Genomic DNA, 57,445 nt, shown 5'->3' with positions numbered 1-57,445 from the left:
CTAATCAGAACACCTGATTTAAGCAAAGTTATTATCACAAATCGTCAACCACCAAAAATTATCACGGGAGACAATCACACCTCGGTTTACACATTGGCCGACCTTCGTATACCGCTTTTCGTCCAGCCGACGAACGCGACGATGGTCACAGTTAGTTCGACAGACATCGGAACAATTCAATTAAACACGTCACTTCAAGGGCTTCCTCAGTCGGGAAAGCGAGTTTTCCTGGCAAGTAACTCCGGGGCCACATTTTCAGTTGCGGTTGTCTCGTGGAACGGTCCGGTTGCAGTAAATTAAGTTAAGTAGCAGTGAAACAAAGAAAAGTGAATGTTAAAAGCCCAAATTGGCACTTTTAGTGAATTTTTTTCGAAGAAATGTATACTTTGAATGATTGAAATTGTTGGAAAACATTCTCATGTACCCTAGTAAACTGTTATACGAATGGTTGCCTAGCGCGAAGAAAAGCAATGTTAATAACATAAACTTCTAAAAACTTTTCATATAATTTAATTAATGTGTGCTAAATCTACCAAAAACTAGTGATATCTGAATTTTCTTCAAGGAGAAACCCATTTCCTTATAAAACGCGAAGAAATATTTTAAAATTTACTCCGTCGGAAAACTCGTCAAGCGCTACATCGGACAAGCAAAAATCAATAACATTAATAGGATTTACACCTGTGCAGTCATTGAAATCCAATCAAATGCGATCGATAAATAGTGGTTTCACGAACGTTGTAATCTTGTCTAGTAGTCTGAACGGACCAGGAAGTGTATGCATGTATGCGGGAGACGCCGCACGTTCCGAAGTCCATATATGAGGAAAGCACAATAAGTGGGTCGGCTGACCTATGTTGTAACAATAGTGAATGTTCGTAATGCGCGTTACACGTCACCGTGGTAGTGCTCCTGTGGATTACAGTTGTTAGGATAACATCTGATTGGAACTTGAATGCAGATTTCGAGAAAATAGAAATAAGCAAAGGTTAGTTTGAAAATGGCATTGTTCTGTAGAAATACTTTTGTGTTACTTTAAGGTAAATTGCTGAAAAAGTGCAAATCTTGAGCGTTTTTTCAAAACGTCGTATCTGCAATGAGTTACTCTCTTTGTTTACTTTCTCTTCTGTTAATAATTCGGTCACTTTAACATTTATCCCTCAACTCTTTGCATAATATGCTAGTTAAAACCACCGTCTTTCGATCTGTACTGTAAAATAAGTGAAAAGTGTTATAGTGACGCCGTAAAAATCGAAAGAGAAAGTAAACAAAGAGAGTAACTCATTGCAGATATGACGTTTTGAAAAAACGCTCAAGAAATGTTCGAGATCATCGGTATATTTTCCTATTAATGCTATGGAAATAGGAAATGCTTCGGAGAATTTTAGATCACAGAACAAAAATATTATGATAGGTGACACAATGTGCGCGAAGCCATTTGAAATGCTTAGTTAAATTATATGTTTAATCGTAATAACAGTCCTACCAAAGGGCTAGTAGCTAACAAACAGGGCCGGCGGATAGCGTGGGTAGTATGGGTGTAAATGTTGCCTTTCATTTGAGACTTGGTTTAAGAACATCACCGAAGAACCGATGTGACTTAAATTGTGGAATATGCCCGGAATCAGGGACGTCCGAAATCGTCGATAGTGGCCAATATATCCAAAGAATGTTTGATTGGCAATCAGTGATCTAGACGTGCAAATCGAAGTAATTTGGTGACCATTTGAATAGTTTTTAGCCTCTGCGGTATTACGTTCGTACCGATTTATATGTGATTTATTCCAGTGTAACCTTACTAACCAACCTGTAACGCTGGAACCAAAAGTCAGAACTGAATGAAAGCAGCAGCAGCAGCAGTCAATGGCATTACTGTATATTTTATTTGAAATTAAGGTTGTAAAAATCGGTAGAGAATTCGCTGGGAAATAGGCTTGATATTAGCTTAGGAACTTGGAGAGCTCCACGGAGGCATCATGAACCGTCATAGGTGGCCAATGTGGTCAAAGCTGCTTTGATTGATCATTAGTGATGCAGACCCACAAACTAGAGTAATGTTGAACCCATTTTAATGTTTTACGTCATTTGGACATAACGGTTGAATCAGTTTATATGGGCAATTTGCTGTGTGATAGCACTCTTCAACCCGTAACTCCGGAACCGGAAGTCGAATCAATTAAAAATTCAGTAGCAGCTTATGGAAGCGTTAAACCTTTCATTTGAAACTAAGTTTGTGTAAATCGGTTCAGCCATCTCTGAGAAAATTGTGTGAGTTTAAATGACACACACATACACACGCACGCACATACAGACATTTTCCGATCTTGACGAACTGAGTCGAATGGTATATGACACTCAGCCCTCCGGGCCTCAGTTAAAATGTCGATTTTTAGAGTGATTGCATAGCCTTTCTTTATATGAGAAATGCAAAAACTGACGGTGGGGTAAAAGTGCGCATAGCATATCCGCCCAAAAAACGCGAATGAAGCTTTGTATATAAAAATTCAACTAATTCTTCCATGATTACAAGAAGGGACCAGCATCTTCAATAACTGCGAGCACCGGTCAAATTACGACTGATATGAGAGGTTTAGGAACAAAGCATCAGCATAATTGGTTCCAAGGGAAAATATAGAGTGCCGAAAACTCAGAGTAATTAAAAAAGAAACAAAAAACTATGAATATGTAAATAAAGATGTATTTTCAATTTAAATAGCATATTCGCAAGAATTCTTGTAGTCATCCACCCAACTATGACAAATAATGATGTTACGAGAGGTGACAGTTTGATCATGAACGACATTGTCAAAAAGATGAAACATCCAAGTTTTTTCAACATAATGGAAATCTGAACAACATCAACCGAGGCAGAGGGAAGAGTACTTTTTAGTTATGAAGAAACAGTAAGAGGGGATGGATGTCCTAAAATTGATTAGTTTAATTTATGGGCGGTAATAAATCGGCTATTTAATCAGTACGCACTTTTGCCCCGTGCTATGTGCACTCTTGCCCCGACCATAGGGCAAAAGTGCGCATTTGAGTATTCATAAGAAAATAATTATTTCTCGGATTACAAGCAAAACCAAGAGATATCTAGTATTACTGTTAGGTGCGCACTTTTGCCCCACCTTACTCTAGCCTTTGGAGTCGGGGCGGGCTCGGGTTTTGTTATCACTGGGTATGGGTCGGGTCGGATACATTAAAAAAATATTTATTCCTGTTCGAGTCGGATCGGGGTTTTTTCGAAACACCTACACCAAACATAAAAAATTGTAGATTTTTATGGCATTATTGACAAAAATGTTTGGCGTTGCTACAAAGTTTTTTTGGTAAGTTTAATTAAAGAGAAATGTTTGTATGTATACAGGTACACGAGACTAGGCCAATTACTCAAAAATATGCACCTTTTTCAATGGAAAGATAACTTAATAAATTACAAAATAATCATGACGGACAAAAGTTGATCGTGTTTCGAATAAAATTAATGTTTGTTTGGATGATTTTTGAAAGAATTAATCTTATCGAAAATTTACTTAAAGAAGTCTTCTATATGCTCAAATATACCCTCATTTTACGGTAAAATAGTTTCGAAAAAAATGTTCTCGCATCACACTAACTACATCGTGATTAGTGGCATTGTCCATGTCAGGTGTTGTTTCCGAGAGGAATCTGGGACTGAGGTAATTCTGGTTTCGTTCACATGCAAAGATTTGTTACTATGTTTTAATTCCCGGAAGGTTCTACTGTATCGATTTTGTTGGCTATTTTCGGCAAATTTAATTCTAAGAGAAACGAAAGCAATTAAATTGAAAGACGGATAGGTATTTTAGAGTGAATCAGTTATAAACTTAGAACAGAAAACTAGGACTAGGCATGCTTTTATGGACATGATCGAAAGGAAATGTGAAGAATCCTTTGCCTTCTGCTAAGTAGCGTTGCACCCAAGTCTACCGCATGGTGATTGATAGCACATAACTCATCATCATGTGAAATTGTTCAAGGAGTCTAGAAAAATATAAGTTTTTAGCGGCAGTGCTGCCAACTATGCTGTTTTTAGGTAAAAATAAAAATTTCATTTTTCGTTTTTTAAAAAGATTTTAAGAAAGTAAGCGCATTAAGGCTTGCATCAGACCACGTATATGGCACCCCTATCCCATTTGTATTGAACTGTCATAAGTCAACATCTCAGCGGGCACACAAATTATGGGCCCCACTGACAGTTCAAATTGTTCTGCTTGTTTTGCTCGAAGCTCGATTTTCACTAGTCAGATACCGTACGACGTGACTCAATTTTTAGAAATTTGTTAAAAAGCGAAAATGTTGGATAGCTAATTAAAGAAATGTGTTGTTTTGGACTTGTCGGTGAATAACAAAAACTTTACACCATGGTGCACCAACAAATTAAACGAACTAGACTATCACGAAATTGTGTCGAATGAAATTGATTCTGTTTATTGTGCATCACCCTAACGCGACGTTTTAGATGTTGGCATAGAAATCATGGCGGCGTAGCAGATACCTGCATCAGACATTGATGAACGCTTTGTATTGCAAAAAATTGAGGTGTCAGAAACCACCTGTTCACTGTCGCTAGATGTTGGTTTCATAGATGCGTTGTCATCAAGCAGTTTTGTAAGGTTATCGGTCAGCTTACCAGTAAACTCGTAGCAGGTTATTTGTTTTTGAATAATTTTGCTACGATCGATGAACTCGTTTGGGAAGGATGTTGGTACCAAATGCTCCTTGATTGCACATTTAACTCTTCTTAAAGGGAAAGTTTCTTTTATTAAGAGTCCTCGCGTTACTTTTGTCAGCTGCATCACTCTGCTCTGTGCACATGGTCTTAATAGCTCAGATTCATCCTTTACAAATCGCATCACCTGCGCTCGTGACTAAAGTGGCATTTCATTTGCTGGTCCCATTTGCTTATTTTTCAGAAATATTAGCAATGACACTAGTTCCTTATTTTGTCGATCACTAATTCTGGTATATATAGCATCGTTGAGCTCATCGGCGATTAAGCTGTTTTGATGCGTGAGTTTAGACAATAAAAAATTCAAACTATCTTCAGCTGTAATCAAGGTATCATCTCATCGTCCCATTGATTCCGAGACCAACCTTATCGGTTGCAAAGCGTCGAAAAGCGATTGAAGAATTTGTACATCGTTCTTAGTCATTGGTTCCGGCATCCCCAGTTGCAGCATAGATTCCTTAATGCAGTTATATACCAAAAAAATCGCTCAATCATTCTTTCTGTGTTGTTCCACCTGGTTTTAACATTGATGAGGAAATAAAGATATTTTTGGAGCGCAGCGAAAATTTAAACCTGCAGTATCCCATTTTTAACAGGCGACTTTCGAAATATTGTCACGATTTTTCGGACCGCTTTTAAAAATTCACTAAAACGTGTAAAGTATGAAACCGTAAAACGGATTGTTATATTATAGCAAATCGTAACAAATAAATTAAATCTTACTTAAAACTGTATCGTGTCCCTCGTTAGAATAACAACCGTTATCAGACTCAATCTCATCATCCGATTCATCTTCATCTTTGTTTTCGGACGCTACTAACGACCTATCCTTTAAGAAAACATCCATAACTGCAAAGTGAAGACCATGATTATAACAAAGTTGATGAAAAAATCGACTTCTTTCCAAATTTGATCATTACAGAAGTTCCATCTGTCGTCGCAGCAAAAATATGGTTACCTTGTAAACCAAAATCCGTTGTCACAGTGCTCACGATATCACGAATTTTTTTCTGCCGGAAGCGATCGAGCAGCTCGGACCAACCCAAAGTTGTACATCGTTCCACTCGTATAAGGTAATGCTCATGCACTGACCAACCAAAATTCGTTTTTTAACATCAATTTTAGTTAATTCTTTGACCTTATTGTAGTAAAAATGCACAATTTTAATAACCCTATTTGATTTTGGAAGTTATAAACCACGGGCGCTGAAAGATTGGCGAATTAAATCACTTTTAATGATTGCGAGGACTGAGAAACCGAAGCTAGACGCCACAATCTCATCTTAAGTTTGGCGTTCTGGAAACTTTATTGACGATGAAGCTGCTCGTTGCTCATCAATAATATATCTTTTCAGAGTAATGTTGTGTTCGAACTGTAAGTGCCGCAACAGTCCACTAGTGGAAGAACCTTTACATGAAACAATTTTTGGACAGTTCTTACATTGAGCTTTACCTCCATCCGAAGAAAGTTTACTGTAATATTTCCAAATTGTTTTAATTGAATCCAGAATTACAATAAAAGTTTACCTTGTCGTTGTCAACCGCTTTTCCCTTTGCCAACAAAAATTGAAAAACAGGGTATCGATTCTAATCAAAAAGTGTTCCAAGAATAAATGTGTCGTTTATGTTTTTGTGTGCATTTTATGACCGAGATGACTTAAGCATAAGCGTTTCTATTCCCTTTTAAAATGAAATAGTGGTGAATTATTTCGTGAGGAAAACAAAACATTTTGCACTGCAAAAATCGGTTGAGGTTAAGTAATTCGATGAAAACAAATAAAACTCATTTGGCTTGACTCTGCATCTGTAGATGTAAATGAGCTGTCAGAAATCCTAATTAATATGTTCCTGAAATCACTTATACCATTTATGTTCGATTCATTTCACGGATACTAAGGTACCATAATTACCAACACCACAGCGCATGAGGCGATTTAGATTTTATCACTGAGAACTGACATAGGGTGGTTGTACCAATAGTCGCATACTTAAGGAAAACTTTTGATAAAAAATCGATGAATAGACCTATGGCATATGGAATAGGCAATGTTAATACATTAAACGAAAGCTTTCAGTCCCTACTTCATAGGAAAAATATAAAGATGGTTTAATAACCAATTTATGTATTCAAAACCGCTTGTACCACTATAGGAACAACTGTACCAATAGTGGTGCAATCGCTAATCTCGGTTCCTATTGTTGCAAATCCCATTGCTTTCTTATGGGACTTGCAACTATAGGTACACTATATCAACTATAGGTGCAAGGGAGCTCAAAATTCTAAGAAAATCATTTTTTCAATAGTTATTTAAGCAAATTTCAAGGATAACAGTTTTATTGTCGCATAATTTTCGTGCGATGAATCGATAAAAAAATAGTTGTCAATGGTTGGTACCTTAGTTAGGCGAATAACCCACTACTGCAACTATTGGTACACTTCAACTATAGGAGCACCCACCCTACAAGTCAAATTTTCAATGTGTGTAAGAATTAAAACTGTCGTTTTACAATATCACTATCAATTAGCAACTTGCCACAAGCCGGCGCTACGATCGGTAAGCAAATGCTATACGAGCGTTGCGTTAAATCATGGATACAAAGGAGATTCGTGCATGCAAACCTGTATGCGATGGTGATTTTCAACGTATTTTCATTTAAATGCTTACACAGGTTTTTCAGGAAAGTTTGGTCTAGCTTATAAGTCTGTTCTCTGTGATTTTATTTAGAAGAATATGGAATATACTGTTGCTAATATATATGAAAACATGAAAATATATATCAATGGTTATACGAAAAAAATGAAATTTTGCTCCGAGCAATTTTTTGGGTCCTAGAATAACAATGCAAATTCTAAGCTTAATCGGTGAAACTATATTTTTGCGCCGACGGCTTAAAGTTAACATGGGATTTTTACAAAATAATTCATCCAAGAGTCGCCCAGTTGCTCCTAAAAATAAATCGATGTGCAATTTTTATAGGGAATTTATCAAGGAAACAGTGTCTCGAAGACCGCAAAACGATTTGAAAATTGTGGAAAAAGTTATTAAGTAAAAATCGAGTGATACTCTGAAGATTGATGGAAATTTCAATTTTCATAGTACCATTGACTGCTCTTTTATGGAATTTTGACTAGCGTCAAAAGAAATATTTGTCAGGAAACCAATTTTGGGGTTTCGTGATGTTTTCAAAAGCACGATTAATATTTCAACTATCTGTTCTGTACAAAATGTGTACAATCCATCGTAGATAATAGTCTATTGCTTAAATTTTCATTTTTTTTGCGAAAAGCTTGTAAATTTTAACCAACGTCACTATTGCAAAAAACAGCGATTTTATTTCACTGTTTTTATGAAATTATGGCGTACGCATACAAACCAATAGTGCCAAGTAAAGCGTGTCGTATATTTTCAACCGTTTCAACTAAATTACCTGCAAATTATAAATGATCATGAATTCATTCAGGTTTCCTAGGCTGTATGTGGTGGTTTGGCCAGGTGATTGGTTTTGGATTTTAGTTTAGCTGCAAGTCTGATATTATTATAAAATGTATTGAATATACAATCGTACGGTTGAACACTATGAATTCATTTTGGTATGATGTAGGCCTTTTCAGGCAACGTGGAAGCGGTTCTGAATTGGAGGATACAGTGGATACGAAATGTGCTACCCATGTCTGTGAAACATTTATATTTGAAGATGCATGCCATGAGTACTTTGACGATGACCTATGCTGCCGTTATAAGCATATTTGTCCTATATTTTATGGGTTTCCCTATACACATGGGACAATTATGCATAGAACGGCAGTATGCACAATATAAACATGTAATATTCCTAAAGACACACGGGAAAACTTTACGACCCATTCCGATGATTCTGGATTGCTTTTTATCGGACGAAGTTTTAAGTAAATATTCCTGTCACGCGGCATATCAAAGTACACCAACTCGATTTTATACGAACAATACTATCACAATACATAGTCATCCGGGCACACAGGAACACTTTATAATCAATTCCGGTTATTCCGAAATCTGGATTTTCGGATGAAACATTTTTGTTACACATTTCTGTCATACGGCATATCAACCCTATTAATTATGGAAAATATAAATTCAAAGTTAAATAAGGACACTTTATTAACCCTCAAAAAGGCACGCAGGTCTTCCAGGCCCGGCGGCTATCGATTTCTTAGTTACAAAGCGTTATGCATGCAGTAAGAGCTTGAGTATGGAAATTCCATTAACTGACGCTAAAATTCATTGAAAAAGTAAGATATTACGGAAGTATCTCATATAGTGTCCTTCATAGATTCCTATAAAGTTTTTACATGCACAAAAACGCAAGGGGGCCTAGCAAGCCCGCTAGGTATTCCGACATGAACTTACATACTGGTAATACAAATAATATTCCTGGCATGTATGTTTGCACCCAAAAATCAATTTTTGATGAATTCATTTCCATTTTACAAATATTTCCCAAGCTTTGACGAACTTATTTTCGATTAAGTTAAAACATATTTACCATTTATTTGTGTCATGTAGCTTTCCTCACGTAAACGCTTTCCAATGCACCCAGAACTGTGCACGCATACTATACCAGCAACTTTTTTGAACTTTTTTCGGAACACTGCTAAATCAAGTGTTAATAAGCTCTATAAATCATATGCCACTTGTGAGCTTTTTCCTATAGCTCTAGATCACTCAAGAGTTTTGAAGTTTCTATGTTGAAATATATGGAAAATCGGGAACAAGAAATCAAAATTCAATAAAAATTCCCAGAGTTACTCTGCATACCTCAAAACTTCAGGTGATGTAGATTTCTTAATAATAAACAACTTTGTTGAAAGTTGCACAATGATTGGAGATTACATGACAAAGTTATTTAACTTCGAGGGTTAAAAGAATTTTTGAAAATGGCCTGTTCTATTCATGTGCGAGAAAGAGAGGCAGCATGTAGCAATATATTACAATATCTTTTTACCGCAAAGTCGGATCAATTTGCAGTCTTCTGCAACGTTAATCCTTTCATCTTCAGCTATACATCTGAGGATTTGAGACTGCATAAGATTATACTGACATTTTTAACTGAAAAAGTAATTTTTTGTGTCGGTTTAACGCATACTCATGAAGTTAGATCACTGGAACAAATGTTTTTTCTTCAAACAGAACCTTACAATTTTCCTTCACTGAAATATGCATCTGAAGAATTTTTTTGTGAAAAATCTCATTCAAGAGCAGAGATGCCATTTTTTGGTCAGTATGGCAGAATAACAGTTTCTGTCATACCGTTTTATTACAAAGCGTTGAAGCAAGCTGTGGATTCTTTTGAGTTTGAGTAAAATAATGGCAATATACTAGCACACGAAGTTGTCATCTAAGAGTATTCAGATTTGACGAAGTTACACTGTCTATGATCGCAAATCAGTCCCATAGAGATAGGAAATCTTATAGAAAACGGCACAAATAAACGATCATGGACAGTACAGAAGTTTGAGACATGCGTTTTGATGCGCAAAATTTTGCTCGATAATTCTTTTGCTCCTGAGCGAAAACTGTCAAAATTGGAAATAGAAATAATATTGAATTTTTTTTTGCCAGAAAATGGAGTGAACAAACGTTTTCCAAGGACAAAGTTCTCCATTTTTAGCCTGCGGTAAAAAAGATACTGCTCGACAGATTCAAAAAGTGGTAATTATTTATTTACATATTTTAGCTTTTGGCTTTACCCAATGCTTACTCTAGCTAATCCCAAGGGTGAGTATTCATCGAGGATTCGTATTTTTATGATAATTTGACTTTATAAGTATATAGTATAGCAAGTAACTACAAGCGTGAGCTTTAATTTTGAACCGTTTAAAATATTCTGAAACAATCTGATAGTTCTTCATTTTCCGCTTATATGTGGTTTTTTTACAGTCTATTCTACATTCTCCAATAAATTCGAGTAGAGAAATTATTCAAGCTCTCGAAAAGTTTGTATTTCTGAATAAATTTGAATAATATGCTTTGGATTTTTCATGCTTTTACTGTAAGAGGGTATAAAATTTTACCGGGCCTTGGAGGCCCGCTTGCCTTTTAATGTTAGGATTTTAGCTTGCTTTCGCAAGGGTTAAAGATTCCAGCATACGGAAGTTCAGACCAAACAATTCTAGTAATTATGTCTGTCATGCGGCACACCAAATTCTGTGATCTGTGAAGAATGCAATCATATCTGAAGACATTTGTATACAGTGTCCCACCTAACGACCGGTCCCGGTAATTCCGGATTCCGCTTCTTTGGGGAATTTTTAGTGAATATTCCTGTTACACGGCATATCAAAATTCATCATGTCGGTTGTCTATAAGCTATTCAAGCACATTTGAAGTCCTCCGAGCATACCAATGCCAGAATAGCATTGGTAGTAATCTGCCCCGTGTCATCTGATGACTTTACATCTGATTGCATTGTTAGTAGATCAAGTGTGTTGAATAACATGTGTACAAACGTTTCACAGGTATGGGTTACCCCTATGTCTCTTAGATGGTGTCAAAATTAATTTAAATCTTTACATATACAACTAATACATGTTCCTGTATTATTATCAGTCTTCAAGCTACACATTGAAAAATCAATGAAACAGACGTAGATTTGCCTCGGAAAGGCCCCATAAAATTTTCGTATAAATTCGGAGCCGGATATTTGAACAGTTGAACTGTTTATGAAACTTGAAATGAATTCCGGATCATTAAGAGGTTTGGTTGGAATTGGTGTAGAAATGTGATAATTGGATCCAATTATGCACCTAAATAATGAGAAATAATACAACAACAGTCAACGTTTTGAACAAAAGTTTCCACCAAGATATGTTCGTACATTATTGTGGTATCAAAAAGCCATGTTGAAAAAGGTTAAGCTCGCTGCTTTACAGAAACGTTCTAACTTGCACAGGAGATTTCTTTATAAAATATAAATGGTTGAAAAATAAGTTTCTATCGATACTTTGCTGGAATTTGATCGCACTAAAAAGCTAATTTGAATACCATCCCAGGCCTCATTGTAACACCACCCTAGCCAATTACATAACATAATGGTGCTTATCTAGCTCCACAACATTACTTATGATAAAACAGCTTAAGAATAACCTGTTTTGCTTTGTTCAACACGCGTTCCGTATTATATTGCACCGGTACGTCACTGTGGTAAAAAAATGGCGCTTACGTCACTTTGTTTTTCGCGTTTTAAAAGATCATTTTGCATAATTTTTGAAAGACAAGCACACTGAAAGACGTAGATTTTTGTAGAGAGCTCAGAAATATGAAAAAATGAAATTTGACCAAACGACGTGACGCTAACGTCACTGTTGCATATAAGGGCAGGCTGCTGACGGTCGAACTATATACAGTATTTTTAACTTTCTTAAAACTTAAAGAAGCCTCTATTTATCCCTCAAAACCGTTGTGAAGTGACCAAACAGTTCAGATCATTGATTTAGACACAATAAGAGAAGGTCAAAACAAAATTTCGTATAATCGGACAGCCAAATGCAGTGGTGCTAGGAAAAATTAATATTTTATCAATCGTCAGAGTATCAATCGAGTTCTGCTTCATAACTTCTTCCACAAGTACCAGATCGTTTCGTTCCTTTCAAGACTTTGTTTCTTTTTTAAATTTCCCTTAAAAACCAAATAAAGATTTATTTTTCGGATGACATTAGCGACTAATGGTGAATCTATTTTATGAGAGTCACTTTTCCCATGTGAAATCCCATATAAACATTGAACAGTCGGCCCAAAAATATAGTTTCACAGATCGAGCTAAGAATTTACACAGTTGTTCTAGAATCCAAATAGTTGTTCGGAGCAGAAATCAAATTTTTGTCCCGCCCTAACTTATAAGCAGCACGGGATTAAGGATAATTTAAAAAAAACGCTTAAAATTATTATGAAAAAATAAAATGCCGGGAAGCACGGGATCCCGGGATCAAATTTTTTCCCCGGAATTCGTGAATCCAGGGAAACAAAAAATTCCCGGGAAGCCCGGGATTTTGTTTCCCGGGATGGAAGCTCAACTCGCAACGCTCCGATCAGAATGGGCGTTAATGTATGTAAATGTATCGGTATTTTTTGTTTTTGCAATCTATCACAACTCTGGGTCCGAATGTATATCATAACTTTCGGTGGATGATGGATAAAAGCCTAGATCGATGTGAAGCTGGCGGTAATCAATGCGCGTGGGCTATCCCCAATCAAATAGTCACGACCTTTTCCACTACTATTGAAGCGAAAAATATCTTATCTACACAATCACTCCATGGTGAAGCGATTAATTCAATCGATTCACCGGAAGCTGCTACACTGTGTGTTCGATTAAACTTTTCTCTCGCTCTGTTTTTTTTTCTTTCACCAGCTACCTACACTGCACTTAACTCGTCAAGCTTGGCCAATTATTTGCTGCATGGAGCAACTCTCTTGGTGCGACAGCTCTGCCAATTAAGATGCCCCACTTGAAAATTGACACTCTTCCCGATCCGGGAAATCGGTACCGGATCGGTGAAGTTATTGGGAGTGGAGTTTGCGGAAAGGTGTACAAGGCCGTCGACACAAATGCGAGTAATAAGATTGTGGCCGTCAAGATACAGCGGTACGAGGGAGAGATGAAAACAGCCATCCAGGAAGAGTACCGAGTTCTGCGAGACTATTCAAAATATGGAAATCTTCTGGACTTTTATGGAGTTTACCGGAAGAAGATTCCTGGCGAAGTAGATGAGATTTGGTTCATCCTGGAGGTGAGTTGCTTTGATAAACGTTTACTTCAAATGATTCTCACTTTGATGCTTGGTTTAATTCAGTACTGTGAGCACGGTCCAGTTGTGGATGTGATTAATAAGATTCACTCAACAAATCGGCGCATCAACGAGGATCAGCTTGCATATATAATTCGTGAAACGGCGAAAGCGTTGGTTTATCTACACGAGCATCATGTCATTCATCGAGATGTTCGTGGTCATAACATCCTGTTGAACAAGGAGGGTGAGGTGAAGCTCTGTGACTTTGGAATCGCTCGGGATGTTAAGTCAACGCTGGGAAAACGAGGAACCTGTATCGGATCGCCCTGCTGGATGGCCCCGGAAATAATTACCAGTTCCAAGAATGGTGGGTATTTGAATTCGATAATCAATCAAATAAGTTTGTAAGTAATCTATTCTAACATCATTTAGATGACGAAGTCTATGATACCAGATCCGATGTGTGGGCACTTGGAATCACTGCAATTGAGCTGGGCGACGGAAAACCCCCGTTTGCAGATATGCATCCGACGAGGACAATGTTTCAAATAGTGCGCAATCCACCACCGACGTTATATCGACCGGCTAATTGGACTCAGAACTTTAATGACTTCATTGCTGAATGTTTGGAGAAAAACGCCGACCATCGTCCGTTCATGATGGAGATGATTGAGCATCCGTTTCTAACTGGGCTACCGGAAAATGATTACCACGTAATATTCTAATACTATTTGTTCAGAAGCGTTATTTTCAATATTAATTATTCACAGATAAGTCAAGAACTGAAGATGCTTGCCGAGTCAGTCGCAAATGTAAAACTTCCTGAGAAAGACGATGTGAAAGTAGTTAAAGGGGCTCTTCAAAAACCCGAGAACAAAATCGAAAAGATGTACGTCGAAGATTTGGCTGCCCTGGAAAGTCTCACTGAAGACGCGATTCTCGATGAGTTGACCCACCGTTATAAGAAGGGAACCAACTATACGTTTGTAGGTGATGTGCTGATCTCGATGAACACGAACGAACCAATGCCGGAGTATGATCGAGCGGTGAGTTGATCTTTTTCATATTTTAGAAAATTAGTCTACGTCATGCTCATTCATATAATAGAACGTACACATACCTACAGACTGGAATTACAATTCAAGAAATTTCAGTTAATATGTCCACTACTGAGTACAAGTATTTGTTTTGACAAACCATATTTTTAAATGGAATGACCCATACGCAACCCCACATAACCCTGAAACTGATGATAGACAGTAAGGGCATGTTCTTAGAAATTACGGGGCTTTCGATAAAACTATTTCATGAAAGGTTAAGATTCTTAAATCTACTTAAACGGTTCTCATCTCGGAATAAATTATTAACACTTTGAATTAAAATTTGTTATTTCCCTTCCACTCAGTTCCACACCAAGTACCTATTCAAGTCTCGCTCGGACAACGCTCCGCACATATTCGCCATCGTGGACAGTGCCTACCAGGACATGTTGCACCACGAGGAACCTCAGCACATCATCATGTCCGGTGAAAGCTACTCGGGGAAAACCACTAACGTAAAATTGAGCATGAAACACCTCGCCGTACTGGGGGAAGGTAACCCCGGGGTATACAACCGAATCGAATCCGGATACAAAGTTATTTCAGCCATGATCAACGCTGGTAGTCCACTGAATCCGGATTCAACTAGAAGCATCGTGCAGGTTCAGATGACGTTCGGTACAACCGGGAAACTATCCGGCGCTATATTTGTAGTTTATCTGTTAGAAAAGCTTCGCATTTCCTCGACCAACATGTAAGTAACTGAAAGTTTCTTTCGATTATTTCGAGCTAAACTAGTACTTCCCCTGCGAACTTTTAGTTTGAATCACAGCTAACGCTTTCATTTTCTCTTTTATCCGTGACAGGAACCTATCAAATTTTCATATCTTCTACTACTTCTACGACGCGATGGAAGCAGGCGGGCGATTGGGTCAGTTTTCGCTGAAAAGGGGAAGACACTACCGTTACCTGCGCATTCCGGAGTCGAGCAATGGATCGAAGCTTAAGTACTGCCGTGATAATGTGAAAGACAACATTCAGGCGTTTAAAGATTTCGAACAGTTGTTGATTTCGCTCGAGTTTTCGCCAGAATCGCTCGAAATCATGTACCGAACACTGGCAGCTATTCTACTCCTGGGAGAGGTTCGGTTTCGGGATAAAGGAAATGTTACCGAGCTGGAGAACTTCGATATGCCCGGCAAAGTTGCTGCTTTGCTGAAGTTGGACGAGAAGAAGTTTCAGTGGGCACTGTTGAATTATTGTGTCATTATCAAGGGAGCCGCCCAGAAAAGGCGTCAAACTCCGGATGAGGCCAGAGATGCTAGGGATGTGCTGGCTGCCACCATCTACAATCGGCTGGTCGATTGGTTGATTAACACTGTCAATCAGAAGCTGTCGTTTGGAAGGGCGATTTAGTGAGTACCGCAACACGGGGTAAATTTTTGATGGCCTTTGGATGTATGTTCCACATGTAATTTATATCAATGAGCTTTTTTAATTGAATTTCCCGTTTTTTGAATTGCCATAAATCCACTAATCTCCAGATCCTAAACATTATAACACCCATGGATAGAAGCCACAAGATTGAGAATCGGTTCATATAACGAATGAAAATGCAATTTTTCAGTCACAGTTGTTTTACCCTAGAAATGTACTGCATGTATGCAATGCACAACGAATTTTGTCAGCATTGCTCAAGTCCCAGCGGAACGTGAGCATTGCATACATACAGTACATTTTGTGTGATAAGAAAAAACGCCACAGGGTAATTGATTTTTCATGTCGTAGGGTAGACGAGCCCTTATTCATCTCATTAGTCAGTATGTCAAACTATTTCATTGATAACTCGTCTTATAGTGATTGGATTGCGCTTAAATAGGTATCATCATATTTGTTTCATTCCTAAGAAACAGTATATTCAAAAATCTTGCCTGGGAAATGAATAATAATTATTCTCTGGATTGAGCGAAGCTAAGTCGAGTACACCGCACCTTTATTCATCCTACCATTTGAGCATTGAATAGAGATGGCAGACACTACTGCAACTAGTGTTAAAATGGGTGGGATGAATTAGGGCACAGTAACCCTAATATTAACCGATTTTGAATCTTGTGGCATCTAGATGTGTGTCTACAAACGTATGGCTATCCATATGTGTATAAAATTTTCGGATTTGTTGGAGAACAGTGAAGATATAGCAACTCGAAATAGTGTTACGACTAATTTTGTGGCTTGGGGTTAGGTGTGGTTTCCTGCCTTCACGACACTTCACTTGTGTATTGATTGACAGCTCTTTTGAAAGCCTGCGTCACTTGCTGGACTACAATCTAGGTACAATCTAAATACATGATGAGTATTACGAAAAAGTAGAGAACAAAAATTAGTTTTGTCGGCCAGGTGTTTGAAAAATATCTAGCCGATACTTTGGGGAACTTAGGGAGACTTAGCCAAGGTTTCTGTAATGTTTTGATTTTACAAATTCATCATTTTTTAGAAAGATCTTGTTTTACTGTTTCAAAGGTCTCCACTTTCGAAAGACTTGACCATTTCTTTCCTGAATATTCGCGACAATAAGCTCATACAAGCATAGGGAAAATCGCATCATTGAGCATTCGCTCGCGATTCACAAGTAAACACATCTCAGTACTCAAGCTAGCATAAAAAATAAAGCATAGCAAATGTCCTTAGTTTTAATATCAATCCATGGTATATTTGAAATCAATTACATTAAATTCACTTAAGCGAATGAAATATTTCACTAGCCATTTTAGTTGTGCACTTCCTTATAGTACTTTTGATTTGCTATTTTCAGAATAATGATTCAAAAACATTGATTAATTTTATTGCTTGAAGAAAAGTTAAAAACTATGTTTTTCGTGTTTCTCATCTTGATGAGTGCTGACAGAAAAAAACGATTCGTCCTCTAATTCGAACAATCGAATTTTAAACAGCTTCCACTTTCTAGCACAGTCGGCAAATTTCTTAGTTACTTAATGGACTTTAATCAATAAGTTGTATACTTAAAGAAATTACTTAATCAATAAGTTTTATACTTAATGGAAGTGAAAATGTAAAAAATAGGATTTCTCGTACTAATATCCATACAAAGTTCAAATGTAATGTGGAATACCACACTCAGGCAAAACATACAGCGAATTTCATAGGAATATCGTATACTTTTTAGCCACAAGTAGCACGTAAGAAAATCATTCGATTATCATTCGATGATTTCATATTCCATAAGGCATCTTGGATTTATCATAAGATAATATTATAGATTTCTCATATGTTTATGAGAATCATAAGATGCTCGTATGAAATTCAAACGACTGGCATATGCAATACCTTATAAAATAATAAGATAATCATAAAAGCCGTATGTTTTTCATGTTAATCTTATGAAAACATAGTTTTGTTACTTTTCTATGCATCATAAGATAAATCTTATGAATTTCCGTTGTACGTTTTGCCTGGGTGCACGCTATAATCAATTGGCCTGGTATTTTGCACAGTTCCTTAGGACCCCAGAAGAACAAAAACTACATAGGGCAGCCCTATGGGGTTGCACGAACTGTAGACGTAGGACTATACAACTTAATGTAAATTATTTATTTTCTTAGTACTTAGTTTGTGGGAAAAAACATCCGGACCGGTGAAGAAAAATTAAATTTTAGAGAATATAATCACATCTCATGTATAGGCCAAGCTTTCTAGTTGCTCTCAAACAGATCCTAAAAGTTCAAACACCCATGGATAACCCCAAGTTTGTACATGTGTTTCGATGCCACAGGATTGTAAAATGGTTAATATTACGTCATGAAAATTCAATTCTTCCATGACAATTGCTTTTGCCCGCAAAATGCCCTGCGTGTATGCAAAGCTCATGATTTGCTAGGATATCAGCATTGATCGAAACATGCTTTCCAACGCTGCGCATTGCATACATACAGGACATTTTGCAGATCATCAGAAGCTGTTCATTTTACCACCGCCACATGTTCATTTCACCCACTCGCTATAAACATGTCTCATTTTTGGACATGTTTAGAAATCAAGAATCATGTTTGAAAAAATGTGTTTATGACGACGTATTTTTACCAGATATGTACAAAACATGTCTAACAAGAAACATATAAGGTGATCGTGGATGTTTAACGACTGTGAAGATTTGTTTTGTTAACGAGTTTCGGCTAAGCAGTCAATAAAAACAGCAAAAACAACGTATTGCTTCAATGTCTAATTTCCGTTTCACTTACACACTACTGGAAGAGAATGGACCGCACTTACAAAAGCTACACAAATGCATTACAAAATTTAAGAAAACCATTCTCAATATTGAAATTCAAAACACATTCAACAAACTAAAAGCACTAAGAAATCAACAAGCTGCAATAGCAACACGTATTCGAGATTCGAATATTCCCGAAGATATCACAACATCGTTCTTCACTAGTCAATCCAATTACCATAGCAAACACCTCCGGGACAGAACCAACAACACAAAACGGAAATTCAACAGGATCATCTTTAGGACAGCACAAGCATCAAACAGTACCAACCCAGTCTATAATCAAAAAGCAATACATAACGGAACAAACAAACACATACCGCCCGAAATGGAAACACTACTTAGCCTTGGTCCAAAATTTGCGCTTCCTACCACAAAAATTCAGGAAATCCCATTCTTCCATCTATTAGCCGACGTAGAAAACATATTAAAAACCAACCCAGATACGACAGTACAAGATAGAACAAGATGTGCAATAACCAATTCAACCCTCAACTATATCCACTACAACCAACACCACACCTGTAAAGATGAGCTGACAAAATTCTGCGAAAAGGCGATCAAGGTCACTAAAACCTTTATCCGTGACAATCCAGATGTTTACATTACACAGTCAGACAAAGGGAACAAAACAGTTCTCATTTCAGCAGATGACTACAAACACAAAATGCTAGCTCTACTCGGTGACCAAAAAATATACCGTCCCATACCAAGAGACCCCACGTCTCGCTATCAACAAATCAACAACAACTTCGCGAAACGTCTCCTGAACTTAAACCTGATTGACAAATATGCAGCATCACAACTAACGACATACAACGCATTATGCCCAAGGATATACGGTCAACCAAAGGCCCACAAATCTGGACTCCCACTCAGACCAGTTGTATCGAGCATGACAGCTCCTTCATATCATCTGTCCAAACTCATAGGAAACATTATACAACACTCACTCAACAGTCCGTACAACATAAAAGACTCGTTCTCGTTTTGCAATTTCATAAACACGGTAACACTACCACCAGGATATATACTTGTCTCGCTGGATGTCACCTCACTCTTTACATCAATCCCAAAGTCGCTGGTGATACACGACATCATATCAAGATGGAATGAGATTCAACCAAATACAAATATACACCTAGACCTGTTTCTGGAAATAGTAGAGTTTTGCATAGACTCCAGCTACTGCAAATACGATGGCCAATACTATCAACAACAATCAACATTTGGTACAGCAATGGGAAACCCCCTATCACCAGCTCTAGCAGACCTTGTCATGGAAACACTACTAGACACAGCAACCCGCCTACTTAACTTCACACCAGCTTTCATCAAAAAATATGTTGACGACTTACTGATGGCTATTCCTACACACCAACTCAACCACGTTCTACAAACATTCAACAGCTACAATGACCATATTCAATTCACTCATGAAACTGAAATAGACAACAAATTACCCTTCCTGGATATGTTGTTGATCCGACAAGAAAACCAAACGGTGAAAACGGAGTGGTACATGAAACCAATTGCCAGCGGCAGGTTCCTAAACTACCACTCACTACACCCGCTACACCAAAAGATGAACATGGTTCAAAACTTCGTTCAAAGAGTGAATACCCTATCCACTAATCTAAATGACGATCAAAAAGCGCATATAATTGATAAACAACTGAGCTTGAACAGCTACCCAAAATCGCTCAGAAAAAGGCTAATCAACCGGATGCATCAACATACCAACCGTAACCCACCCACCCCACCGCAAACTGACGAGAAGCTGCAATATACCTACCGATCGATAGCATACATTCCATATCTGTCGAATAAAATCGACAAGCACCTGAAAAACGACTACAAGAACATACGACTAGCACATCATAATACAAACACAGTTGGACACATATTTACGAAACTGAAAGATCCCGTACCCATGCAACATAAAAACAATGTTATCTACAGCATACCATGTTCCAATTGTCCAGCATGTTATGTGGGCATGACGACCAATAAACTAAAAACCAGAATCAGCGGACATCAGACTCACTACAACGCACTTGACAAATATAAACAACAAGGATTAACCGCCACCGACCCAGAAATTGCAGCCCTACAGGAAAAAACTGCATTACTACACCACAGCATCACACAGGACCACAGGTTTGATTTAAAAAACACGAAAATTATAGACCGTCACCACAAAAAACATGCACTGCCGTTCATAGAAGTTTGCCACATCATGACCACCGATAACAGCATCAACAAACGAACAGACACAGAAGGTTTAAACGCAATTTATGCTGGCATAATACACACACTCAAGAACCAAAACATACACAGTAAGTTTGACAGCTAGCATTATAGCATGATGACACCACACACGCACACACCCGCCTAGCCAAACCTGTCAAACCAAGTAGTACACAAAAAAACGCTTTTAATCCACCTAACAGTGTGATGAGACATTTCTTATAACTCTTATCACTCTCTTCGGATATTATATCGTTTGAGAACATTTAGAACTTGATGCTTCGCGATGTTTTTGATAACACATACTACATGGGATAGTGGCAGGACTCAGAGAATCGCTCAAATCAGCATAGGACAACATCAGTGCTAGAAATCTCAAATCAAATCAATGGGAAGCGAAAAAATGTCCCATAAAATAGACATAGCTACGAATTATTGTTAATGCTCTGTTAATAAAATATCTAAATTGTGGTGGGAAAACTGAATTTTCCTAAAGGGGTTATATATTGTACTGAGCCAAAAAAATCGCATTTTTTTTTAATCGATTTGAAGTTTATACTTTACTCAAATTACCAACGCGACTGAGAACTAAGAAATCAACGCTTTTTCTTGAAAAGGGCGATACTAGCAGTGACACCATTCAAAGAAAATCAACAGTGAATATTTCCAGACTTTTATTTTCTATTTAAGAACTATTGTGTTTTTTATATCCTAGATTGCATGATTCAGTGATCGAAACCCAAAACTTCATGAAGTATTTGAAATTATTAAATTAAAATTTGTTTTTGCTATTGAAATTTACAAAATGATAGTATCGCCCCTTTGGCGATTGTTTACTTTTTCGGTCCCGCCTATCAGCATTGAAGTATCGTTCTTACGTTTTTTCACAATAACTACCGTTCTACACCACTGATTTCGTCCGGGTTTTTTTCAATAGCGATCATTGTTACTATTTACAGCTGGTATCAGCTTGATAATCCTAAAAAATACGAAAATGACAGTTTCGCTTCTAAACTGCTAGCAAAAAAAGTATCGCCCTGTTTGTTTGCATGGAGCGTGGAGGGCGAAACTTTAAATAAACAAACAAAAATACAGTTTCGCCCGTTGTATTTTTTGCTGTAGTTTAAGAAAGCAATATCGTAGAATCAAAATTTTTAGGTTAATTGGTTGCGTTTCAAAGCCCTCATTCGCATGTATGAAAAAACCCTTATGTTTACATTTGTAAGTATCGCCCTTTTCACAAAAACGGGTTGAAATGAAATCGCAGCTCCTGATATCACGCTATCTCTGAAGTGCATGCGTGCATAGTTCCAAATTTTACTTCGACATCGACTTTTTCTAAAGGTGACTTCCCAGTAGTATCCTTGATTTGAATTATTATCGCTAATCCTAATGCCAAAGAACTTGAATGCTCTCGAAAACGAACCGTTTGGGAAAGTCATCATCATTACTGGAATTTTCATTTTCACGAAACTTTTCGATAACCTTCCGTCACTTGCGTTAATGCACTGTGTGCACAGTGCTCTGAAAATCTAGCGAAATCGTCTTAGGGCAGCTATCTGCGCGGCGAGTAAAGTAAAGAATACTAAAAATTAATTTCTATTCCATAATTTTCAGTTCAGCAATTCGAGAGATCGTGCTGACCGCAAGCCATGAAAAATAAACTACGTTGTGAAGCGATGGTCACTATTTATTAAAAAATCACGGCTAAATAAAAAAAATTATACTATTAAAAAAATTCAAATAGTTTATAATTTTCACAAACTTATTAAGAAAAATTGTTTAATAATCTTTCGTAATATTGTGTAAGAAAAAAGCTGAAAATTTCAGTATTTTCTCTATCTGCAACATATTAACCCTTAAGTATACCAATTAATTGGTATACGAATTGGAATAGGTTCGCCAAATTTTGGAAGAAGTCTATAAAAAACCCCTTGAAAATTACCTAAAAATTGTTGTAGTTCGATAAATAAAAAATCCCCAAAAATGAAATGTACCTATTAATGTGAAACACAGTGAATAATACATACAATAAAGACCCATTTTTATCAATCTAATGGTGTATTTTAGGCTGACAAAATGGGGATATTGACTAAATCGGGCATTTTGTTTTTCTTTATAATAAACTGAAGCTGTTAAAATATTCTTCCCGTCCCTTGATGTAGTCTGATAAATATTTCTGATTATGATGAACTTTTTATTTTTGCATATTTCCATCTTCATGATAAGGAAAACATGCTCAAGAAAGGATTTACTCGAATTCAGTCTTGTTCGTCAGCTAGAGCCCATCAAACATATGTTCATATTTGGCTGATAAAATCAGGGTTTCAATGTATTATAATAGATATTCAGCATTCGAAGAAGTTTCTTGTGAACGAGTGTAGAACGACTTTGTTTCTACTTACTTGAAGTCAGCGGCATAGCCAGAAATTCGGTTTGGTGAAAATCGATCTAACTGTCCAAACGGCATAATTCCGAAACCGTAATTTTTGAAGTTTTAAAATTATGCAGAATTATTTTTTCAGAAAATACTAACAGAGCTCGTGTCTAGCGAATTTGTTGAGACTTTATTGTAGTCATGAATATTAACCTGAGAAAAATCACCATAAATACTTCTTGGACGATATACCGTCAAAATTATTTTATCAAATAATGCGCTGTTTAACGTTTGTAAAACTCATCGAAGATACTAAACCTCCGAAGTTGGCGGTTTCAAAATAATGCTATCTTGACCTTAAATTACTGATTTTAAACATTTGACCTATACATATAATTGGTCATACAACAAAAATCAAATGCTCATCAAAATCGATCAGAACCTGCTAGAATCGAATGGAAATCGTTATTTTTCATAAATTTCTCTCTACATTCGGAAAGTGTTATCCTCGTTATTAATCATATTACGTTTTCGTCTCAACTCGACGCATTCCCAAAATAAAAACCTGTCTTAATCCACCTAGTGGTGCAATTGTGCTTGTCTCATTTGTCCAGACTACGATTCCATGGCTGGTTATGTTCAATACAATGGTGGAAATGAATATTACATGTTCAGTACGATTTGCACATACATACAATGGATCGACAGCCACGATCTTGAGATACTATGTGATACTGAAACATCGCTTGAAACCAGCGGCGGATCATGGAGAAAGGTCCGGGAGGTCCAGATCCTGCCGAAAATTTTCAACTTGTTAAGAAATTTTAAACTAGTTTTAATTTTAAAGTAGCAACCCCTCACTGCATACTCCCTCTGGGCCGGTATGATTGACGATTTTTAGAGTGATTGCATAACCTTTCTATATGAGAAAGACAAAAATGTACCAAAGTCCAATTGTATGGTGTTAAACCCCAAAACCTTCTCTGGGCTACGCCGTTGCATGTAGTTATTTATTTCGCTTTTCATTTTCCAAAAGGGAGATCAATCCGATGGTCATAAGTTAGAAAAATTGCAGTCAGAAGGTTCGCGCAAATGAACATTTTTGCACTGATAAGTTATCAAGTTCCTTCCAGACAACTTGGAAGTGTTCGGTGATTATTTCTAGCGGTTGTAGATAGAAAAATGAAATACAAAATTCGATTTATCGAAATAATGTTTGGCTTATTTCAATGGATTATTACTATATTGAACAATAAATAGGCGACGAAGAGTAATCCACAAACAACAAGCCATAACTTTTAAAGTATTCAAAATAGATATTTGAAGTCTTCAGTAAAGTTATTCGCAAAAGTAAGAGCTACAAATTTGCTGAAGGCATCATTTCGTTATAATCACTTCCAAGAAAATTTGTGAAAATATCTCACTCATAGGGGGATTAATCAGCAAAAGCACAATACCACAAGAAAGAGCATATTACCTCTATTAAATTCTCCGAAGATACTATTGACCTAAAATAGGCCGTTTTGGCGTTAATAATAGATTACATGTTTTTGGTCATATTTCTGGCAATGGGAATGATAAAAATCTTTCGTCCGCATTTAATGTTAAATATCTCTTTTGATAATAGTCCGATTTCAACAATCTATAGCTTGTTCGAAAGGTATTCGTTAAAGCTGTCTAAAAACATATAAATTGTTAGTTTGTATTGTCAATTTCGGCAGATAATTCAGAAAAACTGCAAAAAACGCCATTTTTACGCATTTAAACATTCATATCTTGGAAACTAAACATCAGAATCAAAAACAAATTAATAGCGTTCATACTGTTTTTTAGTTCTTTCATTTAAAATTGGTTTGGATAAGATCGGTTCAGCCATTGCTGAGAAACACGAATGAGAATTTGTCCGTTACATACACACACACACACAGACACACACACACACACAGACATTGTCCCAAATCGTCGAGCTGAGTCGATTGGTATATAAGACTTGGCCCTCCGGGCCTCGGAAAAAATCTTGAAAGTTTGAGCGAATTCTATACATTTCTTTTATAAGAAATGTAAAAAGGGAAAAGACAAAACCAAAACGAAACAGCTCTGAACTAGTAGGTAAAAGATAGAAGTGCTAAAGCTTTACATCAGACTAGCGAGATAGCTTTATTACAGTGACGTGCAAAAAGTTTGTGACACAGATGCAGTAACTAACACGCAAATTTTTTTGACCATTATAATTATTGACATTAATTCTCGGAAATAGCTACTACTGGACGCCATTAGAAATCATACACACTAGACAACCAATGTTAGATACACAGACACACACAAAAACAAAACGCACAGCTTCTGTAAGTAAAAAAATTCACAGACAAACGGAAACATATGTAACGAATATACTGATATTATAATTATAGATTCCTTGAAAAAGGTGAAATATATCACCGAAACCGTCGGACATTGAAGCTATAAGGTGATCGTAATATCTCATTCACTTATTAGTTAGAAAATAATGACTTTGCTTAACGTGTTCATTTTACCGCCAGTTCCCCTACCTACCAACACATTCGCCCCAAACATTGAACCCAAGCGCACAATGCAAAATGAGCCAACGCTGATGAAGATGATGATGGGTAGAGCGAAAGAGACAACTAGTACCACCACGACACTATTAGCGCATTTCAGCAAAATTCCACGCGGCCTTTCCCGATTGAAAGGAACGGCCGCGCTCCATGAAACGCCGCGCTTAGCCCATCTGTCATAATATCGTGATTTTGCATAGCGAAGGGCTGAATGATAACACATTTTGTTTCAAAAAACAGCCCTGCGTTATGCAACACTTTGTGCAGGTTGATTATACCAGTTGCAAGTGGTGCCAAATTCACCAAGTTCCGCAAAATTCTTTTTAAATTACAGAATTGATAAAATTGCTTAAATGAGCTAAACTAATTAATCAAATCCTGTTTTAAAAACTGTTCTTGCGTTTAAACCAAAATGGGAAGCTTATTACTACCACTACATTACTTAATTTCAAGCGCAAATAGTAAATACATGTGCTAGTTAAACCAAAAATTTACTGGCAACATTACAGCGGCATTTAGCAAGCAGTTGGAGCGGTCGCCTGTTGGACGGCACAGGGTGGCGTACCTCCACAGCCACTGTAACGGACTTCTAACTCAGCTACACTGGCTGTAAAAAACACAGCGCAGTGATCTGCTCCGCCAGCCGTTCAACAGGCAACTGAGCGTGTCTGGCCAAGTCCGTTCTTTAAATAGTCGATGATGACGTCATTCATAGAAGCGTAGCGCGCTAAGTGCACAAATCTGTCGTGCCGGATTTGGGAAGCGCTACCTTCTGTGTGTAAATGCGCGATATTTTGACTAGGTTGTATATTAATTAAATTTTTAATGCCATGATATTAAAAATCTTTGGGTTTATCTATTGGAATCTATTGTTAAAAGTATTTCGGGTCGATATGAACAAAAAATTTGAAAATTTATCGTGAGATGGCTGAATTACTTGCGTTTAAAATTGGACCACTTTTCGTTACATACCATTTTAGTAGAATTTGCAACGTGCACCCCCATATCGAAAACAAAGACGTAGTCCTACGTCAAAAAGCGCTGTTCTAAAAAAATATTGGAAATCTTTTCTAAACACCACTCCACCAAACACATTTTAGTCAAAGATGAGTAAAAGTTTTTAGCCTCGGTAAAAATTCAAGATGTCCTCATTTCGCTCGCAGCCCATTTGGTAACCCTAAACCTAGGGCGACTCTGATCTAAAACCGAAATCAGCATTAGTGTCAGGTACCTATCATCAGAGTTAAAAATATTCAGATTCATTGAATGAAAATTGATCATATTCAGCCGCATTCATTTTCAATATTCAGTGACGCAGCTGAAAACGTCAAACGAACAAACCGCCCATTCATTCAGGCAGATTTTCATTCTTCTTCGATTATTACACGAAGCGACCGTGCAGCAACGAATCAAACGCATCATAGTAGGCCCTGGCACAATGTAAGCGATGATGATTGTTGTTTCATATGGTTTACTGGAATTTGAAAATATTTTCCTAGATAATTAGTGAAATGAATATATTGTACGATATTCAACTGAATGAATAACATGGATATTTTAATGAATATTTTTTCTTTTCACCGCGAGTCGCGTCAGGTTCATTTTCAGTCATCAAAAAAGAGCTTCGATTATTTTTAACTCTGCCTATCATATCAACACGTCAGAGATCGTGTGCAGAAAACTAAACACTCGCAATAGCTGCGAGCAGCTATATAATTTTTTTGTGTTTTCGAAAGAAATTAATCATTACATTTGAGCATCAATATCATATTTCTATAGCATGAAGAGAAAGGTATCAGCAAAAACTAGCATTCTTCAAGTCCTGAACAGCATAGATGGAACCAACGTCACAGAAGGGTCAGAAGTGTATGTACAGGCAGGATAATTTTTCAGCAACAATTTTAGGAGCCAAATAGAGATGCCAGATTTGCAGACAAGTCTGCAAATTCGCAGACTTTTAATTTAAGCTGTAGATTTTTTCGATGACGCAGATATTTGCAGATTTTTGAATATAAAGGCTTTTGGTTACACTAGCTTTCCTGACATTTTTGTTCTTCCCAGACTTTTAAAATTATGATTGCAGACATTTGAAAAAAGTACCTGGCATCTCTGGAGCCAAATTCAGAAACTGAATCCAGCTGGCGGAGATTGGAAGCGACAGACAGCTTTGAAATTTCATCCATGTAAGAAGAAACCGATGGCGCTATTAGTTCAAACAGATAGGGAAACTACTATACTAGGCACATTACAATTGGTCACGCAAAGTAGTTAACCTCACACGTTCCCCGATACAGCGCGATTCCGTTCCTTAGTTAAACCGCTATGGCGTTCAGTTGGATTGTGAATTAATCGGAAGAGTCTGACAGAGCTGGTGTAGTCTGCTGCAAAGACAGTGGTGCTTTTTATTGAGTCAGAAATTGCCGGTCGTATGAATAACTTGAAAATTCGACATAACCTCCCGAAGTAACCGATATATTTTTAACCTTCAACGCACAATTCTTGATTTTTCGGGAAATGCATCGCTTATTTTTCTTAGCTTTGAGAGAAATCCATAAACGTCAAACTACAGAACATTCGAATTTGACCATCGATGAAGTCATGGAGTAGAGTGGAATAGCGCATCAACATATAGTTGCCATGGTCAGGTTTGGATGTACTTGTTTGTTTTTAACCTGCAATATTTTATCTCTAAATTTTTGTTTAAATACTGTATTGTTTTAGACCCAAGATTCCACTTCTTGGGTTCAAACTGGCCTACAACCAATGATAAGGAGAACGTCAAAGTAAAACTATATAACAAACTAAAGCTTTAGCAAAGTTAGATTGTTTAACTTTAATGGTTACTTCATTGTGTTACTTTCTTAAAATTACAAATATTTTCGGGTATTACGAGTAATGTAGAAAAATATTTTTTTATGTTTACGGTGAAGAAGATGAATATTTCAATCTTATTACTCCTCTGACGACTCCATCGTTTTCAAAGATAGATAGATGTTGTTTATTATGAAGGATTTAACCCTAAGGGTTAAGGAGCTCGGAATAAGGGAAAAGACAGGCCCGTAGCCAGGTTTTTGTTTCGGAAGGGGCTTTAAAATTATTGCAAAAATCTTTAATTCTGATCTGATGAAATTTTGAGTAGTGCAGTAGTGCTAATTTGGGTACTAGTTTAGATACATCGTCTAACTAGACGCCCAGTTCGTGCTAGTTACTGACGAGATAAATTCGAAACACAATAAAAATCTAGCTTAATTTAAGTTATATTTTGTGCCCATAATGCGCAAATTGGATTAATATAAGTTTCCCTTTTGGGGATTATTATTGCATTAAAAACATGTTCTTTGTCACAAGGAAGACTATAGTACATCGACGGATTATTGATATTGAATTTAATTTTTACTATTCATTTACAAGTTACAATTTACTCTCGTTACAATAAAGGATATTCAAGAGTTCAAAGTATTTATGTACCAACCAAATATAATAATCCTTGACAGAGCTAGAAGATGCAAGGTATTCCACGTTTGCAAGGTGTAGAAGACGCTAAATCTAAATCAGTAGAAAAATATTGTTAGAATGTTCACACAAAGAGAATGACGAAATTTGCACCAAAGCTTTTGATTTAGCAGGCAATTTGTAGAGGCGTAAACACCGATACAGATTACAAGTATAGTAGGATTCCGTTTTTGGCAACAATATTTTTTTTCAGTTGCCAAAACAGGAACCGTGGCAAAAATGGAACCTTACTTTAAAAACTTTTTTTCAATTTGTTACATCATAAATGTTACAACAACAATGGAGCATGCCAAAAACGGAACGTGCCAAAAACAGAATCTTACTGTAGTAATCGAAATACCACGTATCTGTAGAATAGTGAAATGCAAGTGCATTTAACTATAAACAAACATAGTGGAATTAAATGGTTGAAAAACATATATACAGTACGTTCGTTCCGCTAAGACCTCCGTTCGCGTATAGATTGTACTTTTACATGTTTTCCTTGCTTATTGTTCGATTGTTAAAAATATTACAGTTTTCCGGATTAACAGTGTTTTATTTGCGGAACGCATTCCCTGCATAAACATGAAATTGCGTGTCAATAGAAATCCTATTGCATTAAAATGGCACGAAACAAAAATTGTCTTTTTGGATATATTATTGTCAGCAAATTGAAATATACAGTGTATAGTGCACTAACCTATTACAGATATTCAATTTGCGTATAATTTAACTAACTTTATTCTGGCCAATATCTAGCATCTGAGTTTTGTTAAACATGGCAAGCACTAGCGATAAAGTTCTACTTTTTTGAAGAGTTTTGTGTTCAGTTTTTTCCAAAACTGTTTTATTATGCAATTCGTTTATTCGATTCGATTCAACGCGTGGGGCTTTTATATATTTCCATGAGGAGAGTAATACAAAAGATAAAACGTGAATGGTTGTCCAACAGATCTCGTGCGAGCGACTAGCGATTACGCGTGGATACCTCTTTACTAGGCTGGGAGATATTTTTCTTAACCAACAGCGTCTTGGTGATCGTACATTTCTATCTCGTACACTTCCGTGTCATCATCGTGGCTACTGCCATGTTAATGTTGGCGAACATCTAATTTCATCCTTGTTTCATACCATTGTGGGTCACGAGTGTGGACTTCCTCAATGACCCTGCTAGCTGTTAATTTTTAGATACTAGACGCAGCTTTTTCGTCAATATTTCCTGAGCAGGAGCCACAAATTTTGCAATTGTGGTTCAATACCACAAGAGACTATTACCACAACGAACTATTGATATGCACAGATGTATTCTGTGTAGTGATACTATCGCATCATGTTTTGTGTGTATATGGTCAGGTAGGAGGTAATGCGTCGGCCCACCTAGATTCTCACCACGAAAATACGGGGAATCACTTCCTAGATTTATAGTGAATTCCGTTTCTTCCAAATGTGATATGAATCTTTTAAAAGTCCCAGTGCAAGTAAGCGTTATCAGTTCTTGGCGCCGAGCATTGATTTTCTCGTCTTCCATATATATGAAGGTCTTAATTACGGCGGCGTCATAGAAACCACATGCTACATGTTATTATGCAAAATGACTGGTTTCGCCTGGACTACTTTGTTGAATGCTATCAACACTGAATGCCTGACATGGTAGAACTCGATTAAGGCGAGTTCCGTCAGCATAACCTCCATTTTCAGCTTCAGTAAATGTTTCACATCACGTAATATGCGAAAAGGCCGGAAGTAAATAGCCTGCATATTGGCTGGAGCACCACTTCTTGCTTCTGAAACACACTCATCTCGACAGAACACCACAGCAAGAATGAAAGTAACAGTTTCTTTTGTCCTTCCGACGAGTCACACAATATGAAAAGCAATGTTTTTGCCACACTCAGCATACTGAGTAGGTATCGTGATCGGTGTTATTGGTGGTTCAAAATAGCAATCTTCCTCAACTTTCTTCCATTAATTTGTTCAAACCAAACAAGATACAAATTTGTTAAGAATCACCGAAACCCATGCTTTTTCTTAAATTTATTTTTGAAAATTTTCGGGGAGGACTATAGTCCCCCAGCGCCCTCTTTGGCTACGTGCCTGGAAAAAGTTCCTATCACTGAAACCATGCAGGATCAACCAGGTGGATCGATAGAGCATTTAGAAATATTGGCATTCTCAACGATTAGCATAGTCAAACATGTATAAAATAGCAATGGTATTTCTAACTACGCCGTCAACGCAAGCATTGGTTGAACGTGCGTTCAGTAAACTGAAATTCATAATAACGGATACACGGATGAAACTGTCTTCGAAAAACGTGGAGAATCTATTGATATTAAAACTGAGCCCAAACTACTGCATGAAGTAGCGGATAAATGCTGTGAAGACAAATTTGCTTAATCAAGAAAATTGCTGAAACTCAATTGAATGCTTAATCTGAAAAATAAGTAGGTACCAAAGAATAGTACATATCAGGTATATTCCCTCTAAATCTTCCCGTACAATCTTGATCAGACTCCCCCGAATTAGTTTAGGCGTTTAATGTCGTGTAAAGGTTTGCAAGTCTATGTCATTATTCCGATCATGTCACTACAAGTTAGGTACCCGATCAGATATATCTTTACATTATGTAGATTGACAAAAAAATTACATCATTTAACGCAAATTCGATAAATATGGATTGTTTTCAATGATAGAAGGAAACTGTATTTTCCATGAATATTATTGGAACGTTTTTACAAACTATAGAATCTCGCGGTTTTGTTAAGTCTCCCAGGCACCCCTATTATGTTAAAACTTATCGGGATATGAAAAGTATTCAGAACCTTATGCCATATCAAAGTTACCGTTCTCCGTGTTTATACCTGTAGTAATGAGTCGCATATTACTATTCAATTTTCAGTGGCGACCAACACTCAACAACCATCACGGACCACTTCGGCTTCGAGTGCCTCCTTCGAAACCACCTCGATCAACTAGTTGTGAATTCATTAAACGAACAAATGCAGTATCTCTACAACCAACGCATCTTCGTCTACGAAATGATTGAACAGGTAACTAATAACAATAGCTGCCAAGGTAGTCACATGTAAAAATTTATTTCGAAATGTACAGATATTTCAGATATTCTTTGAAGCAGAGTACTTCTAACGTTTCAATAATTTCACTGAGTTGAATTGTACCTACTCGAACATGAGTAGAAGTAAGAGAGACAAGTAGAATCTAATCGGTCTAATCAGTGTGTTGTACATGGCGCAATTTGTGCGGTGGTGAAGCTTCCTGGATCTCAAAGTTTTGTGGAGCCCATAGTAAGCACGACTTCCAGAGATAATACGCCTTCTGATATCCCGGCTGGTGTTATTGTCCGCAGTCACCAATGAGCCTAGATAGATGAACTCGTCAACCACCTCGAACTCGTCACCGTCGATCGTAATACTACTGTCCAAGCGTTCCCTATCGCGATCGGTTCCGCCAGCCAGCATGTACTTCGTCTTAGACACATTTATCTTCAGTCCTACTCGTGCTGCTTCGCGCTTCAGTCGGGTATACCGATCTGCTACCGTCTTCTTGCTCCTACCGAGGAGACGGTAGCAGATCTGTATACAGGCATTTCTACTACTACTTGTAGTCTTCTTCAGTGTTTGTATCAGTCTATAGAAAATTACTAGATTGCTAAGGATACAATGGCTGAAAGGAAGGACCGTTTTGCAGTCAACTTCTTCAAGAACGTTTTTTCTACGGAGAGAAAGCTTATTAAGATGCTTTTAAGAGGATCAACAATCTTGAAAACTATAAAAATATGGTCCACAATATCAGAGAAATTCATAAATCCAGAACTGGTTTCTTTCTCCAGGTTTGGTGTTCCAAGAAGTTCTAGGAACTTCTTTTCTGAACTCAGATTTTTGAGACCAGGAGGTGCCTGTTTCGGTTTTACACCATTACTTCCTCTAGCAGTTATTTTTGAAGTACCTTGAAGGGACACCTTTTGGCCTTTACAAAGAAGCTTAAGTAAGGAAATATTCCTCATTTTTCTATTGCTTCTAGACACAGCAGAGGATGGGTTCCTTGGGGTCAACAGAGTCGCATTCACCAGAATACAAGTTAGTATAGATATTCGCAGAGAGCGATAGAGTAGCTATCTTTAGCATTTCTGCAAAAGATCCCTTAGAGCTTCCCTGATTTGCCGCCATTTCTGTTCTATCCGCCGCCCAGTTACCGTTCTCGATAGGGATTCGATACGGAACCGCAATAATTGCAACATCACACTTCGTTTCGGTTGTCGACAACCATAACAGTTGCCGATCAGTATCGCAATGATTGAGGTTTAACTGGATCATCTCAATCACTTCTGACTATCCATCGCCGTTTTGTACGATGAGCATATCAAGCCTCCCATCATGCGGAGTTTCCCATCCTCGTTTGTGCAGAGCATACACTTCGTTTGCTTCGTACTTTCTTGTGCCTTCTCCCCAGGTGACCAAAGCCCAACTCTAGGGACATCCTTTAGTGAACTCACTGACCAATAAACCTTGATGCGGCCTGTTTCCAACAGTTCATTGGCTACGTCCGTGGAAAGCCGTAACGACGCCGTCTGCGTACCGCTGTACGCCTTCCTCACCCGGATTAGCATTGGTTCATCTCCCAGACCGCATTGTCCCTTCAGCGCACTTCTCAGCTCGTCTCCTGTTGTTATCTTGTCCTGGTTCTTGCACTCAATCACTGTCTCGTTGGATAGAACCCTTACGGTTGCTTTTTCAATGAGTGTTTTGAAGATTATGCTCTTGACCGTCGGGTATCCCAACTGCTTCAACTCCGAATCATCTCGCAAGTATGGGTAATGTAATATAATAGCAGTACTTAAATTCAGTCCCAGGAACAATGGATCACCGACGATTAGCTTACGATTAGGTGACATCACAATATTACCGTATTTGAAAACGCACTTTTTCTGTTAGAACGTACGGGAGAAAACCAAGAGCGAAAACAAGGCGACTTGTCACAGACGAGGGCTCGCCTACTATGATCTTATGTCGACATTAGTAAAGCTATAATGGTTGTTATGGTTGTTAATATTTGTTACAATTTTTAAATCTAATAGTAATGAGACTTTCTCTTCTCCCATAGGAAGAGGAGCAAGTTCCGGTAGTGCAGCTACACTTCTACGACAATAAACTGGCCGTCGATCATCTGCTGAGCAAACCCAGTGGCCTTTTCTGCTTCATAGACGACGCGAGCCGCGGTCGACACAGTCAAAGCTTTGTCATCGAATCAATCAACAATAATAATAGCCCATTCATAAAGCGTGCTAGCGGTCACGAGTTTACGGTAGCTCACTACACTGGCCGGATCACGTATGACGCCAGAGATGTTGCTGACAAAAATCGGGATTTTATTCCACCGGAAATGATCGAAACGTTGAGAGATTCGCGCGAACCCATGATTAAGATGATGTTCTCGAACCAGTTGACTAAAACCGGTAATTTGACCATGGCTTGTGAAGAAGCTTCCGGGGTCAAGAAGGTTGAACCGAGCAAAAAGAAACGGTGGGGAGCTGCATTGGTAGCAGAGAAAGGCAAATCTAAGAAGATGATGAATACCTTGTCGAAGGGTATGTATTCGCAGATACACAAGATGCGTACTATTGCTAACGTGTTTCGAGCCACTAGCCTTGAGTTGATCCGGACTCTAGCCGTTGGACCAAACAGTGGAGGTACCCACTTTGTTCGCTGCATTCGATCAGATCTAGAGTATCAGCCAAACGGCTTGAATAAAGAGATGGTACGCCAACAAATTCGAGCGATGTCGATCCTCGATACGGCAAGAGCACGACAGAAAGGATTCTCTCATCGGATTCCTTTTCAAGAGTTTATGAGAAGATATCAATTTCTTGCGTTCGAGTTTGATGAAAATGTTGAACTTACAAGAGATAACTGTCGACTGTTGCTGGTTCGACTGAAGCTAGAAGGATGGGTCATCGGGAGAACCAAGGTGTTTCTGAAGTATTACAATGTGGAATACTTGTCGCGATTGTATGAAACGCAGGTCAAGAAAATCATCAAGGTACAAGCGATGATGCGGGCGTTCCTTGCCAAACGAAACATTGCATCCAAGTTGAAGGGTCTTCATCGAGAGTCTGGTATGTGGAGTACATGATTATGCCATATGGTTTCAGGATGTTAATTTTTTTCAGTACGCAAGCTACAAACCGCTAAGAACCCTGACCAAGCTGCCACCAAAATTCAGACGGCATTCCGCGGACACTTAGCTCGTAGAAAATACGGCCCTTTAATTAACGAACGAACCGGCAGCCTCGATGGGGAAACAGCCAAGTTTCTAAAATCGTACGTTTATCGTTGGCGAAAAAAATCAATGTACCAAGTTCTACTGCTATACCGTGCGGCCCGGTATCAAGACCTAGTCAACTTTTCACAACAGGTAAACATTCAGATATTAATTCCATTTTCCGTTATGACATTCCAGTTCTTCCCTTTATCACAAAGGTTCACATATTTAATCAACGCTTCATGGCAGGAACAGCAACCTGTAGCAACTGCATTATGATGGATAGAATTGATGGGAACCAACGGAAACGAGCCCTGCTGGGACCACAACGTCCTTCGGTTTGGAAATTGCCTTTCAGGATGGACGATATTCCGTTCTTCGATACAACGTACATGTGTGATCCTACGGTAGGGTCCAGCTTGTACACCGGTAACACTTCGGACTCGGAAGATTGGGATGCTCCCTTGAGAAGGCGAAAAAATCTATCCTCGGAGATTACACGGTCTACACAGCGGGGTGCTCCGAGACAATCCATGGAACACTCTTTGGCCAATGAACCATTCCATCGAGATGCTACTTTACCAATCAAAAGGTTAGGCAACTGCTCTACACAGTTTCGACTGATTTTACATGTTTCTCTTTCACAGAATTTCGCCCGGTCATAACAGCGACTTTCAAGTACGGAGGTACGTAACTTAATAACCCACCAACATGTCTTCAATCTATTCGCCAGTATCGTATGGTCGAAAGAGTAGCCGTGTCGTCCGTGCCGAGAACTTGATGGCTGGAAGGTCGCGCACGGAGTATTTTGGGTTTTGCCCTTACTGTGTTATGCGAATTTCTGACACAGTGGACCATAATTTTCTAGGCAATTCGTGGGAATCAAATGATCGTGTCCCATTTGAACCTAATATGGCTCGCTACATGCGTAACATTCCAACTTGCTGGTGTCCTCTAGTTGTTGTGCAATATATGTTGGAAATGAAATATACAGTTTTGTAATCAACAATGGTTAGAATAGCACAAATCAATCTCTAGCATAAACGTACAGCGCTATCAATCTATCTCGACTTAAGCAGGCAGGTAAAGCTTCCATAGCATTGGTTCAAGAAACCGTACTTCCATAAAGACAATTTCTATCTTGAAAAGTTACTTAACACTGCCTTCATTGCTTACAACAAGACAGGCATGACTAACCCACGTGAAATGCCTCGTGCTTACATTCTTGCAAATAAAGCTATTGCCGCGTGTCTCATATCGGAGCTCACAACTCGGGATATCTGTGCAATCACAGTTACACTGACTGTCGGTAATATTGACAAAAAGTATTAGCATATCTACCGCATAACGAGTTATCTCTGATGATTTCAAAAGCATTGTATCGCATTGTAGCAGAAATGGGCTTCCGCTCATTATCGGCAGTGATGCAAATTCTCATCGCATCATTTGGGGCAGCTCAGACATCAACTGATGGTGTGTTCTATTGCAGTTGCTACGCCCCACCAAGGTGGCCAATAGAACAGTTCAACCAGATGATCGCCAGGCTCTCGTCGGACCTAGTGGGCCGGAAACAGTGGAGTGGGGCAGCCGCTGTACAAACAGCAGGGGTCAAGCGCTAATGGAGGCGCTTGCGAAACTCGATACTGTGCTAGCTAATAATGGCTCCGCTAGTACATTCCGTAGAAACGGAGTGGAGGCGTGGATTGACCTAACATTTGCCAGCTCGAGTCTGGCTCCAGGCATGGAATGGAGGGTAGACGAAGGCTACACCCATAGCGATCATTTAGCAATCCGCTTTAAGATCAACTATGGTGTGCAGTATCCGAGGGCGGGAGATCCCTGTCAGGTACGCGGGTGGAAGTCCAATCACTTCGACAGCGAAGCTTTCACCGCGGCCCTGGGACTGGAGGCCAACACCGACAGTCTAAGCGGGGATGCGCTGGTAGCTGTTCTATCACGCGCGTGCGACGCCACTATGCCGAGAAAAACACTGCCAAGAAACGGTAGATGCCCGGTATACTGGTGGAGTGCCGAGATTGCAGCTCTACGGTCAGCCTCCCTCAGAGCTAGACGTAGGATGCAAAGAGCTCGCACCGAGGATGCAAGAGAGAACCGCCGTGAAGTGTTTCGAGCTGCGAAATTGGCCCTTAACAAGGCTATTAAAAGCAGCAAGAGAGCGTGTTTCGACAACCTGTGTGAGAGTGCCAACGCGAATCCGTGGGGTGACGCCTACAGGATTGTGATGGCCAAGACCAAAGGGGGCTCCTCACCCCCAGAACGGTCTCCGGACCGGTTGGCAACGATTATCGAAGTACTCTTCCCGTCTCGAGCCACAAGCCCCTGGCCACCTGCACTACGAGACAGTGCGGGCACGGCCGAAATGGTGGCTCCAGTGACGAACGAAGAACTACTCGCAGTGGCTAAATCCCTAGCAATGAACAAAGCTCCAGGGCCGGATGGAGTTCCAAACAACGCACTCAAGGCAGCGATCATAGCGAACCCGAACATGTTCAGGCTAGCTATGCAGAGATGCCTTGACGAGTGCCGTTTCCCCGATAGATGGAAAAGGCAGAAATTGGTGCTGTTGCCGAAGCCCGGGAAGCCGCCAGGCGACCCATCGGCGTACAGACCAATCTGTCTGATCGACACGGCTGGCAAACTGCTTGAGAGGATCATCCTCAACAGGCTAATCCCGTACGCGGAAGGTACGGACGGTCTGTCAAGCAACCAGTTTGGCTTTCGGAAGGGTAAGTCCACAGTGGACGCTCTCAACTCAGTGATAAATACTGCCGAGATAGCGATCCAACGAAAAAGGCGAGGTATTCGATACTGTGCGTTAGTGACACTTGACGTGAAGAACGCATTCAACAGCGCAAGCTGGGATGCCATCTCGCTCTCGTTACACCGGTTTAGACTACCGGTGGGTCTGTACCGGATCTTGGAAAGTTACTTCCAGAACCGCGTACTGCTATACGAGACCGATGCCGGTTAGAAAAGGGTTCCGATTACCGCCGGAGTCCCGCAGGGCTCGATCCTAGGCCCGGTGCTATGGAACCTCATGTATGACGGGGTTCTGAGACTGAAGTTCCCTCCTGGGGTCAAGATCGTCGGCTTTGCCGACGACGTAACCTTGGAGGTCTACGGGGAATCAATTCCTGAGGAAGAACTAACTGCAGAACACGCGATTAGCACGGTGGAGGAATGGATGAGCGCGAGAGGCCTGGAGCTCGCTCATCATAAGACGGAGGTAGTTATCGTCAACAATCGCAAGTCGGCACAACATGCAGTTATCCATGTGGGAGAAGTCGCGATCACTTCACAGTGAAGTCTGAAGTCTCTCGGAGTCATTATAGACGACAAGCTGACCTTCGGCAGCCATGTCGACTATACATGCAAGAGAGCGTCGACTGCTGTTGCGGCTCTATCGAGGATGATGTCCAACAGCTCAAAGGTGTGCGCCAGTAGACGTAAGTTACTGGCAGGCGTTGCCGTATCTATCCTCAGGTACGGCGGCCCGTCATGGTCAAGAGCACTGAGGGTAACCAGTTACATACAGAAACTGGAGAGCACCTACCGCGTGATGTGCCTCAGAGTGATATCTGCCTACCGCACGGTATCACACGATGCATCCTACGTGATAGCGAGCATGATGCCAGTCGGGCTGGTCATTCGGGAAGATGAGGAGTGCTTCGAGCTACGTGGAAATAGGGGAGCCCGCGAGCGCACCAGGGTGACCTCGGTCGCCAGATGGCAGCGTGAGTGGGACAACTCCTCGAAAGGTAGGTGGACCCACCGGCTGATACCTAGCATATCGAGCTGGGTGGGAAGACCCCATGGGGAAGTTCACTTCCACCTGACACAATTCCTGTCAGGCCATGGCTGTTTCCGACAGTACCTCCACAGGTTCGGGCACGCGGAGGTCCCAGTCTGCCCGGACTGCCCAGGTGTAGACGAAACTGCCGAACACATACTGTTCGTATGTCATCGGTTCGACGTCGAAAGAAGAGCAATGCTTGACGTCTGTGGCTGGGACACAACCCCTGATACCCTTATTCATCGGATGTGTCAATCGGTGGAGAAGTGGAACGCAGTCTCGGCTGCTACCATCCAGATTGCCAGTAGGCTACAGGTAATCTGGCGAAGCGAGCAACAGACGACGGGCACGGCTAACTAGTGATTGGTTAGCTGGAGCGAAAAAGGCCAAGCGCAAAAAAGGGAGTGAATGGTCTGTTCATTCCGAGGCAGGTTTGGCGCAGGGACCGGCAACCGCGTAAGGGGTAAACCCAGCCACCCCGAAGCAAGACAGAAGAGTGAGTATATAGGCGTATAAGTGGACTGCCTCATGCCAAGACGGGAGGGTCGTAGCGTAGTATGTTGGGACTTAGCTATCGATGCCTCATGGCGTGGCTGAGGAGTGAAAGGGTGAGCATCCAAGTCAGTCTCACACGGCATGTTAAGGGTGAGCACAAAAGTCAACCTCACATGGTATGGTAGAGGCTAGCACAAAAGTCAGCCTAGCAAGGAATGAAAAAGGTGAGCACAAAAGTCAGCCTCATGTAGGAGTGTTTGAGAGTGAATCAAAGTGCGATTGATAGAGCACCCAAGTAAGCCTCATACAGGACGTATGAACGCGTGAGTGAGAGTGAATGAGTACATTTAGTACAGCCATCCCCCCAGAAGTAATACCGAGAGGTAGTTCCTGGGAGGAATGATGGCGGAGCCCAATGGAGTTTAGTCGGTATTAATTGCAGCGTCACCATTCGAGCCCGACACGCCCCCAGTGCACCCCGTGTGGTAGATTGGACCCTACCAATAGCACGTGTACTGGGCTAAAACGTAAAGGTCTTCTCCATTGTAAAAAAAGACATCAACTGAGACTGAGAGGCTCTGAACTGATGGAGTACAAAAGCAGTACAAATTTTTATAATCTGAATGTGGGAAACCGATCAACTTTTGCGAGGTCTAGGAGAAAGGAGGTGTTAGACATAACGCTTTGCTCTGAACGAATTTTGCATGAGCTAGAAAATTGGCAGGTTCCAAATGAAACTGAACCGTCTCTATCCGATCATTGATATAAATTTTTCGATCATCTTGTTGTCACCTTCAATGTGGTAACATATCGTAGTTATAAATCTACAAACTGGGACCTCTGTTTGAAAAACTTGGCGACTAAATTTCAGGGAAATTTTCCAACAATTGATCTTAATTGTCTCTTCGAAGCACACTTTCCAGGTTGTATCGATCCGGAGATGAACTATGTTCACAGATCTCATCCTGGTGATTCGGACTCGTGGGCGTTTGCACGCACATTGGTTACCACTGAATCGGTCATGTGGGCAGTTGACAGCTTTGATCCGTACAAATCACCTGAAAAGATGGGATCTTTCCCGTGCTGCTTCAAAAAGGATTCGATATTCTTAAACATCTCATGACAAAGATTATGCTTATCAGTCTTGCTACCAAACATACCGAAATCATGGAATAACTATTAGATTTATTCCCAAAGAGCGCGCTCAAGCTATGAAGAAGCCAAGAGTTTTAGGCCTAAGTCTTCTAAAAGCTTTGGAACGCATAATCGATCATCACATAAGGAACGTTAGTTTAGTTGAATATCCACTGCACAAAATGCAACATGCATATCAGTGTGGGAAATCCACAGTCACTCTACTTCACGATATTGTTTACAACATTGAGAAGGCCTTCTCGCTCAATCAATCTAGCTTGGGTAGGTTCCTTGATATTGAAGGTGCTTTTGACAATGTGTCCTTCCAGTCTATTCTGGAAGCGACGTGCGGGGTCATGAGGTATCTACATGTATCTCGGGTTGTATAAACGCAATGCTTAGTAACCGCATTCTTTGCTCATCACTAAGACAGACAGAGATGCGGAAGATGCGTATTTGTGGTTATCCTCAGCCACCTTTACTATGGAACCTGGTTGCCGAAGGCTTGTTGAAGAAACTCAATGAGTCTGGATTTCGAACCTACGGGTTTGCTGATAATTACCAAATCATAATTACTGGACTTTGCATCGGAATAATCTTTGACTTAATGCAACAAGCATCAAGAGCTGATGAACAGTAGTGTCGACAAGTTAAATTATCAGTTAACCCAAACAAAACTTCAATGGTTCTTTTCACGAAGAATCGAATGAAAATCGGGGATCGTCTCTTGCAGTTCTTTGATTCTGAGTTGCTGTGTGCAGATCAAGTGATGCGTTGGAGTTATGCTGAATTCCAAACTGAATTGGTTTGCTCACATTGAGTTCAGAGTCAAGGAAGCGTGCATGGCCTTCAGGCAGTGTAGACGAACTTTTGGGAAGACCTGGTGATGACGGTCCAGTTAAAACCGCTCACCACAACTCCGACTGCTACCCATGAGGTCCTTCTAAATATCAAAGTAACACCTCAAACAAGAATCACTGTCATGTTTATACAGACGGCAGGTTACTCGGTTTTGGAACAGTAACCATGTTGATCTTGCTACCAGTCATACACGACTGTGGTCACAAATGATTACATGGGGTGAAGATATTCTTGCTCTTAGCGATATTACACTCACATATAGTTTTGCTTACAGGGAATTCCATGTGAAGATTCCCTCGCCACGCTGTATTTATTAGAACAATTTTATGCAAAAAAATTCAGCATCTCTGAAACTTCGGAATATGAAAGAATAGGCTTTCCCCTTTCATTTGAAACTAAGATCAAAATAATCCGTCGGGGGGTCTAGAGCAACTTTTTTTTTTGAAGTTTTTTTCGAAACAATATACGTTTACTACTGGAGCTAGTTCATATTTCTGTCCCTAGATGGTGCTTTATACATTCGAACAACACTAAAAGTGAGAATTTTATAGAAAACTTAATTGTCTACACGTTTGTTGACCACTAAAAATTGATCTGAAATCATCCGGAAAAGTTGCTTAAGATTTTAACAAAGTTATATCTAAGATAGTTTCACGCGAGGCCTAGTGGTTTGGAAATGTGTTTTCTCGCACTTATTACATTACCAAAAAAGAATTGAGCTTAGTGGCATGAAAATATTAGACGGGATTCATTACGTTGACAATTCTAATTGACCTTCTGAAAATTAGGATGTTTGACAGAGTCAGAAAACTATTTGTGCTTTTGGTTTGTAATCTTTCCCGATAGTTTCGAAGGAGCTACCATTTATCGGAAGGTATTGCTTGGTTACAAGGGTTTGCTTACATTTATGTTTTAGAAAGGACCATACGTCGTATAATTTAGGTTATGATCGCTTAAGTCAGCTATTATAGTTCCGATCAAGACGAAATGTTGGGACGCACCGTTTCTAATTTAACGCAAACTACAGCAGTAACTGTCCAAATTAGTGGTTAGCGTGAAACGATTTATTCAAATTTTCTCCGCATAGCATATTGTGGCAGTTGGATTTTACGGTCATTTCCTATCAATTATGCGAGATATCGTTACTAAATTGATCCTAGATTATGCGAAATGTATTACTTTTGAAAACAAAATATGATAAGAGTACAACAAAAATCTTATATACATAGAAGTCCTCGAATATATCCCAAAAAAAATTATCTTGATCCAAAGACTCAAAGTTTTTTGTTCACTGTTGGTCACAAAACGGATAACCAGCGTTTTCAACCATGCGTTGCAATGAAATCCGCGAAATATTGCAATGGTGCGTTAAAAGTTTCATTGAGTTTGTTCGAATATAAAGGTTGAAGTTCAGGACAAGTGAATTTTATACGAAGATGCCAACAGAGTAGGAGATTCATGTAAGAATAGTTATCAGTCCTCCCTGAGAACAATCGAAAAAATGAAAATGAAGGCATATATCATTGCAAAACCTGTTTCTGCGGGAGGAATCACTTACCATCATGAACAAGAATATTAATATCATACTAGTTTTGTCAACACTTATCTAAGACTTTTCATCTCAAAATATTAATGGGGCCCTCTATTTGGGAATTATAATTTTCAGCTGAAAGATGAGACTTTCCAAGCTCTCAAATTCCGCTTAATTCACTGTTGAACTAAACACAACTATTTGGCAAATAAAAAAAGTGCTTGTGAATTGACAAACCACTAGGTCTTCTGTGAAACTAACTTAGACTTAGAATTCGTTAAAATATTAAACAACTTTTCCGAAAAATTTCAAATCGGTTTTTAGTTGGTAACAAAGTTGTAGACAATTAAATAATCTATCAGATTCTCACTTTTAGTGTTGTTCGAATGTCTACAGCACCATCTAGGGGCAGAAATATGAACTAGTTCCATTGTAAAATCTATGTTTTCATGAAAAAACTTCAAAAAAAAAAGTTGCTCTAGACCCCCCGACGGATGATTTTGATTTTGGTTTCAAATGAAAGGGGAAAGCCTATTCTTTCATATCCTGAAGTTTCAGAGATGCTGAATTTTTTTGCATAAAGTTGTTAAAAAAAGACACCGTGTCGCGAGAGGCGTGGTTGTCTGTCTATATGGAGAGACAACAACAAACGCAAGTGGGCTGTTACACTGACGGTTCTCTGATACGGTCTCTGATACGGTCTGAGAGACGTGCTGGTGTCTACTGTTGTGAAATGTGATTCGAACAATCTCATTCACTAGGTAGATACTGTACTGTATTCTAATCATAAATTTTCGCGACTAAGTGTGGAGTACAACTGGCCCTTTCATCTTGTTGTAAACTTCTGCTTGTTGTAAACTTCTGCTCTGATAGTCAGGCTGCAATCAAAGCCTACAAACGTCAGGCAGCAATCAAAAACTACAAACGTGTCACCAAACAAAGGGGTTTTCTAGAACAACCGTCCCTAGTGATTTTGAAAAATCTCCTACATTTTTCGAAACTCCACTGCGGCATACTGACCAGGGCGTTAACCGGCCACTGTAAACTCTATTATCACATGGCAACTATTCAGTGCGCTGAGCTATTTTCATGTGATCTTTGCTAATCCGGACAGGCATAGCGTTGTTAGTAAATCGAATGCCTTATATGCAGCTCACCTAGGTTCGATTCTCAACCCCACACATAGGGTTAGAGATTTTTCCAAACGAAATTTTTGTAACCCGTAGAGAGGCGAATGACCCTAAGGTTAAAACCTCTATAACCAAAAAAACCATCTTTTCCATATGATCTTTGTGAATTCGACTACGGAACCTCACATCACCTAATATGCAACTGGGGAGTAGCGCAATTGCGATTTCGAGTTTTCGGCCGTCCTTACATAGACGACACCATGTTTGGAGACTGAAACTCAGAGACATACTAAAGTTTCTTATCCAATGTGCTAAAGAGCTTTAGGCATACTCGCAGGCGATTTGAACTACTTGTGAGTTTAATTTACCTGCTGTTTGCTATCCCCCTTCCAATCTTACTTCCTCCCTCCGCCTTCTCCTTTCCTATCGCTCAGGAAATGATGAGACGACGCGGCAAGGCACGAATCCTCGACTGCATACTGGAAACGTGCCATTTGAGCCAATATAATCTGGTTCCTGATACGCAGCTGCTCTACATAATTTCGAATGATTTTACACATTTCTCCTACACAGAATATCTCCCGGTCATAACGACGACTATCAACCACGGAGGTTCGCAACTCCATCGCCCACCAACATGTCTTCAATCTATTCGCCGGTACCGTATGGTCGACAGAGTAGCAACGGTGCACGAAATCAGTTCAGTTCTCCAGGTTCGTATGGTTCCATTTCGAAAACAGGAGCCTACAAGAAGCGACCAGCACCGGTGATCCCGTCTATGTTATCGTCCTCAGCGAATGACGGAGAAAAAACCTACAAGAAACGTCCAGCTCCGCAGCCGGTAAAATCATGGGAACCGAGACAGAATTCCGACTACAACTACGAAAGCAAAATTAATCCCATCCGAGAGTTAGAATCACTCGGACGTAAGAACAATTCGGATGAGGTTCGATTCCTTTTGTTAGCATAGTAGATATGTTTCAAAAAATATTCTCCAATTTCAGCGAGACAACTCCGATGACGATCCGCCGTTCAACTTTCAGAGCATGTTACGTAAGACGAACTATAACAGGGCTTCGATGAAACGCGCAAGCTACGATAACCGTATGTCCTTGTCCAACATTGATTTCGACGATGGTAACAACAACTTCGGAAAGGACCGCATGGATGGGAACGTTATCTATCAGAGCAGAGTGAACGAAAAACGTTCAATATCGACTCCGAGCTTAGCGCACGAGAGCAGAGCTAGCACGTCTATGCTTGACGATCCCCAGCCTGGACCTTCGCGTAGCCGTTCGTCGACATCCTTCGATGAGAACAAGAACAACTACATACAGGAGGAGATTCTTCCGGGAGTCATCGTGGAGGGGTACACCGCTGAATTTTGAGGGATTTCGAGGGTGAAGCTAGAAGCATTTTTGATTGAGACTTATCTGTAGTTTGTAATTGTTTCGCAAGATTAAAGCTCCTGTTTGTTTCGCCAAATTGTGCGCATTAGTTCTACTAACATCACAATCCTTGGTACTAACTGCAACCTATACTCGCAAAAGTTATTACGTTTTCTCGGTATTAAATATGCTGTCAGTCACAACTTTTGTGGGATTAATTAACTTCTTAGTGCTTTGCTGCAGAATTTTCGGAACAATAAGCGGGGCGGTTTAGAGCATGTTTGACAAATCATTACAGACACGAAGCGAGCAAAGTTTGTCAAACTGATATTCGTCGAATACTCTGAAGATCAAAAAGGGTATCAATTACTGGATCATCATGGATCTTACGACAAAGCGTGCAACGATCAGTAGAGATGCGAAGTTAATTCTACTCAATGATGGCTCGGAGGAAGATTGTCAGCAGGCTGGTGCCCCAATAGCAGAAGATGAAGTTATACTGCCGTTCTATGCATAATCGTCCCATGTATATAGGGAATCCCATAGAACATGGGACAATTAATCTTATAACGGCAGTATAATACCCATTCGATTACTAAGCGTCGATGATGGTGCCGGTCAGGAGGAGGTGAATGACAACGATTTTCGGGAGTTCGACAGTGTAGAAGAAGAATTGGTTGAAGGCTTGGATGAAAATGCGGCTTACGGTCAGGAGAAGGAACCTAACGACGAAGAACAAGAGTTGCAACAACAAGATTAGCAAACCCGGCATCGGCGGTAAAACATGATGATGAGTTATGTTCTATCAAACACCAAACGCCTAACTCCTACCTAGCATTAGGCAAAAGACTCTTCACATTTCCTTTCGATCATGTCCATATGAGCCGGCCTAGTCCTAGTTTTCCGTTCTTAGTTTATGACTGATTCGCTCTAGAATACATATGATGAATTTCGCGCCAACTCGAACAAATGTTGGCAGCACCCTCTCAAATTTTAATGAAACTTTCTGTACATGAGAACTTTGTCACAAAAAGCCACTTTGCATACTTTGTTTTTCAAAAAATCATCTAGACTGTCTTTTGAAAAGGGCCAAACTTTTTTTTACCAATTTTTTTTAAATGGCTATAGTTTAAAAATGGCAAACCCCGCAAAAAATATTGTAGAAGTGATTTTCACAAAATTAGTCAAATTTTTGAATAAAAATATTGTAAAAATTCTTCATTGACTCTTACACTGAAAAAAATCGATCTAAAACATTTAAAGTCGATTTACAAAAAAAACCATTTTTGATTTGGATGAAATTTTATTACCGTCAAAAATTCAAGTTGGGCACTTTCAAGGAAAAAAAGTAATTTGAAAATAACATTTCCTTGTCCAAACTGATTTTTTTTTCAGTGTATTTATATCGAAAACTAAACAAATGAAAGTCATAATCATCTCAGAATTCATTTTCCCAGCTGCTAGTAGCCTCATACATGCAAAAAGTATCAGTAACGAATTTGGTATATATTCATAACAAACTTGATAGAGTCATAACAGTTTTTGCAACCGACCGAGACGGTTGTGCCTCCAGGTGGAAGGTTTTGTTCTCGAGAGAGTGACGGAGTGCGAGACGCTGTATGCGTTATTGTGGGAGAGAGAGAGACGAGTTTGTTAAGTGTGAGTCGACAGTTGATACGTCGGAGGCGTGGTCAACGGCATCCTCGACAAGTGGTGTTTTGACAGCAAACCGCGGGTAGACGAATTTGCCTACCGCGGTGGCAGAAATCGACAGTGATCGTGCCTTTACACGCAGAAAAAAATATAGTGTATTGGTGTCGTCGGGCAATTCTAATCGACGAGAGGGAAGCGTCACAGGTAGACCCATTTGCTCTATTTGTCTACCGCAGAAGTGGTACGACGAATAAGGAAAACAAGTGGCACCGAAAAGTGCCGCATCGACAGTGGGATTTTCGCAGCAAGCCACAGGTAGCCACATTTGTCTACCGAGGTGGTGGAAACGGAGAGAGCGCGCTTGTGGTGGTGATACCGACGAGCAGCTTAATCGGAGAGAGTTTTGAAGTGTTGCAGGTAGGACTATTTCTCTACTGAAGAAGCAACGCGACGAAGAAGGACAGCAAGTGTCACATTGTCAAACAACGGGCACCGAGTTTACAACGTAACACATGAGGTGTGTTCTACCAGTGTCTTCGTCACCTAATAGATAGCAGATAACAGGTATATTTTTCATTCCTTTTTGTGATTGTTTTTCTTACTAGGTAAAATGGAGATGTAAAAGAGATCGTCAAAGTTAATAAAGATAAAATACGCATTGTCGTTGGTAGTCTCAAACAAGCCAATGCAATTGCTTCTTGCGAGCTTTTTACGCGTGAATATAGAGCGTATATTCCTTCAAAGGAAATTGAAATTGATGGGGTCATCACAGAATCGAGTTTGACTGTTGATGACTTAGTTAAGCATGGAGTTGGTCGACACCATACTTAAAGACGTAAAAATACTTGAATGCAAGCAATTGCATTCAGTATCACACGAAGGAGATAAAAAAGTTTATCGACTGTCTGACTCATTTCGAGTGACTTTCGCTGGGTCTGCGCTGCCCAACTATGTCATTATCGATAAGATTCGTCTCCCTGTTCGCCTTTTTATCCCTCGTGTAATGAATTGCCTTAATTGCAAACAGCTTGGCCACACAGCCACTTACTGTTCCAATAAGGCACGGTGTGGCAAATGTGGGGGTTCTCATCAAGAGGATACATGCAATGAAAATTCAGAAAAATGTTTAATGTGCGGAGAAAACTCGCATGAGCTCCCTGCATGCCCCATTTATAAATTGCGCGAGGATAAAATTAAACGATCCTTGAAGGAGAGGTCTAAGCGCTCCTATGCAGAAATGTTGAAAAATGCTACCCCTAAACCCATCTTCTTAGAAAACACTTACACATCTCTATTTTCGGAACAGTCTGACTCTGACGGAGCGTGCGAAGGTACATCATTTGTTTTACCCGGAAATTCCAGAAAAAGAAAACAGTCTTCTTTTCCCAAGCTGCCAAGAAAGGGCCTTAAAATTTCTCCACCAATAGATAAACTGCGCCCAAAACCGAAAAATTCCGATTCAAAACCGAAATCAATTCCGCCCGGTTTTGGGAACGTACAATCCAAACAGAACACCATTACTGGTAATAATAAAATTTCGACTTCCTCTGAGCCTCAGCCAGGGGTACGGATTATTGAAATTTTCTGAAATTGTTGATTGGATTTTTAAAGCATTCAATATTTCTGAACCACTAAAGAGTATACTTTCAGCTTTCCTCCCAACAATTAGAACATTTTTAGAGCAGCTGATTGCTCAATGGCCCATCCTTGCAGCGATTGTATCTTTCAATGGGTAATTCACCTCCTCCAATGAAAGATTCCATCACTGTTTTACAGTGGAATTGCAGAAGTATCACACCTAAAATTGATTCCTTAAAAATTTTACTGCATAATTTAAAATGCGATGCTTTTGCTCTATGTGAAACATGGCTTACCTCAAACATTAATTTCAACTTAAATGATTTCAACATTATTCGCCTAGACCGAGACACCCCGTATGGAGGAGTGCTTCTAGGAATTAAAAAGTGCTATTCTTTCTATAGAATTAACATCCCCTTGTTTGCGGGCATCGAGGCTGTAGCTGTCCAAACGAACATTAAAGGCAAAGACATGTCTATCGCTTCTATATATATACCTCCCAAAGTTCAAATTGGACAACGTCAAATTTTTGAGGTAGTGGAATCCATGGCTGCTCCGCGTCTGATACTGGGAGACTTCAACTCGCACGGAGTATTGTGGGGTTCCCTCTACAATGATAATCGATCCTCTTTGATATACAATGTTTGTGACGAATTTAATATGACAGTTTTAAATACTGGCGAAACAACACGCATCCCCAGACCTCCTGCACGTCCAAGTGCATTAGATCTATCTCTGTGCTCGACATCACTTCGGTTAGATTGCACGTGGAAGGTTGTACCTGATCCTCACGGTAGCGATCATTTGCCAATCGTTGTTTCAATTAACAGTGAATTAGGCCTTACGAATTCAATCAATGTTCCTTATGACTTAACACGAAATATTGATTGGAAAACATACGAAACATTAATTTTCACTTCTCTTGCTTCGACAGAAGAGCTACCCCCTACCGAAGAATATGAATTCTTAGCGGGTTTAATTATTGAAGCAGCAGAACAAGCCCAAACGAAATGCAATCCTGGAATGACAATAAATAGACGGCCCCCTAATCCTTGGTGGGACAAAGAGTGCTCTGATGCATATGAAGCTAAACAAGTTGCCTACAAAGAAATTATGAAACAGAAAGGGGGTATACGTGAGAACTTTGAAAATTATTTTATTTTGCAAAACAAATTTGACAGTATACGTCGTGCCAAAAAATCTAGTCATTGGAGACACTTCGTTAATGGCTTGTCAAGAGAAACATCAATGAGTACTCTTTGGAACACAGCCAGAAGAATGAGGAATCGAAACGTGACTAATGAAAGCGAAGATTTTTCGAATCGTTGGATATTTAATTTTGCCAAGAAAATTTGTCCCGATTCTGCTCCTGCGCAGAAAATCACTCGCGATGCTCCCACAAGTAACGATTTCATAGATTCGCCTTTGACAATGATGGAATTCACAATTGCACTCCTCTCATGCAATAATAATGCTCCGGGACTAGACAGAATTAAATTCAACTTGGTGAAGAATCTGCCTGACCTAGCAAAAAGACGCTTGTTGAATTTATTCAATAAGCTTCTTGAGCAGAACATTGTCCCGTACGACTGGAGACAAGTGAGAGTTATCGCTATTCCAAAACCGGGAAAACCAGCCTCCGATCATAACTCGTATCGACCGATTGCAATGCTATCCTGCATCAGGAAATTGTTGGAAAAAATTATCCTACGACGTCTCGACAATTGGGTTGAGGCGAACGGCTTGCTATCAGATACCCAGTTTGGTTTTCGGAGGGGAAAGGGAACGAATGATTGCCTGGCGCTACTTTCGTCAGAAATCCAACTCGCTTACGCAAAAAAAGAACAAATGGCGTCTGTGTTCTTAGACATAAAAGGAGCATTCGACTCAGTCTCCATTGATGTTCTCTCGGAGAAGCTACATCAATGTGGTCTTTCACCGATATTAAATAATTATGCACATGCATTTTTCATATGGCGATTTGGCGACATTCAGAATAAGTTACATGGGCCTCCCACAAGGCTCTTGTCTAAGCCCCCTTCTCTATAATTTTTACGTGAATGACATTGATAATTGTATTGTCAGCCCATGCACTTTAAGACAACTTGCAGATGATGGGGTGGTTTCTGCCACAGGACCAAAAGCTATAAATTTACAACAACCATTGCAAGATAGCTTGGATAATTTATCAATTTGGGCTTTAAAGCTGGGCATCGATTTCTCTACGGAGAAAACAGAGTTGGTCGTTTTCTCAAGGAAGCGTGATCCAGCTCAGCTTCAGCTTCAGTTGGTTGGTAGAACGATAGCCCAAGTCCTGACTTTTAAATACCTTGGAATTTGGTTCGATTCTAAAGGCACATGGGGAGGCCACATTAGGTATCTAATAACGAAATGCCAACAAAGGATAAATTTTCTGCGAACAATAACTGGATCATGGTGGGGTTCTCATCCAAGTGACATGATAAGATTGTATCAAACAACAATACTTTCAGTAATGGAATATGGGTGCATCTGTTTCCGTTCAGCTGCGAACACTCACATTATTAAACTGGAACGGATACAGTATCGTTGTTTACGAATTGCCTTAGGTTGCATGCAGTCGACCCATACGATGAGTCTTGAAGTACTAGCGGGAGTTCTTCCTTTAAAAGACCGATTCTGGGATCTCTCTTCTCGTTTACTTATTCGATGTGAGGTTATGAACCCACTGGTAATTGAAAATTTTGAAAGACTTGTCGAGCTTCAACCCCAAACCAGATTCATGACAGTGTATTTCAATCACATGTCACAAGAAATAATGCCTACTAGGTATGTTCCCACATACGTCAATATACTAGATACTCCTGAATCCACTTTATTCTTCGACACTTCCATGCAAGCAGAGATTCGTGGAATTCCGGATCATCTACGCTCGCGGGAGATCCCTAAAATATTCACAAGTAAATATCAACACATAGACTGCCTTAAAATGTTTTACACTGATGGGTCACGAATCAGTGAGGCCACTGGTTTCGGTATTTTCAACAATAATTTTTCAATTTCTCTCAAACTTGCAGAACCCGCCTCTGTTTATATAGCGGAACTAGCAGCAGTTCACTATAGTTTTCAAATAATTAATACTTTACCCCCGAACCATTACTTTATCCTCACTGATAGTCTCAGCACAATTGCAGCTCTACGCTCAAAGAGGATTGATAATCACGATCCATTCTTTTTGGGGAAGATACGAGAATCTCTGAGTAACCTGACAAGAAAATGTTATAAATTTACCCTAGTGTGGCTTCCCGCCCATTGCTCTATTGCGGGCAATGAGAAAGCTGATAATTTAGCCAAGATTGGTGCACTAGATGGTGAAATATATGAAAGACCCATCGCTTACAATGAATTTTATAGCGCTTCTCGACAGAGGACACTTGCTAGTTGGCAAACATCTTGGGACAATGGAGATATGGGACGATGGCTACACTCAATAATCCCTAAAGTATCAACGAAGGCATGGTTCAAAGGATTGGATGTAAGTCGGGACTTCATCCGTGTGATGTCTAGGCTCATGTCCAATCAATATACTTTAGATGCGCATCTCCGTCGTATTGGGCTCGCTGAGGGTAATCATTGTGCTTGTGGAGAAGGTTACCATGACATTGAGCATGTTGTTTGGTCCTGCACTGAATATCGTGAAGCCAGATCACAATTAGTAGATTCTTTACAAGTCCGAGGAAGACCAATCCATGTTCCTGTTAGAGACATCCTGGCGTATCGCGATCCTCTATACATGGAACTTATCTATCATTTTCTAAAAACAGCGTCTGTCAAAATTTAATTAAATTCATCTCCTCATACTCTCATCCAAGGCCAATCATTCACCAATTAAAGTGTCCTAGAATATTTAGTTTTTAAATTTAGACAATAACAGAAAAAAAAGTAAATAAATACACCCGAAAATACTAGATCATTATGAAATACAACAATGTAAGGAAAAAAGCAAACAATAAAGTGATTTTAGTGTTAGTTTTAGACAAAGTACTAGTATATTTAAAATTAGTCTTAAGGTTTTTTGTAACGTGCTATGTAAAAAAAGAAACTGGCGTAAAAAGCTTTTGCAAATGCCGTGTCAAATAAACGTATGAAAAAAAATAACAAACTTGAATGAAGACTAAGAGACAGGAAGACTGGAAGACTAGAAGACTGGATGACAAGAAGACTGGAAGGCTTGAAGACTGCAGTTCATTTCTTCCTCTCAAAACTGATAGGGTAATTTCGGGAGAGATGCCGCGTCAGGAGAGATGCCGCACTCTCTTTATCTCGTATATGTGGTCACTTTTATACGGTAATATTATACTGTGAGTTTGTTTTTCGAAGAATTATGACTGTAGAGATGTAAAATAATCCTCTTTAATTACTCACGAAAATTTTATTAATGATTTTGTGCGTTCAGTTGCATCACGGAGTGCCGAAAATTTTTCAGCACCACATTAGAATTTCGTTTTTTTTAAATTGTTCGATTTTTTTTTGGTAAATCATGTATCGGTTGAATAGCTGGGACCTTTTAGAAGGCATTCTGATCATGAGCACGATCATCCATAATTTTCGAGGAAAATGTCGTCGTGCGGCATCTCTCCCCTACAATTGGGAGAGATGTCGTAAGAAAATTGCGGGCGAGATGCCGCACTCAATGGAAGAGGATGCATAGCTAAAATGTATTTTTCACCTCGGAATGTCATTAAATGATCATTTGCGTCAGGTATAGGTTCTTAATAAGGTATATCCACAAACTAACGGACCTAACACAGTGACATATAGGATTATGAGACTTTTTATCTATATATTTAAACGGGCGATATGTATCTAAGTATTAGTTACTTCGGTTTATTCTTTAAAGTTTCAGGCACTAATTTTCGTGAACGCATTGATTTGTAGTGATGTCAATATTGAGATAAAAGCGAAAATTTTAACGAATTGATGCTTTTTCAAAATGAATCTTGCAAAAACAAACCTAAGTTGTATAAATTCATTGGGAGAAACAGCCAAACAAAGCTTTTAAGGAACTGCTACCAACACATAGATATGTATATCGCTCGTACAAGCATATAGATAAATAGTGCTCTGAATTAAGTTACTCCAACTTAACCGTTACACAAGGTTGAGAAAGAAAAATATTTTTAAAATATTGAATAAAAAAATGTTTCTGGAAATGGTAGTACGCCCTTAAGAAAAGTGAAGGTGCTAGCCGATTTATAGGTGTAATCAAACTTCATGAAACTCAGCTGAAGACACTTAATCATAAAAACATCAATGAGAGCCAAAAAATACTTTTGTTCAGCATTTTTCAGTATGTGACCACGGTGCGGCGTCTCACCCGCACATGCGGCATCTCTCCCGCAATGACCTTTTTTGTAAAAAGTTCATATAAACTTGATGATTTTTTTCATTACAAAAACCATTTCACAGTATTTTAGAAACTTGTCGCAATAGGTAAAAATGATTTCATCAATTATTGAATGGTTTACTTTGATTCAGGATCGATTTTTAAAAATGTGCGGCATCTCTCCCTAAATTACCCTAAATTTTATGAAACAATTGACGAACTTTTCTAAAATTTATTGTATGTCTGATGGAGCACAATACAAAAATAGGAAAAACTTTGCAATCTTGTGTAGATTCCAGTCAAAGTATGAGATAAGCGCAGAATAGCATATTGCTGCAGCATCCCATGGAAAAGGACCCTGTGATGCTATTGGTGGCACTCTAAAGCGAATGGCAACAAGAGCCAGTCTTGCTCGCGACTATGGAAATTCCATAACAAGTCACCGAGAGTTATATAACTGGGCAGTTGAACAAACTGATAAAAATATCACAAAATTAATATTCTGCTACATATTCACTGAACAGTACAACAAAATGTCAGAAAAACTATAAGAGCTGTATAATAACGCCAAAACAATATCTGGAACTCAAAAATTCCACAGTTTTGTGCCTATTCCTGGTGGCAAAGTAGAGACGAAAAGGTATTTTAATTCAGGAGATGAACCAAAAATATTTTCCTTGTATAGAAATAATTCAAAATAGCATACATGAAGATAGTTTTAAGACAATTGTAATATAAAAATAAATAACAATTATGTAAAATTCAATACATAATGTTGTGGTGATTATTTCTTTCTCTGATTCTTCCTCAACACTAAATAAGAAAATAAAAAAGTAATAATAGAATATTTGTTTAACGACATAAACTCTTTTCAATCGGATTTTATTTGATTATAGAACCTAAGGGTCACTCGCCTCTTTGTCGGGTTAGAGAAATATCATTAGAAAAATCTCTAACCCTATGTGCGGGGTTGGGAATTGAACCCAGGTGAGCTACGTACAAGGCAATCAATTTACCAACTACGCTATCTCCACCCCTCTTCAATGGGATTCTTGATTAAGGGGTTACAAACCTTTCAGTGATAAAAATGTCAAGTAAGTTTGAATTTACGCAATTTAAAGCAATGATTAGGAGTCATTGAAGAATTTTTTCAATATTTTTATTCGAAAATATGACTAATTTTGTGAAAACCACTCCTACAACATTTTTTGTAGGATTTGTCATTTTTAGACTATAGCTATTTGAAAAAAATGGTAAAAAAGTTTGTCCCTTTTCCAAAGACAGGGCCAAATCTCTCTCGTTATCTACTTTTAGGTCTAGTCCACCATCGAGGAACTGTGATTATGTCACAGTTCCTCGATGGCGGAGTGGTTAAATCACGCAACTGGAGACTGGAAGATCTCGGGAAAACATAGCGATATGTTTTCTGAACAATTGGAGAAAAAATTATTGAAATCGGACCAGTACTTCTATGAAAAGTCTTACTTGACCGCTTTAAAAACAATAATTTCGGGAAAACTTGTTTAAAGATAAAGTAATGTGTATAACTCGATAGTAGTAACTTACTAGATAATCTACTATACCGGGTCCGCAGAGCTCACCTTCCTCATCACGAAAATGTTCTTGGCTTTGCACATTTTGCTCTCTCTGTTGAATTCGGGCCTGTTTTGCCGCGACACCCACTTTGCGTTCAGAACGAGTTATACGTTCACTATCGAGTCGAGTTGCACACCTTTCAGCTTCAGTCCCCAAGGTAATTCCCATCACCTCTATAGCTTGTAAGATCGATGAAAATCCTTGGTTGAAGATACTTACTGCCAAATAAGTCACAACATTGACCACCTGCCTGCCAGAATTTGTGCATGTGTTTTGGCGCTAAGGAACAGATTCCACTATTCAGAGACTCATTGATGTTTTGGGTGTGAGCTCCTAAGCATCTTTCTAATAAATCATTAGATGATAGATTTTCGTAGATCCTGACATGTTCGAAAGTTTCTAAAGTTCCTTTTGCTTCGGCCTGACGCCACTTGCACCAACTGTCCTCGCCGGATAAACACGCTCGATGACGAGAAGTGTTCGAGAGAAGCCCAGATTGCATTTTACATGTGTTCTACAGAATTTGAGTTTCTCCGAATCGCCAGCCCATAAAATTTTGTTAGCTGGCCGATTGATTAGTCCGTCAACTTTCGCTTTCCTTTACCACCCGAACCTTTGTTTTCATTCTTCAGTTTTCGTAATCTCGTTCTCATACGCTTCTCAACGGGTCCGACGCATTCTTTCTTCCGTAAGAAACTCTCGTCCCAAAAAAAACAGGAAACCATTCACAGATGCTTACATATTCATAAACCGTCAAGAATGGACCGGTGAATTCTATAAACAATGAGTTTTCCATGGACAAGCGCCATCGTGGTGCGCACTTAGTATCTCTGAAACGGCTGGAGATGGATACCTTTCGGTTCCCAGAAACATGCCAAGGAATATGATTTTCACCAAATCCTTTCTGTGATGGATTCTCAGATACATATAGATTGAAATTAAACGAAGAAAATAAAATCGATTTTTTGAAACCATCAGAGTAGAAGACCCCCTTAATATACAATGTCGATGTGGATCATAATTTTTCATTGCGTTTGTCAATAATCCGTATGCCGAAGTTTTGAGTTTGGCCAATT

General features: G+C 39.2%; 1 protein-coding gene across 1 annotated transcript; it reads left to right on the top strand.

Annotated features, from left to right (window-relative positions):
* Positions 1–253: 253 nt before the first annotated feature.
* Positions 254–46,274, top strand: LOC131684818 (neither inactivation nor afterpotential protein C). The gene is made up of 14 exons (XM_058967997.1): positions 254–988; positions 13,141–13,519; positions 13,583–13,886; positions 13,952–14,232; positions 14,290–14,565; positions 14,925–15,313; positions 15,426–15,974; positions 32,445–32,595; positions 34,667–35,678; positions 35,733–35,977; positions 36,043–36,416; positions 36,472–36,510; positions 45,363–45,735; positions 45,794–46,274. The coding sequence occupies exons 2-14, from the start codon at positions 13,229–13,231 to the stop codon at positions 46,175–46,177; spliced, it is 4,668 nt and encodes a 1,555-aa protein (XP_058823980.1). The 5' UTR covers positions 254–988; positions 13,141–13,228; the 3' UTR covers positions 46,178–46,274.
* The last annotated feature ends 11,171 nt before the right edge of the window (positions 46,275–57,445 follow it).

This window comes from Topomyia yanbarensis, chromosome 2 (assembly GCF_030247195.1).
Source record: "Topomyia yanbarensis strain Yona2022 chromosome 2, ASM3024719v1, whole genome shotgun sequence".
In the NCBI taxonomy this organism is placed as follows: Eukaryota; Metazoa; Arthropoda; class Insecta; order Diptera; family Culicidae; genus Topomyia; species Topomyia yanbarensis.
Note: the sequence above shows the minus strand (reverse complement) of the source record. Positions and strands in the feature narration are given on the sequence as shown.

Coding starts and splice junctions, on each gene's coding strand:
- LOC131684818 (XM_058967997.1), top strand. CDS start 13,229: ATGCCCCACTTGAAAATTGACACTCTTCCCGATCCGGGAAATCGGTAC. Junction 13,520..13,582: donor AGATTTGGTTCATCCTGGAG/GTGAGTTGCTTT, acceptor GGTTTAATTCAG/TACTGTGAGCACGGTCCAGT. Junction 15,314..15,425: donor CGCATTTCCTCGACCAACAT/GTAAGTAACTGA, acceptor TATCCGTGACAG/GAACCTATCAAATTTTCATA.